This window comes from Hemibagrus wyckioides, linkage group LG13, assembly GCF_019097595.1.
Source record: "Hemibagrus wyckioides isolate EC202008001 linkage group LG13, SWU_Hwy_1.0, whole genome shotgun sequence".
In the NCBI taxonomy this organism is placed as follows: domain Eukaryota; kingdom Metazoa; phylum Chordata; class Actinopteri; order Siluriformes; family Bagridae; genus Hemibagrus; species Hemibagrus wyckioides.
In genome coordinates, this window is record NC_080722.1 from 1,746,162 (window position 1) to 1,818,250 (window position 72,089).

The 72,089-nt window shown below is 40.0% G+C and overlaps 3 protein-coding genes across 9 annotated transcripts in view; 2 read left to right on the top strand and 1 right to left on the bottom strand.

Moving 5' to 3' along the window:
- Positions 1–16,124: 16,124 nt before the first annotated feature.
- On the top strand, positions 16,125–27,486 carry LOC131363308 (legumain-like). The gene is made up of 12 exons (XM_058405701.1): positions 16,125–16,265; positions 17,922–18,009; positions 18,222–18,319; positions 18,954–19,035; positions 19,135–19,220; positions 20,058–20,133; positions 22,091–22,153; positions 24,323–24,386; positions 24,474–24,592; positions 24,693–24,806; positions 25,572–25,634; positions 26,583–27,486. Exons 2-12 carry the CDS (start codon positions 17,938–17,940, stop codon positions 26,625–26,627), a joined length of 882 nt encoding a protein of 293 aa, XP_058261684.1. The 5' UTR covers positions 16,125–16,265; positions 17,922–17,937; the 3' UTR covers positions 26,628–27,486.
- Positions 27,487–34,036: 6,550 nt separating this feature from the next.
- LOC131363604 (legumain-like) lies at positions 34,037–46,111 on the top strand. Its single transcript, XM_058406317.1, has 12 exons — positions 34,037–34,140; positions 35,866–35,950; positions 36,125–36,222; positions 37,457–37,538; positions 37,641–37,726; positions 37,928–38,003; positions 38,524–38,586; positions 40,247–40,310; positions 40,395–40,513; positions 40,601–40,714; positions 41,014–41,103; positions 45,619–46,111. Exons 1-12 carry the CDS (start codon positions 34,037–34,039, stop codon positions 45,652–45,654), a joined length of 1,017 nt encoding a protein of 338 aa, XP_058262300.1. The 3' UTR covers positions 45,655–46,111.
- Positions 46,112–66,080: 19,969 nt separating this feature from the next.
- Positions 66,081–72,089, bottom strand: part of chst3b (carbohydrate (chondroitin 6) sulfotransferase 3b) — a 12,900-nt gene continuing 6,891 nt past the window's right edge. For 6 of the 7 annotated variants that reach the window (XM_058406999.1, XM_058407004.1, XM_058407002.1 and 3 more), the window contains 2 exons: positions 70,027–70,173; positions 66,081–68,802 (listed from right to left, as the gene is read on the bottom strand). In XM_058406999.1, coding sequence (XP_058262982.1) covers positions 67,587–68,802; positions 70,027–70,106 — 1,296 coding nt within the window. In that variant the 5' untranslated portion in view covers positions 70,107–70,173 and the 3' untranslated portion in view covers positions 66,081–67,586. Of the gene's footprint in view, positions 68,803–70,026; positions 70,174–70,557; positions 70,738–72,089 lie in introns of those variants that run through there. The other variant, XM_058407005.1, reaches the window with a different exon arrangement.

A 72,089-nucleotide genomic window follows, 5' to 3' on the forward strand; every position in this document is an offset into this window, starting at 1 on the left:
TCGGAGCCATGGCTGGAGCAGAGCTCGGAAGTGTATCAGCTGCAGCTGGTCCAGTTGAGGCAAAGCTGGGTCTGGGGGTTGACACCGGTGTGAAAATTAGCTCCGATAAAATAGAAGCTAAGGTTCTAGGGACTGGAGTAACATTCGGAAGCACAATAGGAATTTCATTTCTTGGAAGTGAGTTTAAAATAAAATTGTGGTGAAGGTAAACTGGATTCATATAAGACTTTGCATATGAGTAATTAGGTAGATCTCTTCAAAGTATGAATTCTAGCACTTCCTCTAATCCTAACAGTTAGTGATGTAAGCATGTTAGCTTGATATTGATGAATATAAATGGCTTTTGATAAGTATATTTCTAATATCCAATCCCATGATATACTATTTATACTATGTAACTGGGCAAAATAAAGGTCCAGCAGTGGAAAGGGGAGACATGTTTTCCTTTTCTCAGTCTTTGTGTTGGAATCCAGTTTATTTCAGTCTACATGTATTTCTGAACTGAAACATTTACAATAAAGGACCATGCCACTGTTAAAGTTACTGAAATCACACGTGTCTTCATTCTGATGTTTGATGGAATGTTAACTGAAGCTCTTGATGTATCTGTAAGATTTTATACAGTGTGCTGCTTCCACATGATTGGCTGATTAGAGCAGCAGGTGTTCCTAATAAAGTGTCTGTGTGTATAGATTACCAGAAATAATTGGATTCTTTGTCTGTCTCTGTATGTGTGTGTGTGTGTGTGTGTGTGTGTGGATGTAAGAGTAAGATATCAAGGTTTCACACTGTTTAATGGATATAGTACACAATGTTTCACTCTCATATCATATCAGTGTGTGTGTTTCCAGACCCCTTGTTGTAGTTTTGCATTTTGGTTGTGAAGGTGAGTGGGGTAACATGAAAAAAAAAAAATGCAACTTAAGTGTTTAGTATAGTAAATAAATCATACATCATAAATAATGTGTTAATGTTTTGTTAAATCATAGCACATTGTAGTAACCTATAAGAATATAAATGGCCTACGCTGCCATAAAACCATACAGGAACCTCATACAGGAGTACGTCATCTGATAAGTAGACATAGGCACCCACACACCACACACCACACACACATACACGGTATTGTAAAAAATGTCTAAATTTAACAGTAAAATACCGTATACATGCTAAAACTAAATTATAAAACCGTATTTCAGAAAATTTGCGATAACCATAGAATTTACAGTGAAAACCTGTAATTAGTTTTACAGAGTAAGACCTTAAATTTAACAGTTAAAAACATATGAAAATATGGTTGATTGCTGTAAAATTAAAAAATAAACTGAATTATTTACCATAAAAAGGAAAACATTGTTTTGTCTTGGGCAATTCCAGCGTTATGGATGTAACATATAAACTCTCAGAGAATGTATTCATTACCAATATACTGTTTATATTTTACTAAACCCTTGTTTTTCTTTATATTTTCCTAAACCCTTGTTTTTCTTTATATTTTACTAAACCCTTGTTGACAGAGTTTAAAAACATGCGTTATGGATGAGACAAAACCTTTGTAGGATTTCTTTGAATTAAAATGCACACACTAATGATTCGTCAGAGACTGGAGTGTTCGAATCCATGTGCAGATCTTTACTGAAACTCACACTGGCAGGAATCATAAACCGTTTAGACGAAGCCGAGTTCAAAAGCCGGAAATCAAACACTAGAAAATCAAAACCGTAACACAAAACCGAAAGAGAAGTCAGAGAAGAAGGTAAGGATCATACACAGGAAATAATCTGAGAGCAGAACTTATGGCAAGCATTAGTATGTCACATGGGAACGATACTTCACACTGAACAAAGGGAGCATGCTGCTTAAATGCTAAAGCAAACCAGGAAGTGAGTTTGAGAGTGCTAATACTCGGGCCAGGGCTCCCTCTGGTGTTCTGGATCTGGGTGTGATGTTACACAAACCAGCAGCAATAATGGTCTATACCCAACAAATGAAGGGATGCCTCTCCACAGAACATAGCTGCTTTATTTTAATTTTCCAGTGACGATTCATGAGGAATATGCACCGTTATGGATGTGACATTTCTGAATGAATAGCACTCACCTGGCTATGAAAAATCATGCTCTTATAACACAACAAATGCTGTAAAAACTTGGAGAGACATCACATTTGAACCACCAGATGTTGACATCTGTGCTATTAGATAGATACTATATTCATCCCAAAGGGAAATTTGCAAAATTATATTAGTATAGTAATATACTAATTTCATTGTAGGGTTGTTTCACGGAATTGCCTTCTTAACATACCTTATTACAAATACATAAACATATTTGACACCCCTGTGTAGTGTGCACTTAAAAACCACAATGCAGGACAGAGGACATGAAGAATTTTAACGTGTGTGATAAAATCATCTTTTTCTGTGGAACATTGTAATATAAGGAATTCTATAAAATTGTATGCTTGAATTGTCTGCCTGAAACACTTAAAAATGTCCGCCTTGACATTTGTATATTCAGTTTTGAGAATTGAACTGTATTTAACAGTGATTTTACATTTTGTAGGGTGTGTGTGAAACGAAATCTCTGAAATTCAATGCTCTTTTGTCTCTGCCCCCAGGAACGTTTCAAGGTAAGAAAATCAATTTAACAAGCATTTGAAAGATAACCGCTATGCATCATCCAATCATGATAAACGTTGCACCTTGGCTCCAGTGGCAAAGAATTTGATTGGCTGAATACTCACTGGGGCGGAGCACACAGCAGAGTTTGCTTTCCCGCCGTTTAGCAGTGCCGAACTGGCGATTCTTGCGAAGAACTGTCGGAGCTGAACTACAAATTAGTGGAAATATCCTGTAAGATAAATGTGTATGGACACACTGGTGAATTAAACCGTATTAAGCAGTGTGCGGTTTTAAACACCAGTAGCATGTATTCTGTCCCTGTTTTAATGGCACATGAACATATCTAGGCAGCGCATGTAGTCATGTAATCTTGCAAGCTCTACAAAGTCCAGCACAAGATGTGAAACATCATTTAGGTTTTTAAAACAGAATTGGAGTGTGTGTTTGTTTACATAGTTACATTTTTAGCTGTTATTTCTGTGGAATCAGTGCAAACCCTTATGCTGAGTTCACACTGCACCACTTTTCAGTCACCAACTAGTTTTGCAAAATCAAGGCACAGCGGAGCTCGTGCACACGAGTGACAATTTCAGTGACCAAAATGACCAAAAACTCGATGTGACCAAGTCGCTGATGAGTAAAAAAAAAATGAAAAGAAAGAAATGTCTTAAATATAGCTATATCAGAATAAATAAGCTTTACGATTATTTTCATTTCATTTCATTGTCTGTCGCGCTTATCTGATCTATCCTCCGGTCACGGGGAGCCTGTGCCTATCTCAGGCAGCATCAGGCATCAAGGCAGGATACACCCTGGATGGAGTGCCAACCCATCGCAGGGCACACACACACACACACACACACACACACACACACACACACACACACACACACCCATTCACTTATTCAATCACACTATGTGCAATTTAGAGATGTTCAGATACACAGAACCTGTAAAGTTGTACTTAGAAAGAGATGAAACCAGGTAAGTTTGCTCACTATGTTCCATTGAAAGACACTTTGAGATGTTTATAGAAGTCTGTCTAATGGAGGAATTGTGCAGCACAGGATACTTGCTTACCGTGGACAGATTGTGGACAGTGCTTTGTGATGTCAGTGATGGTCAGGTATACAAAAACAGTGAGTTCTTTTCTCAAAGCCCATCATGTCTAAACTAATTCTATATCAAGATTCTTTTTAGGTGGTGAACCCATTAGCTTGAGCAAAAAGCAAACAACAACAAAATATTGAAGGTATAACATTTGAGTCAATTTTTAATTCATTGAATTACTTCAATGATTGCATGCCTGGCCTGCCACCTTGTTTGACATTTGAGAGGGTTTTCTTTCCTATAATTTAGCCCTTTACCTGAGGTACTTCATCAAGCAGAAAAAGTGGTTCACCTATTCAATTCTGAAGAGACTCAATAAGAAATTTAAATACAGTGCATGTGATGCATTCAGTAAGCCATGTGCAGTGAGCTCCAATGGAGTAAAGCTTTCTGGTCAGGTTATTCAGAACTGGAATTATCTAAGACTTCCTGTGATCATGTGTGACAAGGTGAAAGAGCCCATGGATGATGTGTGGCAGTTGATCTTTCAGCTAAAATTTCATTGCCAGAGGTCGCATACCTCAACGTTCTTATCCAAGAACATCTTGCTTGTAGATTCTCTCTCTTTCCAGGACATAGACTAAAGCAGGGGTCTTCAACCCAAATTGCTTGAGGTCCAGTAAATGAACCCTCCTTGCCAGCTGTGATGACTCGTTAGAGGCAGGTTGGATAGAATCCATTTGCAGATTTATTGAAGAGGACAGCAAGAACAACTCGTAAACCTTAGCAGTGCAGAAGTCAAAAACCGGAAAACCAAATAACACTGGTGACAAAGCCAAAACGTAAACCAAAACTCGTAAGTGAGAAAACAGGCAAAGTCCATACACAATAATCCATACACGAAAGGGAGTAATCCAAGGCTTAAGTCACAAGGCAACGTTACTTCGCAAAGAATGCTGGTAGCATGCTGCTTTTATCCTAGCGTGCTACCAGGAAGTGAACCCAGAGGGGTTAGTATTCAGGTGAGGGCTCCCTCTGGTGGGCTGGATGATGTTGTGACATTACAGAACCCCCCCTCTAAGAACACCTCCTGGTGTTCGTCGATGTGGGAGCCCTCTGGGTCGTGGGCCAGGCCTGTTAGGGAAGGTGCGGTGGAACTCCTCAATTAAGAAGGGATCAAGGATGTCAGCAGATTCTACCCAGCAACGATCCTCTGGGCCGTACCCCTCCCAGTCCACCAAGTACTGCAGTCGGCGGCCGACACGACGGGAGTTCAGGAGGGCGTGGACCCGGTAAGCTGGTGCCCCATCAATGTCTAGGGGAGGAGGAGGTTCGATGGTCTCATGGGTCTCGGAGCGAGTCTCTCTGACCGGTTTAAGCAGTGACATGTGGAACGTGGGAGAGATTCGGTAGGAAGCAGGCAGTTCCAGGCAATATGCCACTGGATTCACTTGACGAAGTATGCGAAAGGGGCCAATAAACTGGGGACTGAGCTTTCGACACGGGAGCTGCAGCTTGAGATCGCGGGTGGAAAGCCAGACTCTTTGACCCACTCTATAGGCAGGATGAGGACGACGATGACGGTTGGCCTGAATCCGTTGTCTCCTCACTGCTCTCTGGAGGTGCACATGAGCCCATTCCCAGACCTACTGGCTCCTTCTTGACCACTCATCCACCGACGGCACATTAGAAGGCTCTCCGGACCACAGGAACAATGGGGGCTGGTAGCCTAGAACACATTGAAAGGGTGTATGTCCGGTGGAGGAATGTGTCAGAGTTCTGGGCATACTCTGCCCAGGGGAGAAACTCACTCCACCGGTGTTGCTCTCTGCTACAGTAGGCCCTCAGGAACCTCCCGAGTTCTTGGTTTAACCGTTCTGCTTGGCCATTAGACTGGGGGTGGTATCCGGAGCTCAGGCTGATGTTAATGCCCAGTTGTGAGCAGAAGGCCTGCCAGACTCGTGAAGTAAACTGTGACCTGTGATCAGAGACAATGTCCTCTGGAAGGCCGTAGTTCCGGAACACATGGAGGAACAAGGCTTGGGCTGTTTCCATGGCTGTGGGCAGCCCCTTCATGGGGATAAGTTTGCAGGCCTTGGAAAAGCGATCGATCACGACCATGACTGCAGTATACCCTTGGGATTCAGGAAGGTCTGTGAGGAAATCTGTAGATATGTGGGACCAGGGCTGACATGGGATAGGTAAGGGCTCCAGCAACCCTTCTGGCAGTTGGTGGCTGGTGCTGGATTGAGCACAGGTGATACAGGCCTTGACGAACTCCTCTGCATCTGCTGTGAGTGATGGCCACCAGAACTTGCGTCTGAGTAATTGGGTGGTGTGCCGAATGCCTGGGTGTCCAGAACCAGGGCTCTCATGAGTCCATTGCATGACACGGTGGCGCAGATTGGTGGGTACAAAGAGTTTTGACGGCGGACAGGTCGGCGGAGGGGGTTCTCTGGTATTTGTCTGCTGAATCTCTTCTATTAGGCTCCACTGGATAGGGGCTAGAATAACTGATGGTGGAAGAATGGATTCGGGGTGAGTGTGCTGCTCATGGGTTTCAAACTGTCGAGATAGGGCGTCAGCTTTACCATTCTTGGAACCAGGGCGATAAGTAACTGAGAACTTGAATCGGGTAAAGAACAATGCCAACCGGGCTTGGCGTGGGTTCAAGCGTTTTGCCCCTCTGAGGTATTCGAGGTTTCTGTGGTCTGTGAGAATTAGGAACGGGTGTCGGGCCCCCTCCAGCCAATGCCGCCATTCCTCCAAGGCCGCCTTCATGGACAATAATTCTCGATTTCCCACGTCATAGTTCGCTTCAGCGACCGAAAGTTTTCTGGAGAAGTAAGCACAGGGGTGTAACTTTCCAGAGTCTCTTTGGCGCTGGGAGAGCACTGCGCCGATGCCACTGCTTGATGCATCAACCTCGACAACAAATGGGAGGTCAGGATCAGGGTGACAAAGTATAGGAGCGGTAGTAAAACTTAGTTTCAGCTTTTGGAATGCCCCTCTCGCCTTGTCAGTCCATACCAATTTCTTGGGTTTTCCTTTCAGCAAGGAGGTGAGTGGCCCGGCTATGGTGCTGTAGTTGCGGATAAATCTCCGGTAGAAATTGGCGAAACCCAAGAAGCGCTGCAACTCTTTGATACTGGTGGGCTCTGGCCAGGAAGTGACAGCTGTGACTTTGGACTGGTCCATCCTGTGGAATAAAATCTACTGTACTCACTACTAAAATCTGACTCCAGCTCCACACTGACCCGACAGCTCAGTCTAAGTGAGACTCATAGTTAGTAAGGCCTCAAAACTAAATAAGCCAATCAAGCAGACTAGATGAATACAGATAAGAGATTTTATTTTGTAATCAGCGCTGATACAAGAATTGAGATGCTCACGCATGAACGTCCCAACAACCTCTCTCCGGGGAACTCCAACTACAGCCTTTATATACATTTCCCTTATCTTCCCAATGCAACACGTCACTAGTTCTTTGCCTAGACAATCCCACCCATCTTTCTTTTTTGACCTTTTAGATTCTTTTTTTACACCATTATCTTTGGATTTACAACTTTTCGAATACCATTATAATTAAACTTTTCCTGAATCATTATATTAAAAATTGGGCATTTCCGCCCCCACCAGTGGGATTGTCTTTGGCCTCACTCTCGCCAATACCTCATTCTTCTTCAGGAGACAGCATGGGTAAGTTCTCAGTTCTTCAGGGACCAACACCCCTTTCTTTTATTAACTTTTACACCTCACGGATTTTCTGATTTATCCGCTGTCTTCCACGTACGTTCTCTAGATATTTCGCCTGGTACCACCATTGCCATCCAACACGCTCTGCGTTTACTTCATGATGAGCTCACTACCGCTCAAGGTACCAATGGAGCGAAGATTGACCATAACAATCTAGGGTGCGTCTCTGCCATTGATTGGTCCAAGTTTGGAAAGCCTGGTACCGCAGAGAAAGCCTGCCAGACTGACATCATTGATACAACTATTTGTTCTTCAAAGCCCTTGCAGCCTGTGTGCAAGGCCCGTGACAGGCCAACATGCCGTGTTAAACCTTATATTGTTCTTAAGCTCAAATGATCTAACGAATAAACTTTACCTGAGAACTCACTCCTGCTGTCCCCCTGATTATTTCACACATACCTTATACATATATTCTCATTTACAAAATTATCTCCCACAATCCCAACCCCTTCTTCCGAGATGATGTAGCCCAGAAACGATGTGGACTGCCTATGGAACTCACATTTTTCTAGCTTGGCATAGAGGTTGTGTTCTAGGAGCCGAGAGAGTACAGAACGGACGTGCTTGATGTGGTCTGTGAGATTAGCAGAGTAGATCAAGATGTCGTCAATGTAAGCGATAACAAAGCGATTCAGCATGTCTCTGAAGACCTCGTTTATGAGCGACTGGAACACTGCTGGTGCATTAGTGAGTCCATACGGCATAACTAAATATTCGTAATGCCCCTGGGTGGTGTGGAAGGCCGTCTTCCATTCATCTCCCTCTCTTATCCGTACAAGGTTGTATGCACTCCGTAAATCCAACTTTGTGTAAAACTTGGCTCCTTGAAGTTGTTCCAGTGCAGCAGGGACTAAAGGCAGTGGGTAAGGGTACGGCACTGTGATGGAATTCAGTCCCCGATAATCTATACAAGGACGTAGGCCCCCGTCCTTCTTTTCCACAAAGAAAAAGCCTGCAGCGGCTGGAGAGGTGGATGGACGAATGTACCCTGCTGCCAGGGCTTCTTCGATGTACTCCTCCATGGCTTTCTTTTCAGGAAGTGAGAGAGGGTAGATACGGTTCTTAGGTGGCATGGCGTTGGGCAGTAGTTCAATGGCACAGTCATATGAACGATGAGGCGGGAGTTTGGTGGCCTTTTCTTTACTAAATACAGCTCTGAGGTCATGGTATTCACGGGGTAATGTCACTGTGGCTGTGACCATGGGACTCTCAATGGAGGTAGAGAGACATGAGCGAGGTGTAGGGTTATGGAAGCAGGTGTTGAGGCAGAAATCCGACCAGCGTCTCAGTTCCCCCTCTCTCCAGGATATATGAGGGTCATGCTGTTGCAGCCAAGGAAAGCCGAGGATAATGGGGTTGGCAGGTGACATGATGACGTAGAATGATAGCTTTTCACGATGAAACAGTCCAATCTCCAGGTCTAAAGCTGTGGTTTGGTGTGTGAGGAAGCCTTTCCCAATAGGCTGATTGTTGACGGTGGTGATTTTCAGAGGAGGAATACACGGGAGCGTGGGTAGCTGGAGGTCTTGGACTAGTCTGCTGTTGATCAAGTTGACTGCTGCCCCTGAGTCGATCAATGCTGAGACGGGGAAACGCTCATTAGCATAACGTAACATGGTAGGCAGAACAAACTTGTAATTTTTGGCTAGTTTCCCCACCTGGGGTGTGGTAGACCTCTCGGGGCACTGGTAGACTTGGTGGCAAGGCTGGCTGCAGTAATAGCAGAACTGCTGATGATAACGTCTTTGACGTTCCTCGGTCGTGATGCGAGTTTGGCCTAATTGCATAGGTTCAGGGCCTTCAGCAAGGCTGTGAATTTCATGTCATTGGCAAGCTACTGAGAGAGGGGGGGCAGGAGGTGGACCATGTTGACGATGAAGGTTATCCAGTCTGATGGCAGTAGAGATATACTGTGATAACGAGACATTAGAGTCCTTGCAGGCCATCTCTACTTGAAGTGCTGGAGTTAAACCCTCACGGAAAACTGCCAACAACGCCGTGGAGTTCCAGCCAGACTGTGCAGCAAGCGTGCGGAACTCAATGGCGTACTCTGCAGCTGATTCAGACCCCTGGCGTAGCTCCAGTAGTTGCACTGAGATGTCTTTGCCTCCCGCCGGGTACTCGAACACCTCGCGAATCAACCCTGTGAAATAGCTGGCTGAAGACTTAACTTGGGGGTCTGAGTCCCACATCGCTGATGCCCACGCTAATGCTTTACCCGTCAGTAGAGAGAACATGAATGCGCACCTGATAGAGTCACTCCTGTAAGTTTCTGGTTGTTGGGTGAAAAAGTTGTCACATTGGCGGAGGAAACCACGGCAGCGGTCGGCTGATCCATCAAACTTTTCGGGGAGAGCAAAACATGGTAGTTCATGGTGTGGTTGCGGTGTGGGGGCCGAAGTGGTAGCAGCGTGGTGGGCTTGTTGTTGTAGCTGCTGGTTGGTAGCTTTAAGCGTCTCCACTTCAGCTTTGTAGGCACGGATAATCACCCCCTGGCGCCATATTGCTGCCTGTAAATCCGCTGGATTCTCAGATGGCGAAGTAACCTGTGATGACTCGTTAGAGGCAGGTTGGATAGAATCCATTTGCAGATTTATTGAAGAGGACAGCAAGAACAACTCGTAAACCTTAGCAGTGCAGAAGTCAAAAACCGGAAAACCAAATAACACTGGTGACAAAGCCAAAACGTAAACCAAAACTCGTAAGTGAGAAAACAGGCAAAGTCCATACACAATAATCCATACACGAAAGGGAGTAATCCAAGGCTTAAGTCACAAGGCAACATTACTTCGCAAAGAATGCTGGTAGCATGCTGCTTTTATCCTAGCGTGCTACCAGGAAGTGAACCCAGAGGGGTTAGTATTCAGGTGAGGGCTCCCTCTGGTGGGCTGGATGATGTTGTGACATTACACCAGCTAAGGTGTGGACAGTTATATACCTTAAAACCTTAATGTTTTTTGCCAGACTAAACAAATGAGTGTAAACATGTAGAATTGCAGACTTTAACAGAACCCAACTGGGTTCCCTAAGGCTACTAGGCAGGCTAGGATTCCCCCAAAAAATGATGGCTCACCCATATATACTCTCCGGAGTATCATGTGATTTTATTTACAATGTCCCAGAAGGAGAAAGAAAAGGAAAAAAAAAAAATCCCAAGATCCAATCCAGCAGTGAGGATATTTACAATGTACAGACTCAGAGAAAAAACAAACAAACAAAACAACAAAAACACAAAAACTGTTTGTTTCAAAAATGTATCCTCTGTATACATGTTATATTCTTCCCTTTTTCCTTTTAACCCACAGCACCGACAGCATGCTTACTTAATTCGAGCAGAACTCAACAAGGAAAGAAAAATCAAACCAAACCGACATGCCCTATCTGGAGTCTGGTTACCTATTTAAAGGCCAGGCTCCACCCCCTATTTTGGGACACTACCATTACCAGGATTCTTCTTACCAATTTTCATCTCGGAATTCCCATTTACTTCCTCCATCTAATATCACTAAACCAAATATAAATCACATTAAATAAACAATAAACCATACGCATAGATGTTTTCTTATAGTGGTAAACCAGGGCAAATCTTCATATTACCTTGGTACCTCTCAGGAAAGGGAAGAAAAAAAAAAAACCTCATGGTTTGTATACATGTGTATGTGTGTACATGCCTGTGCTGCTATTCGCCACCAAGAGGTCACTCACTTTTCCACAAAACAACATTTTTATTAGACACAATATAATAGATAAAAGGAAAAGTAAAGTGATTTATTTGCTGAACTGGGATTAACAATCATAATTAATGATGCAAACCTCACTGGTTCAAACAAAACAAAACGGAAAACAGAAATCTCATATCACATTTTATCTTTACATGCATTGTCTCTACTTAACTAAATGTATCTAATACTGAACACTGCTCACTTCTGTGCGTCACACTGCACTGGAAAAAGATCAGCAATATAATTCAGGAAAAAATAGGCAAAAAACAGGCAGGCAAAAATAAAGTCCCAGTGTTGGAAAAATGAAACGGTGCAAGAAACCCTTTATCTGTCCATTTGTACTGTTTCTTTAAGTCCATAAAAACTCAGTTAAAATTAAATTAAGTTGTCTGTTGGGCTGAACTGAGATGTACTTAAAGGTAGAAGCGTAAAACTTCTTAGTTCCGAAAAAAAATATATCACATTACATTCATGTTAATTTACATAGGTTTTCTGAATGAGAACTTCAGTGGGAGAAATTGACTCTGGCCTTTCCAGCTATCACTTTGAATCATGGGAGGAATGGGATCAGTGCAATCCTCTAACTGGAATATAAATGTTCATTGGTCATTCTTGACCTGTATTTAATTTTTTTAAATCCACGAGAAAAGCTGATGGTGTGCCTGATCAAAAGAAATACAGAGAAGATGGAACTGCACACCTGGATGAAGATAGCGGGAGACAGAAGCAAAGCGAGTTACACCGGTCAGAAATAATGGAGGATGCAACCACGTCGTCGGTGACAGAATTATATTGAGCACAGTTATACTAAATCGCATATGGTAGCAGCATGGGCGTCGCTAGGCCATTTTTAGTGGGGCTTTAGCCCCCCTAACATTTATACTCCGCCCTCCTAAAATTCTGCGATTCTCCATAAACTGTACACAAATTCGTGATCGCCTCAGTCCCCGCAGACTTCGGCTCCTCCCCATCTTTCAGCGCGTTCTTCAATCTGCAGACCGCGGCGTCACAGAGCGAGGATCAGAGGACAAGTGTTTGTGCATGTGTGTGTGTGTGTGTGTGTGTGTGTGTGTGTTTATGATCAGGAAGACTCGTATTTGTCTTGTTCAGTACTCAAATGTTATAAAACACATCTATGCAATACAGTGGAATGCTGCAATAAGTTTACCATCCTACCCTGTTAGTCAAACCTTTATTTTATTTTATTTTATTTTATTTTATTTTATTTTATTTTATTTTATTTTATTTTATTTTATTTTATTTTATTTTATTTATTTATTTTTACTATTATACCCTCATTGAGGGTTGAACAGATTAAAACGACTTCAAAACGCAGTAGACTTTCCCATGGATTCGAGTACGAAATAGATTATCAAGAGTTAAATGGCTTCGACTTGGGGCGTTTATAATTGCGCTACCATCGTTTAGTGACGTCATGTTCCCGGGAAAACTGAAGTTGTGTGGTTGGTGTCGGTCACAGGGGCGAGAGACTGCTGGTTTTGTTCCGGAAATTATTCATTTATAAATTAAGCACTGATCATTACCAATGCGTTGGTGGCAACTAGGCAAACAAATACATTAAAAAAAACATTTGCCTTACCATACATATTTCATGGCACAGGCAATATCCATTTCAAACTTTTACCAGAAATTAAAAGTATACATAACTCAATATGCTTCTGCAGGTTGGATGGAGAGTTTTTGTAGGCTGTGATGTGGTTTGTTTTCAGTAAACAAAGCAAACATTTAAAACAAAAAGAATCTTTACTCTTTTCTAAAAACTGGAACATACTGTCTAAGTATGGCCATGGATGTGTTTACTGCGCTGATGATCTGTCTTCATCCATTTTGTCACCAGCTGATCAGATTATCAAAAAATAATGAAAAACCACTGAACTTCACGACACGTGACGCTACAAGAGTGAAAAAAACATCCTCTGATTAACTACCTTCTACTCATTGACCTTCACAGAAATGTAGTGGAGTAAAAAGTACAATATTTGTCTTCCAAATGTAGTGAAGTTAAAGTAACAAGTTTCCAGAAAAAATAATACTCAAGTAAAGTACAGATACTCAAAAAGTGTACTTAAGTACAGTACTCAAGTAAATGTACTTCATTACTGTCCACCTCTGCACTCAACACACACCCAGACAGATTTCTCATCACTGCTGGGGACTTCAATCACGCAGATTTAAAGCCTTTTTTACCAAAACTACATCAGCACGTAGACTTTCCCAAAAGGGGCAATAACACATTGGACGTAGCATACTCAAACAGCAAAGGAGTCTACAAAGCCTCCACCCTCCCCCACCTTGGACTCTTTGACCACATCACCATCATGCTTAGACCTGCATACAGACCGAAGGTGAGAGTCACCAGGTGTGTGGTCAGAGGGGGCCTCTTCAAAACAGCAGCAACTTACAACAACCACACAGACATAGAGGAATATACTGAGGCTGTTACTGCATACATCACAAGGGTGCGTGCTAAGCCCGTTGCTCTTCACCCTGTTGACCCATGATTGTGAACCCACTTACAGTACCAACCACATCGTCAAGTTTGCAGACGACACGACTGTGGGCCTCATCACCAACAACAACGAGGCCAACTGTACAGGTCACACTTTGTTTTTGCACCGTCACTTTACCGTTTACATTTACTGTTAATTATATTCATTCTTATGTCATTTATATCCATATATTTATCTCATATGTATATATTGTATTTTCATATATATATATATATATATATATATATATATAAGAAAATACAATATATACATATGAGATAAATATACTTGCTAGGTTCTATATTTCTATTTTTCTTTAAAAGTTATTTATCTATTCCCTAAATTTTTATGTCTATTTAGTTAAATTTATTCTATTCTTCTTTCCCTTGAAAAGAAGGACAGTTGAATAAAGCATTTCACTACATGTTGTACTGTGTATGATTTTGTATGTGACAAAATGTGAATTTGAATTCAATAAAAAAGTCACAGGAGGGCAAACAGATAAGACTCAGCACACTTCTACTTGATGAGAAATGAGGCCTATTTGAAGCTGATGCAGTAGAATTATTATTAAAGCTGTGAACTGCTTTTGAGTAATTTTATAGTGGAACATTTGAGTCTTTTTAAATATATTTGAAGGAAGATTGCTGACTCTGTGTTCATGAAAATTAATTACACATAAAAGACTGAGGAGACAGGAGGTAGGACAGGAAAGACATTATAGTTGGAGCTCAAAGTTCAACGAAGTTCAACGGAGCAGATGACTCAGAGAAAACAACGGGGGGAATTTTTATGTGTGTGTATGTGTGTGTGTGTGTGTTTCACTTTCAGCATATATAAATGCACTGTTAAATTCCCAGACCTTAATTAGTATAAATCCACCCCCAGTATAATACCTACACCTATCCCCTTTGTAATGAAAGAGGAAATCCTGGTGAGTGGAAGAGTATGAGAAAAAAGGTTTTTTTTGTGTGTGTGTGTGTGTGTGTATATGTGTGTATGTGTGTGTGTGTGTGTGTATATGTGTGTATGTGTGTGTGTGTGTGTGTGTGTGTTTCACTTTTAGCCATAATAGAATATGAGAATAGAATGAAAAACAAAAATTTGTCAGTGACTGTTTATTACTATAACATTCAGACTAGTGCTTCAAAACAGTGCACCATGATGTGTTTATGTCTAGTGTTATCATAAGTCATAAGTGTTATCGTCTGATCAGATTAAATTACAGACTCCTAAAGCATTGTGTCACATCATGACAGAGTCTAAAATGTAGAAATCATTTTAATACACTGTAGATATACACTCTGTCACTGACTGCTGCGTGGCAAAACGTTAACTTCCAGTAAAGTTCACTTTATATTAGCATGTAGCTCGCTGTTTACATCATGAAATGCCACACAAAAGTTTCTAATATGTTTCTCATCTTTTTATTCATTAAAAAGAATCGAATTGCATTATTACTTATTCACATAATTCTAACATTTTATTTAACATATAATTTACTGCCATAGCCAATTCACCTCATTAGATATATATATACATATATTGATGACGAGACCAGCACTGTGGCACTTCTTGCTCCTCCCACTAAAACATCCCGAGCGCTGAATGGACAGCAGCATTTCAGCATCCCCAGTGTTGTGGATAGTCCTGAAGCACATGGCCGCTGTGTACTTTTTAATGACCTCGCCAAAAATCTGCAGCCAATCAGAGCAGCACTACAACTTCTTCACCCCCCTGGAGAAGAGAAGAGGACACCTCTGGGGAGGTAAGAGCGTGAGCCACACGTGAACTAATGTACATTTCTCCATCTCTTTCATTACAGAGCTGCCAATGGATACGGAGGATGATGCTCTCTAAAAGCGCTCCACCCCACCAGCCTCCTGGGTCTCTCCATGTCTCTGCTCCTCGACCCAGAATCCCCACACCACACAAACACACTGGCACTCAGCTAAATATCACCCTCTTTCTCCTTACACCTTAAGATTTTCCACTTAAACACTGTTTCACCTGTTGCACTGTCAATAAAAGCACACTTAAGTCCATGATATCTGATGTGTTTGTGTTCAGCCCCTCACTGCCTGGGTTGTGACTTTACACATATATAGCTATGAGGGCTTCCTGGGACATGAATGAATAATTTATGTAGTCATTTTGATATCAAGAGCTGTTTGTGTGCCACATTAATGACTGGGGCTTTCCTTTCTTCTGTGAGAAATGAATGTTTGGGGAATTCCAGAGTCCCAGTTTAGAGTTTAGATACATATCTCCAACACACAGTGTTCATTCGAACCCATTACACACATTCCTCAGTTTATTATCTAGTGATAGAGCACAGAGCACACACGCGAGGGAATCAGAGGAATCTGTATTTAAATAAAACTCTGCAATGATAACAACATAAAAAGGTGTGTGTGATTGTGTGTATGTAATCGCTTTCATTTTCTATGTGAGTTATCATAATGAACTGCTGGTGGATCTGGAAAAATACCTTTATCTTTTATGACTTAAGAAATTAAAGAGAAAGTGAAAGTTTCCTGATTATAAATGCACCAAAGCACCACTTCAGCACATTTACTCAAACTAACACTGAAGCAGCGACAGGTAAGAATCAATACATTTCTACTTTTAAGAACCTCAAATAATCCAATTATATATATGACTCCAGGGTCTCAAATACAGATACAGTATAATATGTATCTTTTAAATAAATAAGTAAATAAAAGATAACCATGTATGTTTTATAGTAAGTAAGTATTCTGTAAGTGCTAAGACACAGTGTGTGATGTTACAGTAAAATATTGAGTAATGGGGTGGTGTAATAAAACTGATGAAATAACACTTATATGAATTTAAGGAATCTATATAAAACTATGGCAAAAAACATATCTCTAATTTATCAGATATTTAAGCAGTGAGCAGCACACTGAGTCAGATCAGAAATATTGCTGTTGATTAGTGTTCAGAGATTTATACAATTTATCTTTTCTTACTACCCCATATATACATACATATACACACTACTCACAAAAAGTTCAGGATATTCTGCTTTCAGGTGAAATTTCAGGATGCACCTAAAATGCACTATAACCTTTCCAGGTGAACTTAATTTGACCTTCTGTACACTTTTGAATGCACATGTCCAACTGTTCAGTGTTTCAGTACTTTTTGCAGAACTTGCTGTTCTCTAACAAGGAGCTTAACGGCAAAATTCACAACTGGTGTTTGATCCATGAATCCACCAATAAATGTTCTGGTTCAGTTAGAATTGGTATTTAAACAGTCCTCTTCATCATGCTGTTCACATTTTGACATCATGAGACCAAGAGCACACCTAACAATTGATCAACAGAACCTCACCATTGTGAGGCTTCAAACAGGATGTTCTCAGAGGGAAGTGGCCACTGAGCTTAGAGTGTCACAGTGTCATCAGCAGGTTGGGACAGAGATACAGAGAGACTGGAAGAGTCACAGAAAGGCATAGAAGAGGACGTCCTTTGGCCACATCCCACGTTGGCCACATCCCACATTGCGAACAGTGCCCTGCGGAACCGATTGTTGAATGCCACTCAACTCCAGGCACATTTAAGGGAGGTGAGAGGAACCCAAGTGGAGGCTGGGGTACCTCAAATGGAGTGGCCTGCACTTCCTCCAGACCTGAATCCCATAGAAAACCTATAGGATCAGCTGAGTTGCCGTGTAGAGGCGCGTAACCCTGCACCCCAGAACCTCAATGACCTGAGGGCCGCCCTTCAAGAAGAGTGGAATGCCATGCCTCAGCAGACAATAAGTCGACTCGTGAACAGCATGAGACGTCGTGGTCAAGCTGTAATTGATGGTCAAGGGCACATGACAGATTATTGAGACATTGAGATTTTTTGTTGTGGTATACCCACCACTGTTGTTGGATTTTGTTTCAATAAATTGTTTGAGATGAGACAATCATTGAATCTTTGAAATCACCATTGCAGCTTCTACTTAAATGTCCTACTTTCATGATATAATATCACTGTAGCGTTAACTTTTTACATTTTCCATAAATTTCACCCAAAAGCCAAATATCCTTAACTTTTTGTGAGTAATGTACACACACACACACACACACACATATATATATGTATATATGTATATATATATATATATATATATATATATATATATATATATGTATATATATATATATATATATATATATATATATATATACTGTATAATACAGTATATGAGGTGACCTACACCTAGTAATATTCTGCTTTGTAGGAACTTTGTAGTCGATATGGGAGTTCTCAGCAAACACTGGGTTCTCCTGGCAGCAGGTTCTAAAGGTTGGGAAGACTACAGGCATCAGGTGAGAATATTAACAGGGGCTTGTTTTCACAGTTTTTTTTAAATAGGTTGCTTACAAAGAAAAATAAACATTGTAAAATATTTTGTAATATTACAGAAATATAATACCTGATACATTCTGCTACGATCTTTCTTTTTTTAAGGAATAATATTTTTTAAATAATCATTTTTAATTTTTTTTAAAGCTCAGTTAAATTACTGTTTCTGATTCAGGCCAATGTGTGTCACGCTTACCAAGTCGTGCACAAGAATGGGATTCCAGATGAACAGATTGTGGTGATGATGTATGACGACATCGCTTATAATGACAAGTGAGTTTTACAGATTAGAAGTTAAAAAATTTTCACATAAGCTAAATGATCACTCTGTTGGATCAACTGCAAAGATTGTGGCATCATTTACAGTCATGGGAAAAAGAAAGTACACCCTTATTAAATTCAATTCATTTCTATTAAAAGTATCCTACTGCCACATCAATTAAGATATTAATTTGCAGCCAGGTTTTCTTAATGAAGTGCACAAGATTGGTGTGACTACTTCTATATTGCAGCACTTTAGGCAGTTCAGTGTTCTGGAGCACTCAGGTGTGTGTCTGCATCATGACATGAAGAAAACGGGACATTAACCATGACCTCAGAGAAGCAGTTGTAGCTGCTCATCAAACTGGGAAGGGTTATAAAGCCATCTCTAAACATCATGCCATCACCGGGCAAACGATTCATTCACACATTCATTTAGCCCTAAGAGCAATTTATCTTGACCTGTCCACCTACTGGCATGATTTAGCAGTCCAAGAAGACTGGAGAACCTAAAGGAAAAGTCCACATAGGCAATAACTCAAGGAACTGGGGACCCAGGGGCTGTGAGGTGTCAGAGCTACTCGCCACTGGTTATGTAATGAAATGGTGAATAGACATTCATAAGTAAAAACATTTTTTTCTGCAGGAACCCTGATAAAGGTAAAATCATTAATAAACCAAATGGACCAGATGTTTACACTGGGGTTCCAAAGGACTACACTGGAGAGGTAATTTATTCTATACACACAACAATTAAATACTCTGATTATACTTCTATGTTTTTTTTGGTGATTTGGAATCTACCTTTTTAAACTGTCCATTATCAGGATGTTTCAGCTGAAAACTTTCTGGCTGTTCTGCGTGGAGATTCATCTGCTGTCAAGAAAACAGGACCAAAAAAAGTCATACAAAGGTATTTATGTCCATTAGGCCAAGGGTTATATATTGTTCACATTTTTTCAGCCAGTGTTTCTACTGAATAAAATATATATATAAAAAAAATTCTATTTCTATTATATAAAATACATTTAAAAAATATTATAAAAAAAAATTCAGGTGTAAATAAATCATATATCATGCCCCTGTATTTTGTGCCATCCTTTATCCTCAGTTATACAAAGCTTTTTAAATCGATCATAAGCAGTTCCCTCCATTCTCCATACTCTTCTCTTTGCATCAAACTGGTACAAGTTCAGCTCTTATCAGGCAACAGGATGTTGTTTCATATTTGCACAGGATATGTTTTAGATGTTTTTAGCAAACTCTACTCTGGTTTTCCAGTTTTTGAGGCTAACCAGTGGTGTACATATTGTGGTAAACCCTCTGTAATTATTCTGGTGAAGGTTTCCCTTTATCATTGACACTGAAACAGACATGTCTACCTCCTGGAGGATGTTCATCTGGCTAACTCTTGTAAAAGGGTTTTCCTCATTTGGGAAAAGTCCATCAGTCATCAACCACAGTTGTTTTACATGGTCTTCTGATGTTCTTGAGCTCACCAATGCATTTTTTCAGATCTCTCTTATGGGTTTTGTTTTAATTTTTCAGCCTAATGATGATCTGCTTCACTGGCATTCACAGCACTTTGAAAAGCAACAGATTTCTAATACAAATGTCAGACTATCAGCTCTAAACCTTCTGCCTACCATTGTAGGCATCAAAAATAACAATAAATCTGTCCAAATACACGACTGTATATGATGTGTGTGGAAATATAATGTCCTTTAATGTTTTGATTGTTTTCTTTCAGTGGTAGAAATGATACTGTGTTCATCTACTTAACAGACCATGGAGGTGATGGTTCCTTTAGCTTTCCAAATTCCACAGTAAGTTTAGTAAATGTTTCCTTTCTGTACTGTATTTAGAGTTGATTGTTTGTAAGGAGGATTAAGCTGCATTCTGGATCAGATGCAGAAGTTGAATGGTGCTTAGAGACAGACCTCCTGATCCCCCCGATGTTGTAGAGGAGGAATCTTAATACATGAGGCAGTTTAGTGATGTGAAGTCAGAATAAAAGGTAACAAATAAATAAAATAAAGTTGGTTGTCCATGGTTACCCCAAAGTTGTGTGAAGTGACAGAGGGTGAGGTTTGGCAGTCTTAACACCAGGGGTGAAATAAAGACGAAAGTTATATTGAGTAAAAGGTTATTAAAAGAATGGTCTTTGGGGTGAGGGTTCTTCAGCATGCAGGTGGTAACACCGGCAGCTCATCAGTTTCTTGGTGAGTGAATCCAGAAACATTAGTGCCACTGCACTGGGGCTGAGAACAGGAGAGTGAGTACTGAGAGAATCCAAGATGGCGGACAGGTGAGGACTCCCAAAAGGGTGGACAGGAGAGAGATATATACTGATGGCTAGGGGTAACAGAGGCAGTCAGAAAACAGGCAGACAGATTCAGGCAGGGAGACAGGCAGATAGAATTCAGATCTTATAATATGGGCAGGGGTCAGAACCAGGAAGACAGAACAGGCTTTCAGGTTATGAACTGGCTCCAAGTCTTAATCTAGAAACAGTTCCAGGATCTAATCAGGTACTCACAGCTGGCAGAGATCAGGCATAAAATAGGTCAGAAAGGTAGCAGGGTGCAGAAGCTCACAGGTCAGGTCTAAGTCTCAGGCCCTGTCCACACGAACGCGGGTATTTTTAAAACCGCAGCTTTTTTTCTTGTGGTTTGTCCGGTTATCCACACGCAAACGCAACATCAAGTCAATGAAACCGAACATTTTTGAAAACTCCTGCGAGGGTGAAGTTTTTCAAAAACTCCGGTTTCAGTGTTATCATGTAGACAGAGAAACCAGAGATTTTTGACTTGTGAACAGGGTTGCCAGATTGGACTGAAGATTTCCAGCCCAACTACAGAACCAGCCCATTTAAAAAAATACCAGCCCAAAATGCACACTGTTTTAACTAATACAACAACAAACAGTTACAATAGTTAATAACTTTGTGATATTGGCTTAACGAGTACAACGATTACAACAACGACTCTCCTGAACCTTATTGGCTAAACTGAACCATATAATTAAAACATCAACATTACATATTACACTTTATTGTAAAGTCTGTTTGAATAGAAAATTAATAAAATATCATGATTATAGTTAAAAAATAAAAACCTGCCTGTTGCATAAAAAAACAGCCCGCCCAATGAATTTTTTCCCGGTGAGATGTGACCAAAAGAAGCCCAACTGGGTGGAAACATGCCCAGTCTGGCAGCACTGCTCAGGCTTCTGATTGGCCAACATGGCTTTACAGTTGAGATTATATTGCCACCTGTTGGTTTTCCATGCTCTTGACAGTGCTTCAGGCCGTTTTCATGTGGAAGAGATTTTTTTTTAAAAACAAAGGAGGAAAAACTCTGTTTTTAAAAATACCCGTGTACGTGTGGACTAGGTCTCAGACTGAAGGTGGTTGGCCAGAAGGCACAAAGCACAATCTGGCAGAGAAACAGGCCCAGAGTAGCTGCTTATATAGGAGAGAGAGGAGCACAGGTGAAAGTCACAGGTAATTAGAGTGGCAGAGTGAGCAGACAGCAGAGGAATGGGAAAGAGAGTACAGGTGAAAACCAGGAACTGGAGTAGGATCTGGGTGAGGCAGTGGAGCAAGAATCACGACACTCAGTGAGTTAAATAAAAGTGTGCAAAAACACTTAGCTGGGTGCTGGCTTCCCTATACCTCCTAGTTAGACGCATGAAGCAATTGGGGGCAACAAGTCTGTAAATACTAAGAATCATGTAATACTAAGGTCATGAATATTAATAATAAGTTGTTTTCTGTTACAGCTTTATGCAGAACGCCTTATTAAGACAGTGACGACAATGTCAAAGGAGGGCAAATTTTCAAAGGTACATACACTACCAGTCAAAAGTTTGGACACACCTTCTAATCCCATGGTGTTTCCTGATGTTTATTTCTCTCTACATTGTAAAACAATGCTGAAGGCGGCCGAAATCCACAATAATGTCCTTTGAACAGTTGATATTGAGATATGTCTGCTACTGATGCTCTGTAAAGCCTTCATAACGCCTCTAATCTGAGGTGCTGTTAATTGGTGATTTCTGAGGCTGGTGACTCTAAATGAACTTCTCCTCTGCAGCAGAGGTCAGTTTTGGTCTTGCTTTACTGGGATGGTCTTCATGTGAGCCAGTTTCATCATGGTGCTTGATGGGTTTTGCAAATGCACTTGACAATACTGTTCTTGCAAGAACTATTCCAGAACACCTGACCTTCGTGTCTTAAAATAACAACTGACTGTTGTTTGTTGTCATTACATATGGATTACTGAAGTCCATGTGTGTTATTTCATAGTTCTGAAATCTCCAGGATTGTTCTAGAATGTAGAAAATAAGTCACTAAACAAAAAACAAACTTTTGACTGGTAGTGTATTTTAAAACTCATACATTTCAATGCACCTATATATTTATTTCTTTTTCTTTCTTCCATTTCATCTCTCTATTTTCTATTAAAATATATGATAGATCACAGACATCACAGATTACACCACTGTGCTGCTGAATTGTCACAAAATTCACTATAGCATGTTCTCTATAAGTCCTTTGTAGGCCTGGATTAGTGGATGACATCTTTTTCAGCTTTCCTGAGTCCAGCAATAGTGTTTTTGGCTAAGCTCAGGTTAGCTGGCACATGAAGGCCCAGAAACTTGTGACTGTCAGCCCTTTCCACAACAGTCCCCTTGATGACAAAAGGCTGTAGAGGGGGGATTTCCTCCTGAAATCCACGATTATTTCCTTAGTCTTGTCTATGTTGAGGGTGAGGTCATTTTCCACTCCATAGACAAGAATGTTGTCGACCAGTTTGCTGTACCCTGACTCGTCCCCATCCTTGATGAGGCTCAGGATAGGTGTCATCTGTGTACTTGATGATGACAGTGTAGTCCTGGGCAGAGAAACAGTCATAGTGGTATAGGGTGGAGAGTTTGGGGCTGAATCTCTGTGGTGTCCCTGTGCTGACTTGTGAGCTCAGTAGAGACCTTGCCCATCCCATCCTCACCACCTGTGGTCCACCAGGCAGAAAATCCAAGATCCAGTTGCAGTTGGGAGATGGGACACAAAGATCTGTCAGTCTCACAAGCAGTTTTCATGGTCAGATGGTGTTGAAGGCAGACTATAGTCCAGGAAAAGCATCCTAACATATGTTCTGCTACAGACCACATGTTTTAGTGTGTGGTGCAGGGTCATTGAAACGTTTCCCAGCTGCCTGCATAGAATTTAGGTACACAGTGCCCAAACATGGACTATGGATGCATTGTCTCACACATCAAACAGGAAAACTGAGTTTACAGTACACCTGCACCATATAGAGAATCTCTACAAGGAGTTTCCAAATGTTTAACTTATTAAGAGTTACATATCAACTGTACAGTAAGCTAATAGTCTTGCTTTTGAGGAAGTGCATACACCCAGGATAGTGACACACCCTTAAGAGGTGCAGCAGAGCTAAGATGTTCAGCCAAGTGTAAAGTCACTAGTGTCCTCTGGGACAAGACATAGTAGCCCCTGACTGAGCTATTAGCCTAGGAATCTGAAGCAGACCAGGTGGTGAGAGAATATAGGTTCACTTTCTGAGTTTAGGTTTCTACCAAGGTTTAATTCTGCTGAGTGTTACATTTTGCAGTATCAATAACAGTGTAAATTCATAAACACCAAAAGGTGTAACTGTCAACATCCTTTTAAAGAAAGTCACTACATTACCAAGATATACTTTTCTAGAATTAGTTTAGAGAATTCCCTGAGTGAATCCCTACTGGGCCATAAAAAAATGTTTTACTAAGAAGTGAATAGTCAATTATCATTGCTTTCAAGCGCTCTTGATCTGTTTCTACATGATATTATCTATTGCACATATATTATTTAAATACTGCCATATGATTAGATGATTAGATAATTACATGAATGTGTAGGTGTACTGATCAAGTGTGTGGTGATGTCAGGAAAGTAGCATTTTTGTCCAGCTCACAATCACAGTTTTCTTAAATCCTGGTCAATGTCTGCAGATGGTGATGTATATTGAAGCTTGTCATTCTGGATCAATGCTGGATCAGCTGAAGGACAGCAACGGTTAGTACAATTTTAATTAACTGAAAAGTGATTTTTATTATTCTCATATTTTTTAAAAGTTTATCTTTCCCTTATCTTCCCTTCCAGTGTATGCAGTTGCATCCTGCAGGCCTGAGGAAACCAGCTATACTTGTTACCATGACCGAAGATTAAACACTTGGCTTTCTTCTGACTTCACTGCTTCCTGGCTACATCACACAGAGACAGTTAGTGTTATATATGATTACTACACAAATGGAAATATATGAAAATCCATAATTTTTTTATATTATTTTTTATTTTTTAATTATTATTATTATTCTAAAGGTAAACCTTAACACAACTTCATTTGGAGATCAGTTTTCCTACCTGAAGAAAAAAGTCAGTGAGACTAAGAAGAGTGACGGAAAAATTCAGACGCCGTGTAACTATGGTGACATGGTATGTTAAATAAAGAAATAATAAAAGATTGTACTTTAAAGCCTTATTCGTATTGCAATGGGTGATGGCCAATTACTGAACAAAGTATTACATAATAAAAAATTTAATAATAATAATAATAATAATAACGATAATAATAATAATAATAATAATAATAATAATAATAATAATAATAATAATGATAATAATAATATTAATAATAATGATAAGCACAGTGGCTTAGTGGTCAGCACTGTTGCCTCACAGCAAGAAGATCCTGGGTTGGAATCCCGGGTTTGAACAGGCAGGGGACTTTCTGTGTGGAGTTTGCATGTTGTCCCTGTGCCTGCGTGGGTTTACTGCGGGTAGTCCGGTTTCCTCCCACAGTCCAAAAACATGTACATTGTTCATTCTAATTTGACCATAGGAGTGAGTGTGATGGACTGGAGACCTGTCCAGGGTGGACCCCTGCCTTTCACCCTGGGATAGGCTCCAGCAGATCCCCATGACCCTAATTAGGAATAAAGCGGGAATAGACAATGGATGGATGGGTAATAATAATAATGATAATAATAATCCATTATGCAACACTAACACAAATTCATAAGATTTTGTTTTAAAGCAAAAATAAATAAATAAATAAACAAACAAACAAACAAACAAACAAATAAATAAATAAATAAAAGCTTTTATTATCAACAATGACTATTCACTATCAGTGTTTAAATGCTCACAGTATTTCATTTTATTTAATGAAATGTTAATGTCTATGTTTCTGTTCTTTAGAACATATGCAATTTAATGTTGAGTGAATTTCTTGGTGAATCACGCGACTCATCCCAGACCCAGGTAAGACAATATGATGATCTTAAAAGAGAGAGTAAACACTTTCACTTCTACTGAACTGCAGTTTATTTCCAGTCCTGAATTCTGAATAGAAATGTGCAGGAAATGTGTGTGTAATGTGGAATGTTATAAACACTGTGTGATGCTGAAACATTCAGTTCAGATCAATTTATTTGTTTAGAGTTTTTAACATTGGACTTTGGAACAAATCAGCTTTACAGAAATCTGGAAATATGTTTTGAAATGTATAAATGTATACTGAGTGATGAAGCAGTGTTACTGTTAGCAGCCTGAAGCTGATCATTTTCCTGTAACAGCATGTCCTCTGGTGTTTGATTCCTCTAACACCACAGCAGTATAACAATGATTACACCTTTTTATTAAATTATTTTTTTCAGTCTATTAGTAAGTTTCTGTTGTCACGTACATTAGAGCAGCTAGAAACAGTCGTCTTCTCCCCAGCCTCTCAACAAAAACAAGAAATAAAAACAATAAACAGCTTTTCACGTTAAAGGGAAACCACAGAGAAGTGTAAACTCATCAGTCCTGAAGATATTAGAAGTTCCAGCTTCATGTCTAACAGTTACAAAGTGCTGACACTGGAGACTCCTTCCATACATGTTATATGAACACATTTCTCTCACTGAAAACTACACTATTGTCCGTTCTTCTCTTTCTCTATAAATTAATATTCTGAAATGTTGGATATTTCCACAATATTCATAATTGAATTGTATTCATGTAGATCTGGAATCTCTCTATATTTAAAGCATTGTGTTAGCGTTATCACTGTCAGTAAATAGCTTCTAGAAGAGTAAGGAGATGAGTAGAGTTTTATTAGAATAAGAAATAAACACTGTTACTGTTATAAACACAGAATGACAGGGAGGTGAGGAGGTTCTGTTACCACCCTGAAGTTTATTCATTTATCTTTTATCTTTTCATTTGAAGCTAACGTTCCAAATGCAACTGTTGAGGCTGTTCGGCTGGAATTAGGAGCCATGGCTGTAGCTGAGCTTGGAAGAGTATCAGCTGCCGCCGGTCCAGCTGAAGTTTGGCCTGGAGATGGACACTGGTGTAAAAGTTACCCCTCTACAGCAGAACCGGAGTTTCTAGGGACTGGAGTGACATTAAGCAGCACTTGGAAATGAGCTTAAACTCAAACTAAATTTTCTTTGTAAGATTTTGAATATGATTAATAAGATAAAAAGTATAAATTCTAGCACTTACTTTAATTTTTGATTATTAATTATTTGCTTATTCACCAACAAGAACATTAGTGAGATTAGACACTGATGTCAGGTGAGGAGATCTGGTGTTCAATCAGAATTCCAGTCCATTTCAGAGGTGTTCAGTGGGGTTGAGGTCAGGGCTCTGTGGATCTTCTGTTCTAACCCAGGTAAATCATGTCTTCATGGACCTAGCTTTGTGTACAGGGACACTGTCATGGTGGAACGTGTTTAAGCCTCTTGTCTAGTTCCAGTGAAGGAAACAAGGCTACAATGCACACAAAGACATTTTATACAATTTTGTGTTTACAACTTTGTGGCAACTCTTTGGAAAATACCCACATTGGGTGTGATATTTATGTGTCCACAAACTTTTGGGATGCAACGGCAGCTATTCAAAGATTTGACCACAAGATGTCACTAATGTGTACCGTGCTGAAAAGCTTCGAGTGATGAAACACTTCACCATACAGCTCAGTGGAAAACCTCGGGGCTTCACAAAGCTTCATTCCACCCTCACAAGAACAAAGTCTATTTTTATACTTTTGCTATATGTCCAGCGCTAGGCTAACTTTATCATCATCAGATATATCATATATCACAAGGCATCCTGGTTATACACTGACCCCAAAAATCTGCTTGTATAAATTGTTATATATCATCCAATCAGCTGTTGGTTTAAGGATAATTAAATTAAATGACTAATTTCTGGTGTTAATCACTAACTTGTTGTGTGTTGTTTAAAACTGTGTGAATGTGTTTGTGGACGATGTCATAGAACTTTACACAGATCATCATGAAGCTCCTGCAGATACGTCCTTCAGTATAATGCACACATCACTGTTCCTCATGTTTCTGTGGAGGCTGAGGAGAAGGGGCTGAGAGCAGGAGCCATGACCAGAGCTCAAATAGGAAGTCTGACCAGTCCTGTCCTAACCCCGCCCCCTCGTGAAGGAATTCTGACCAATCTTCTGTCACAGAAACAAGTCTGACCTCAATTCCATAGGAATTCTAATTCTGAAGAATTTCTGAAGAATTCAAGAAGAATATTGACCAAAGACAATCACATGTTTTTCATATGGAAATAATCAGATGACACACATGTTAAATGAAATTGTTTGTTTGTTTGTTTGTTTGTTTGCTTCACACATTTTCCACATGTAATGGACGTTCTTTTATTTACAAATGTGATTTTTTTTTCATGCTATTTAGTTACTGTTCTTCAGACTAATACCAAATTTTCTTCACACAGTCTGCTGTGCAGCTGTTTCCATGCTAATGTTCATTTTATTATAGAATTAAAGTAAAATAGAATTATTTATCATGAGTGAAAATATCTCCCAGTCTGAATGAAATCAGTAGCAGTGTTTTATTTGAAAGTCTGAAGATTCAGAGCTATGCTACAATACATTAGTAATGAAGATCATATTCAAAGCCTAATTTCTCTGCAGACATCACCCTCTAGTGACAAGATGAAAAACAGCAGCTGCTCATTTCTCACCGCTCCAAATAATAATTCTCCATCCATCCTGGACACCACTCACCCTGCTGGGTCACAGGAAACCTACCTACCCTGGGCAGGAGGTCAGTCTATTACTGGACACAATCATACACAGTACACGCAATTTAGAGATGCCTGCAACACACGTCTTTGGACTTGGGGAGGAAACCGGAGAACCTGGAGGAAACCCCCGAGGCACCAGGAGAACAAGCAAACTCCACATCTCTGGAGGTTTGAGGCCCTTTCAAACCAGCAAGCCACTTTGCCCCTCCTATACTAATAATAACTAATAATAATTATTATTATCATTATTGTTGTTTTTCTGATCTACATAACAGCAGACTACTTTCAATAATTTATATGAATAAAAAGTGTTAATAAAAATCTAAATAATGGATTAGCAGTGTCATCAATTCCAAAGAATCAGTGTAAATAGTTCCACAGATAGAATCCACAGCTGGATAGAGCACAAGGTATTTCCTCAGTAATACACAAACTAAGAGCCTGTGGAAAGTGTAGAAATGATAAATAATAGAAATGATAAATGTAAAAAAAAATATTGCACTAAAAACACTAAAGTTGTGAAGTTGTGGTTTCTTTTTATTCTGCAGTCATTCAGAGTCTTCAATTCCAACATTAATTAGAAAGTAATAAAGATTTCTGTGCTTTTTTATTATTTAAAGTAATCAGTCCACTTAACAATCCACTAGATTCACTTCAGTGCTGGACTTTATACAGAGGTACAGTGTGAAAATTCTTCTTTTACCTCAAAATAAATATGAATAAATTTCACATGAGGTATCAAGAGTGCTTTAACACACTGAACAGGAAGTTAATGAACCGCTGTCTCAGCATTAAAATTAGTGTGTATTTACAGTAGAAGGTAATAACTGATAGATATGAAATGTTCTAAATACACAGAAATAGATAAAAGCCATTTTCCCACACACAGGAACCAACCCACATTTCAGGCCCTGTTTCAAATTTCCATGGAAATTTTTAATTTTTCCAAAGCAGGTCATGTCCTGTAAACTAACAGCTTTCATTCTCTACACTAGTTCCTCAAAAAGCACCAGAAATGTATAAATGAGACTCTGGAGAATACGGAGAGAAAGAGGAACTATGACTTCATCGAGATGATGGGATCTTAGGAGAGCTGTGTATGAACATTATATCGTTAATCTACAATAAACTGAATCAAGATTGTAGGATAAAACTTCTCCAAAACCACGGGAGAGTCTGATCAACTCCCACAGATATTGTTGCTGAAGTGAGTTCTGCATGTTCCTGAATTATAGGGTGCACTAATTTTTTCCCACCACTTTGACCCTTTTGTGTAAAAGGCACCGATTCCAAGAAAGTGAAACCCTGCTGGTGAATCAGACGAGGAGTGAAAGTGAAACAATGGAAGAACGGAGTTGGATATAAACGATGCTGTTGCACCTCCTCGAGATACTCAACTCAACTACCAGATTCCTGAAGACATCACAGGAGAGACAGCAGGTAAGATTTAATGATTTTTACTTAGCAATAATAATCAGATAATGATCCGCTGTGGTGTCCCATAACTGGAGCAACAGACTAATAATAATAATAATAATAATAATAATAATAATAATAATAATCATAATAATCATAATAATAATTAAACAGGCTCTAATGTAATATTGTGTTCATATAGCATTTATAGCAATGGATGCAATCATTCTCTGAGTTGATTCCTGTTCAATAATGTACTGGATAAACCTGATCAGTACAAAATAACATACTGCTGAAATACTGAACTGCTTTATAAATACTTACTTAAACAGAGCTCTTTTTATTCTGTTTATTCTCTCCATGCTCACACTGTTAACTTTATACAGCTTTAGAAAATACATGCATCTTTATTCATCTTTATATCTCACTTCATATCCAACTTCATGTTCTGAAATACTGAATTTTTCCACACACACACACACACACACACTGAATCAGCCTGAGATGAGAAAACTTATATTTACACTATATTCTCTTTCTTCTCTCTCTCTGTTTTTCAGGGTGATTTAACAGTGAGAGTTTTTTGGCCAAAACATTGAAAATGTCAAAAGGACGAGGTAAGTTCACAATTCTTTAACATGTTCATTTAAAAAAATCATAATATACAGGCTTGTTCAAAAAAATAAAACACAACAGAGCAAAACTGCACCTAATAATTTTACTTCATGTTCTGAAATACTGAATTTTTCCACAATATTTATAATTTAATTGTATTAATGTAGAATTGGATTCTGATTTTGACCACATCATCACTGTCATTAAATAGCTTCTAGAAGAGTAAGGAGATATGGAGAGTAAGGAGACTGTTACAAAAAGAGCTGTTACTATAGAAATGATAATGTATTAGAACAAGTGCTTTAAGATGAACCTGAGCTGCTGTTATAGAGAATTAATCAACACCTTCTGACCAATCAGAATCCATTCCTAAATCTGTGGTTGGTGTAGGACCAGCTGGAGAAGTGTGGAGCATCAACGGTCCAAGTGCTTCTGCCGAGACCGTGGCTAATAACCTGGAAGTAGGAGCCATGACTCGAGCAGAGCTTGGAAGTGTATCGACTGAAGCTGGTCCAGTTGAAGCGAAGCTGGGTCTGGCGATTGACACTGGTGTGAAAATTAGTCCCACTAATATCGAAGCTAAGGTTCTAGGGACTGGAGTAACACTCGGACGCACAATGGGAATTTCACTTCTTGGAAGTGAGTTTAAAATAAAATTGTGGTGAAGGTAAACTGGATTCATTTACTCTGTAAGATTTTACATAAATCTCAAAGAATTATGTAATCCTAACAGTGACATGAGCAGGTCAGATTACTGATGAATATAAATGTTTTTTGTTAGGTATATTTCCAGTATTCAATACCATGTTTCTATTGATTTCTACATCATGATGAAGGTCATGACATTTACTAGTGGTTTCTTTTGCTTTTCATTTGCAATTATATTTCTTGTGAGTTATCTAACATGTAACAGGTTCTTAATGGACTCATGAATGTGTATGATAATCTAATGTGTCTAATAGAGCATCATATAGATATACATAAGAGGTTCATGTTATGGATTAACCAAATAACCTTAATATTGTTAACACTAACCGCAGGCAAAAAAAGATACAAATGACCTGTAACTGGGCAAAATAAAAGTCCAACAGTGGAAAAGGGAGACACGTTTTCCTTTTTTTCAGTCTTTGTGTTTGAAACCAGTTTACGTCGGTGTTTAATGGAATGTTAACTGAAACTCTTGATGTATCTGCAAGATTTTATATATTGTGCTGCTTCCACATGATTGGTTGATTGGAGCAGCAGTTGTTCCTAATAAAGTGCTTGTGTGTATAGATTACCAGAAATGACTAGTTTCTTTGTCTCTGTGTGTGTGTGTGTGTGTGTGTGTGTGTAGATGTGAGAGTAAGATGTTTCCCCAAGACATTTCCCATTGTTTATTTGATACAATACTCACGGTTTCACTCAGTGTGTGTGTGGATGTTTCCTAAAATCCCAGACCCCTTGACATTTTAGTTGTGGAGGTGAATGTGGCAACACGAAAAATTGCAATTTAGAACTTATCATAATTCATCACTGTAGATTTAGTCCTGATGATTTCTTGAATGTTATTTTAATATAAGTAAGAATTGAATTGCTGAGCTCCAAACTTATCTTACATCTTAGAGATAGAGGCAAGGGTTGATATTGGTTTGAACTTTAGACAATTGATGGGGTTCCTGGTATTGTCCTGCTGAGAAAGGCATGGAGTCCCTGGGAAAAGACATTGTCTCAATGGCAGCATACATTAACATTCTAGTTTAAACGTCCGCATCATTGGTACCACATATATGTGCAGATACATGCCGTGGGCACTGATTAACCCCCACACCGTCACCTGCAGGTTTTTGCACCTTTTGTTGATGAAAGCCTGGTTGATTTCTTATCTCTCTAACACATAATCCAACATCCATTCTTCCTGAAAACAAGCTGAAACATGAACTCATGACCCCAGAACCAGTATCCACTGTCTTTGCGTCCATCTCAGATGATTCAGGCCCCAACAAGTTGACAGCATTTTTTTTTTTTTTGTGAAATTGATACATTGCTTTCTTTTTATGTAATACAGTTTCAGGTTGCATTTCTGGATACAGCAGAAAACTGTGTTAAGTGACAATGATTTCCAAACTACTCTCAAGCCCATGTGGCTAAGTCCATCACAGTAGCAAACCGGTTTCTCATACAGTTCCGCCTGAGAACTTGATAGTGAGCTGAGTGTCACACATGGCCCTGCCTCACTGCGGTGTGTGTGTGTGTGTGTGTGTGTGTGTGTGCATCGACTGCATGTTTCTAGAAGATTCTTTCTGGGTCTGAGTGGAGCGTTAATGATGACCAGGCTCAGAGCACAGCGTCGGAGCTTCCAGGTCCATTTGCTTCTTTAGGAACAGGGGCGCATCACTCACCCAGACCCTGAGACACCAAGAACACCTCCAGATGAGAGGACCAATGCTGCAGATCATCATCATCGCCATGATCGCAGCCATCATCGTTATTACAATCACACAGAAAGTCCTGCAAGAGATATTTATATACAAAACAAAGCACAGAGTACAGAAAGCAGCACTGGATTGGAATTTTGGAAATCATGTGACAGTTATACATTAAACACTTTAAAACCTAGAAAACATAATAACTGACAGAGATTTTCTCAATTCTGTGCAATTACATATAACATGGTAAACAAATCCAAAAACAATCATCTCAAATGATAAATGATAAATAATAAAACTAAGAAGGAAACAAAAAAAGGAGAGGTCATATGTACTGAGTACAGTTAGCTTGCTTTGCTAATCCTAGAACAAAGCTAGTACAAAGCCATTCTCTCTCTAAAGTGAATATTCTGATCTCTCCACAGTGACCTTTTTCACCGTACAGATCGACTTCCTGAGCTCTATTGTTGCCGAAAAAGAGCGCCCCAAGACCAGGCCTGGAGAGCTGAGAATCCTTCCCAGGGTCATTGTACAAACCTGGATCACTCACTGACTTAACCTTTCTGTTAAACAAATGGTTGTCACTGACTGCTCATTAATATTCGTCAGACCCCATCAGTATTCATTTTTTGGTTTGCTATTCTTTTTTTTCTAATAAAATACATAGCTTTATCTAATAATAAGAGTCATAGTTGAATAAAAATGCAGAAGCATTTTTTTTCTTTCATGGCCTCTGTTTTTGTAAATTAATTTTACAGCTCAGTCTGCTGGAGCTCATGCTTCATCATCCAGGCCCTGCACTCTCATGTACACACTCTCACACTCCTACTCCATCCAGAACCAGGCGGCCGGTGAGACGGCAGAGGCGGAGCTTGTCTGTAAGGTCAGTGTCACGGTTACGCAGAGCTCTTTCTTTATTGTGTATATCTCTATTGTGAATATGTGTGATAGTGGAAGCGCAGGCCTGATTTCGCAATTAAGGAAAAGGACAAACAAAGCCTTTCTCCTAAGCACCCTGATGTCTCCTCAGGGGCTGATTAGTGATGCAATACTGTCATCAACAGGTACCAAAAGGCTATTTGTCATTCAGAGAGCTAATCCCTTGCTGCATCCAAAAACTGGGGCCCTCCACTAGTCACCCTGGCCTGAGCCTAGCTCCCTCAGGCAGGAGCAATGTGGCACCTCGCAAAGATAGTGAGGCTGGTCAGCACACTCGGGGCAGTCTCGGTGGGGGAGAACGAGGCGCTGTGTCACTTGCCACACTTTGGGCATGCCAAGTGCCTTCCTTCAGACAATTAGAATCTGACCCCTCCGGGCAATTATAAATATATATAAATACATCTCATAAATAATACAGCTAAACTGTATATTCTGAATACAAATAAAACCACATTATCTATCTAATTTAATATTATATATAGAATACATTGTTTCCTTATTATTAGACATACACAAAAGTAGAAATGTGTTGATTACAATCAATCAGGGCAGTTACAATCAGGAAATGGTCAATTTTGTTGATGTCATGTGATTTATAGTATAAGGGGTTTTTTCAAATGAATGTAATTAGTGAAAATGAAAATGAAATCAAGTCTGAACTCTGAAACTATGAACACTGGAATCCACCAAAACTTCAATGAAAAGAAACTCACAGGACAAAGAAAGGCTATAGTAATAAATGTTTTAAAAAAAAAAATGGAACGTACTTTATATCACAATTATCACAGTTATTATCTACAGAGCACACAACTGAGGCAATCTGAGGAATTTGATCAATTGGAGATAACCTTAAAACATAATAATAGAGAGGGTGTGTGATCGTGTATGAACATGCTTTCATTTTCACTATTAGTGATTATATTCATTTGAAAAAAATCCCTTATCATATAAATCACGTGATTTAGGACATAAAAAAGTGAACATTTCCTGATTGAATTAAAACTGATCTGAAGCAGGTACAGGAGAGAAACATCAGGTAAGAGTCAACACATTTCTTCTTTCATAGACCTCTAAATAATCCAATTAATAAGGAAAAAGGCTTTTAATTTATTAGCAGAATACTGTAAGTAAATAAAAGATTTTGTAATAAGTAATAAGACACAGTGTGTGATGGTGTTACAGTAAAATACTGAGTAATGGGGTGGTGTGATCAAGTTACTGATACTGAGGGTGGAAAACACTGAAGAGCTGAAGAGACGAAACTAAAGCACAAACATGTATTTATTACACAGCACACTGAGTAAGATCAGAAATATTGCTGCTCAAGTGTTTACAGATTTACACTATTTATCCTTTCTCACCACTCCATCTTCCAACTCCATTTATGGCATTATACTTCTCATATTTTTGTCAAAAACAGGAAGACTTTTTAAAATTACTTCATTTGTGGCAACTCAGAGTTTACAGGCAGTCTGAGTTTTTCACTGACTATATTATAAAATAAATTTTAGCACCCCATGAAGTTTATTATTTTTCTATAAAAATGTGTCTCAAAGTATATTCCTTTAATATCACAACAATTTGGCAACAAGTACAGTTAATTTAATTGGTTGAGGAATCACATATTAAAATTTTTTCTGTTTATATTTACATTTAATGTTTGTGAAACAGGTTCCTGTTCTCTTTCCATTAGCAGATTTACAGTCATTCCATCACCAGCATCTTCTTTTGTTAGAGAACTTAAGGATGTCAAAAGTTTAAAGCTCCAGATTTACCTCTGACTATTTTAAAGTGTTGACACTGGAGACTCCTTACTTAAAATCTTCACACTATCAACAATTACACAGTGGAAAGTCTGCTGTACACGTCCCTGTACATGAGCAGTTGCTATAGAAACAATAATGTTTTAGAATGTGTTCATTAATTTAAATATATTAATATTCGTTTAATTTATTTATTTTATTTTATTTTATTTTATTTTATTTTATTTTATTTTATTTTATTTTATTTACAATACTCAGTTTTGTTGGTCCTGTGACACTGGAGCATTTTCTGCTTTGTAGGAACTTTGTACTCGGCATGTCAGGGGGCAAACACTGGGTTCTCCTGGTAGCAAGTTCTAAAGGTTGGAAAGACTACAGAGACCAGGTGAGACTTGTTCTTACAAGGGTTTTTGTAGATAGGTAGCTTACAAACAAAATAAATATTGTAAAATATTTCATAATATTATAAAAATTATATCTGTTTTTATGAATATTATTTAAGCCTCCTACACATTATTTTTTAACAAATATGTACATAGCTAGTATGTTTGTGTTTCAGGCCAATGTGTGTCACGCTTACCAAGTCATGCGGCAGAATGGGATTCCAGATGAACAGATTGTGGTGATGATGTATGACGACATCGCTTATAATAAAAAGTGAGTTTTACAGATTAGAAGTAGAAGGAAATACTTTCACTAAAGTAAACTTTATGATAATTCTGTTGGGTAAACATCAGGATTGTGGAAAAAACACTCTTATTCAATTCTAGTTTTTTTTTTTTTTATTTAGTATCAGAGTCTAAATAACGATTGTGTGAACCTCACCACCTTCTATTAAACATGTAATGATTTTTTTCCCCAAAAAGTAAAAACCAACATTCAGAATAAAGAACATAGAATTGAGGGAGGGTGTATTTTCTTTTCCCTATGTCTAAAAATTCATTATGTCATCTTAAGTAAGTGCTTCATCCTGGTTAGGGTTCCAGTTGGTCCAGATCTCGGTAATGTTGGGAATGAGGTTGTAAAATTTACCCCAGATGGAACATCAGTCCATCACATGGAAACATGCACAAATTAACACATTCAGCTCAACCTTAGTTGCCAGTCTAGGCCAGTCCACATACTGGTGTGATTGTGCAGTGCAAGAAAACTACACCAGGTTAGATATGTAACCCAGTTTCCTGAGAAGGGAACAAGATGCTGCTTCATGGCTGATGCTTTAGGAATGCCTCTTTGTGGAAGCTGTGTCTGAATCTCAGTGTGAAGTCATGCCAATTTATCAGCTTGGGTAGGTCATGTGACGCAAGTGCAAGTGAACACTCAAAGTGTGGCCAGTGATGCAGCATCTCGTTCCCTTCTCAAATATGTAACCTGGTGTAGTTCCCTTTTTAGGAAGCTCTGTTGTGGCTGACGCTATGGGACCGCCAATACCAACGCCGCCACATGCTGGGAGATATCTGTCCAGGGGGACGCAAAAGGGCACAAACAAGCCGGGAGCAGAGCACCATTAGCCCTGTAAGATGGAGGACCCAGGAGTGGGGTCCAGGTCCAGGTTATAGAACCTGATAAGGGTGTGCGGAGAGGATCAACCAGCCACAGCACAAATATCCTGGAGGGAAACACCTTTAGCCAGAGTTCTGGACAAGGTGATACACCTAGTGGAGTGAGCTGTAATCCCTAAAGGCATAGCCACACAGTGCACCTCACAGGCCTCGGAGATAGCTACCAATACCCAGCACAGGGTGATGCTTGGAGACTGGATTGCTTTTGTTGAGGCCACCAAAGCAGACAAAAAAGGGAGAGGACTTACGCCACACACTCGAGCTATAGGCATAAGGGCTGAGAACCCGAAACCTGAACCCGAAAATAATAATATAATATTTTTCTGCAGGAACCCTGATCCTGGTAAAATCATTAATGTACCAAATGGACCAGATGTTTACACTGGGGTTCCAAAGGACTACACTGGAGAGGTAATTTACTCTATACACACAACAATTAAATACTCTGATTATACTTCTTTATTTGCTTTTCTGATGATTTGGAATCTACCTTTTTAAATTGTCCATTATCAGGATGTTTCAGCTGGAAACTTTCTGGCTGTTCTGCGTGGAGATTCATCTGCTGTCAAGAAAACAGGACCAAAAAAAGTCATACAAAGGTATTTATGTCCATTAGGACAATTTCTCTATTATATATTAATCAGGTTGTTTGACAGCTCTTTGGAAAGTTTACAGCAACAGATTTCTAATACAAACGTCAGACTTGAAATCAGCTCTAAACCTTCTGTCTACTGTGGTAGATATCAGAAATAACAATATGATGTGTGTGAAAATATTATTTTGATGATGTTTTCTTTCAGCGGTAGAAATGATACTGTGTTCATCTACTTATCAGACCATGGACTTCAGGGTTCCTTGAACTTCACGAATTCCACAGTAAATTTCCTCTTTCTGTACTGTATTTAGAGTTGAGTGTTTGTAAGGAGGATTTAGCTGCATTCTGGATCAGATGCAGAAGCTAGATGATGTTCGAGACAGACCTCCTGATCCTTACCTTAATGCTTACGGCAGTTTAGTGATGTTAAGTAAAAATAGAAGTTGGTTGTCCATGCTTACCCCAAAGTTGTAAGTAAAATTTAAATGTTGTTTTGGTTTGTTAAAGGTGGTGCTCTACTTGCAAATTAAATATGCCAATTGTATTCATGAAAAATCTGGTAACCTTGTTGCCATGAAGAACATACGGGTAATTTTAATTTTTTGATGGGGAGAAAATCTACATACATCACCAAATCTGCCAATGGCTCTCTATGAGTGCTCGCTATAGCCATGCACTGGCTTCCCTAGACCTACTAGTTATATGAATCATGAAGGAAGTGGAGGAAACAAGTCTCTAGATACTAAGAACCATATAATACTCAGGTCCAGAATAGTAATAATCAGTTATTTTCTGTCACAGCTTCATGCAGCAGACCTCACTGACACAGTGAAGACAATGGCAAGAAATGGCAAGTTTTCAAAGGTACTGTATATATTTTAAAACTCATACATTTTAATATATCTATACATTTATTTCTTTTTCTTTCTTACATTTCATCTCTTTTTTTCTATTAAAACATATGATAGACCACAAAAAGAGACAAAATCAGTATGTGTGTGTGTGTGTGTGTGTGTGTGTGTGTGTGTGTGTGTGTATGATTGGAAATAGGTATGTTCAGGAAGCATGAATAGGGCTAAGTACCTAACCTGAGATGTTCCCTTTTAAAGAAACTCAACGCTGCATCATGGCTTGACACGGTTCAAATATTGAATACCTATCAAATATCTATCAATATTATTTAGCTTCTAATTAGTAGTAGGCTTTTGAGTAATCAAACACCTATCAAATACCTATCAAATATCTATCAAATACCTATCAAATATCTATCAAATACCTATCAAACACCTATCAAATATCTATCAAATACCTATCAAATATCTATCAAATATCTATCAAATACCTATCAAATATCTATCAAATATCTATCAAACACCTATCAAATATCTATCGAAGTTATTTAGCTGCTGAATAGTAGAAAGCTTTTGAGTAAGGCAAAGAAGACTCATAAGACATTCAGTAATATCATCTCATCTGCTGACTGAGATCTCCTTCATTTCGGCTCAGTATTTGATAGTTTATTGACTTTATTTGATAAGATTATTGAAATAATAGAAAATAGGTACAATTAAAGATTCCACCCTGTGATATGTCCACTCAGAGGGGACTCTGAGTTCTGACACTCGGTAATGTGGGGCTTGAACCATGGGGAGCAGGCTTAAAAATAAAGTCGGGCAGGAGCTTGGCTTCAACTGCTCAATAGCATGATGTGAACCCATGACGTGTTGCTGACATCGACATTCTCAGAGTTGGATGCAGATAACATTAGGTCATCTTCTGGCTCAGAAGAAATGGGGTTCCTGGCTTGAAAATAAAGCTGGGCAGGAGAGAAGCTTCTTAAGAGAAAAACTCCCACAAAGCATGCAGTTTTTCTTGCAGTGTTGTGTGTAAAATGTCCATGGATGGAAGGTTAAATCCAATAATCCTCTCTGCCATGATAAGCTGGTCGTTCCTCCTGGGTGGGTTTTGCCACACTCCTCAGCATTGTGCTCTATAAACTATGTATCCCTCAGGTGTTATGGATTTATGAGGGGTTTTCTCTCCAACCCACATTTCAGAGAAATGCAGTATGGAACAATCCTGAATTCATCCAATCCTAGAGTTCATCCACTGTATTGTCCAGAAACTGAAAATTCAACAGAATAACTGGGAGGGCTAGCCTTTCTCTGCTAACCAAGCGCCGGGGCCTCCACATGGCTCCTCCATGTCTGCCGTGTTTCTGCTTTGACCTCGGTTACAAAAAAGCAAAGAAGTTCCAAATGGTCTAGTGCATTAAGGTTGAAAAGTGCACTATGACTACTCTTTTTGTAGCCCGACCAAGGTTTGTCCATACCATTCCTCTAACATAGAACAAATAGAACAAAAACAAAGGACGATAGTAGAAATAACGAAAACCTGACCCACGACATTGCACAAAGAGAAAGTGTACATGTGTTCCTGATCAAGTGTGTGGTGATGTCAGGAAAGTAACATGTTTCTTAATCTCACAATCAGAATTTTCTTAAATCCTGGTCAATGTCTGCAGATGGTGATTTATATTGAAGCTTGTCATTCTGGATCAATGCTGGATCAGCTGAAGGACAGCAACGGTTAGAATAATTTCAATTCAATGAAAAGCTATAATTATTTTTATTATTCTCATATGTCTAAAAGTCCTTTATCTTCTCTTCCAGTGTATGGAGTTTCAGCGTGCAGGCCTGAGGAAAAAAGCTATTCTTGTTACTATGACAAAAGATTAAACACTTCTATTTCTACTCTCTTCAGTGCTTACTGGCTACAGCACACCGAGATGGTTAGTGTTATATATGATTAATACACATCTAAAAATATATGACAATTTACACATTAGAAAATATTTATTTTTCTGTTCATTCTAAAGGCAAAACGTAACACAACTTCATTTGGAGAGCAGTTTTCCTACCTGAAGAAAAAAGTCAGTGAGACTAAGAGGCAAAACGGAGACACACAGACGCCGTGTAACTACGGTGACATGGTATGTTAAATAAAAATAAATGAATAAAATATTGTATTAAGTCTATTAATTAGTAGGTCTTTGTCATATTACAGTGGGTGATGGTCAACAAAGTGAAGCACAAAAACATGGTTTATCATATGGAACAATAAAACACTAATACAAATTCATTAAAGTTTTGTTCTACAGCAAAACATAAATCTTTAAAAAAAAACAAGCTTTGTGTATTATCAACAAAATGAATCAACATCAGTGTTTGAATGCTCACAGTATTTCATTTTAATTGAAGAAATGTTAATGTCTATGTTTCTGTTCTTTAGAACATATGCAATTTAATGTTGAGTGAATTTCTTGGTGAATCACGCGACTCATCCCAGACCCAGGAAAGACAATATGATGATCTTAAAAGAGTGAGTAAACTTCCACTTCTACTGAACTGCAGTTTATTTCCAGTCCTGAATTCTGAATAGAAATGTGCAGGAAATGTGTGTGTAATGTGGAATGTTATAAACACTGTGTGATGCTGAAACATTCAGTTCAGATCAATTCAGCTTTATTTGTTTACAGTTTTTTGACTTGGTAGCAAATCAGCTTTACAGAAATCTGGAAATATGTTTTAAAATTTATAAATTTGTAAAATAACAAAGTGATGAAGAAGAGTTACTGTTAGCAGCGTAAAGTTGATTATTTTCCTCTAACCGTATGTCCTCTGGTGTTTTATTCCTCTAACACCACACCAAAACAACTTGACAATTTACTTAAAGAGCAAGATGCCATACTTTCTGTCAGTTTATAGTAACATTTATTGTCTATTAGTAAGCTAGTTCCTCAGCTGTTTTCTCCTCAGGCTCTCAAAAAACACACAGTCAGCAGGACACCAAAACCAAAACGAAACCAAAAGAGCTAGTCAAGAAAACATAAACAAGATTGGTACACAGTGAATCAATGGAAACAAATAACAATGAACGGCTTGGTATGAATCACGAGCAAACAATACTTCACACTGAGTGCAACATGAGTTTGTATTTTACACTACTGAAACCAGGAAATAAACCAGAAACGGTTCAGTATTCCGGTGAGATTTCCCTCTGGTGGGAGGAAGGAAGGGGGCACAGTTGGAGTTGCTACAGAACCTCATATCATAAAAGTGATAATGTCCTTGTGGAACTCACACTTTTCGGCATTTACGACGAGTTGATGTTGTAGGAGTTGTTGTAGCACAGTGCATGGTGCATGGGAAGTTTATAGGATGGGGAGTATACGAGGATATCATCAATATGTACAATGACGTACGAGTTCAATACGTCCCTGAAAATTTCATTCATGAATGCTTGAAATACTGCAGGAGCGTTCGGTAATCAGTAGGGTATTGCCAGGTACTCGTAGTGACCTCTGGTGGTGTGGAAGGCTGTTTTCTATTTGTCCCTTTTCCTGATCCGGATCAAATTATAAGCACTGCAAAGGTCTAGTTTAGTGAAGTAGCGGGCACTATGGAGTAGCTCCAGTGCTGATGGAACCAGTGGTAGGGGATATGGATATCGAACTGTGATGGAGTTTAGGCCCCGATAGTCTATACATGGCCTGAGGCCCCAGTCCTTCTTTTCCACAAAGAAGAAACCAGCTGCTTCAGGAGATGTAGAGGGGTGAATGAAGCCTGCTGCAAGGTTTTGTCTATGTACTCCTCCATGGCCTTGGTTTCAGGTCCGGAATGGGGGTCAACCCAATATCGCGGAGGTGCAGTGTTAGGGAACAGCCCAATAGCACAATCCCACAGATGATTTGGGGGTAACGTCATGCATTGCACTTTGTTGAATACCTCCTTAAAAGCGTCATATTCCTTGGGTATGCAGACGGTAGCAGTGGGTTCAGGGCTCTCCACCGAATTTGATAGACATGGAAAATTGACGGTACTGTCCATGCAATGTTATAGGCAGTTTGGAGACCATCTGTAAAATTCCTTACTTTTCCGTGAAATCACAGGGTCCTGGGGAAATCCCATGATAATGGGGTTAGCCAGCGAGGAGATTATGAAAAGGATGGGTTTCTCTGTGTGAAATATTCCAATGCCTAGAGTAACAGTAAGGGTTTGATGGATAATGAAACCGTCATCGATGAGTCAATTTCCCACTGCAGTGACTCTGAGGGGCATGGGGCAGGGGACGGTAGGAAGCTGCAGATCCTCCACCAGCTTTCGGTGTATTAGGTTAACAGCAGATCCTGAGTGCTGAGAAGGTGTGTGTTTTATTAGAACATAGCAGCTGTGCTGGCATTAGCAGATGGGAGGTTTTCGGTGGGGGTGAGCATTGAGTGTAGCCATTGCATGTGGTGTTGATTCCATTCTGATCACGTCATCACTGTCAGTAAATAGATTGTAGAAGAATAAGATTAGTAGAGTTTTAATAGATAAGTGTATGAGTTACTGTTATAAATACAGAGTGACAGGGAGGTGAGGAGGTTCTGTTACCACCCTGAAGTTTAATATATTTTTAATGTTATCAGTTGAAGCTAATGGTACAAAAGCAGTCACACACTTGGGTCACAAGGCTAAGATGACACATCAACATGTCTACACTAGAACAACAATGAGCGGGCCATGGTGTACTCACTGTGTAATTGGTGAGTGTATATATATGTGGGTGGTGGTAGTTCAAGTGGTTAAGGCTCTGGGTTGTTGACCCCAGCATTGCCAAGCTGCCACCATTGGGCCATTGAGCAAGACCCCCAACCCACCCTGCTCCAGGGGCCCTGCATCATGACTGACCCTGCACTCTGACCCCAAACCCTAATGATGGGATATGTGAAGAAAGAATTTCACTGTGCAGTGATGTATATGTGACAAATAAAACTTAACATATGACTTAAATATGAAACAACTTAAAATCTGATTAAAATGGCACTTTAATAATAATTGTTGCTTATTATTGTTTGCTTATTCATCTACAAGTGCAATAGCGGGATTAGTCACTGATTTTCACACGTGATTTTCTAACATTATTCATTTACTCTCATTTTCCTATAAACTACACTAATATCAACTTTTCTTCACATTAACTTTTCTGTTTCTTATTTTCTGGGGTCTGCTGTACAGACCTTAGGAATTAAAGTAAACAGAGAGCATTATTAAAAACATATTCATTCTCCAGACGAAATGAAGCCAGCAGCAGAGTTTTATTTCAGTATTATATAGAAGTCTATAATAACTCTACACCACATTAGCAATAAAGACCCTCATCACTAAAGACTCACTTTTCCTGCAATGGCACACTGCCATCTAGTGTCAAGGTGAGAAAGTGGACTTAGTCAATAATAATAATAATAATAATAATAATAATAATAATAATAATAATAATAATAATAATTTATCTAATTTGCATATCTTAAATTACATATCAATAAACAATCAATCAAATAAATAAACAAATAAACTATAAATGTTCTTTGGTAAGAACAAATTTTGTGTGTGTGTTTATTTGTATGATGCCATCGTGACAGACAGCAACAAGAAGATAAAAGCCACCACATAATACAACTTGTGGTTATGCTATATGTGGAAGGGTGTGTGTGTGTGTGTGTGTGTGTGTGAGAGAGAGAGAGAGAGAGAGAGAGAGAGAGAGAGAGAGAGAAAATCTGTCTTGTTTTCCTGTGTGGGTGGGTGGGTGTGTGTGTGGGTGGTTGGTTGGGAAATGAAACATGTGAATGTAGCGAAAGTGTTCACATGATGTCGCAAAAAGAAAGCTCTTCTGTTTCATTTGAGTTTCATTAAAGAACAAAACAGCTGTGTTTGACAACACACACACACACACACACACAAACTGTTCTGAACAGCTGAGCTCCTGCTTAAGAGTGTGTGTGTGAGATTTTTCTAGAGATCAGTGTTTGAATCATTTAATCTTTCAGTCAAGATGAAGAGTTGTTTCCTCATGGCCAAGATTCACTCAGCCTTTGAGTCATGAGTTTGCTTAGAGGATCAGTGAAATGAATCAGTGAATCATTTGAGTCATGTGATCGATAAGAGGATCAGTGTTTGAATCAGTGAATCATTTGAGTCATGAGTTCACTTAGAGAATCAGTATTTGAATCATTGAATCATTTCAGTCATGAGTTTGCGTAGAGAATCAGTGAATCATTTGAGTCATGAAACTTGCTTTGAGGATTAGTGTTTTAATCAGAGAATAATTTGTCATGAAATTTGCTTCAAGGATCAGTATTTCAATCAGTGAATCATTTCAGTCATAGAAGTGATTCAATCAGCAGCTCACTGTTTGAAGTGAATCTTTTCAGTTATGATCCATATTTGCTCATTTGAATCAGTGAAAGATTCATTCAGCAGCAGAGTGAATCAGTGAATCATTCCAGCCACTTCAGGCAACTCTAGATAGTTTTGGTTCTTTAATGAAGATTCTCTGACCTTTCTTTTCTACAAAGCACACACTGACACTCACTCTAAACTCTAAACTAAACCCTAGACATATTCTATTGATCTGTATTTGGCTGCCCTCTTATAGCCCTTAAGTCTACATATAAATAAACAAACAAATAAATAAATGAATAAATAAATAAACAAACAAAGAAATGAATAAATAAATTAATTAATTAATTAATTAATTAATTAATTAATTAATTAATTAATTAATTAATTAATTAACAAAATGAATAAATGAACAAACAAACAAATAAATATATAAATAAATAAAATATAAATAAATAAAAATGGGAAACAGTATTTGTTTTTTATGCCTTCCTGACTTGTTTAATTATAATCTGTCTTTAATTATATTTTTAATGCTCTGTTCTTTAGATATTTTCTTTATCAGTTCTTTTGTTGTGCTACATGTTTTCGTTCAGTTTTTAGTTGAGTTCATGCTCCCCAGCACACAGCAGGCCTCCACACACTTCTCTGTGCTCTGTGTGTTTGTGACTTTCAGAGTCAGGATCAGCCTGCGGTCTGTGTTCTGGCCTGAACCCGCCTTTCCTCCCGTAGCGTGTCGAGTGGAACGAGACGAGCACAACGACGCACTCATTCATCCTCAATGGCAGCTTTTGTGTCCGAAGCAGCAGGGAAACATCTCGAACCTGGCTCTGATGCTCACTGTGTGCCGACCCACTGGACGTTTTCACACGACGATGAGAAAAGCACAAGCTGTCCGGCTCAGTGCGAGTCTCCCGTCTCCTACCTGGACACAGATCCTGTGTAAACTAACACACACTTCTCAGTGATTGCAGAAAATGGAGTCAAATTACGAATCTTACCTTTAACTTTGAGAATTTTGCCTCAGAACATTAGAGTTTCTTTTGCTTCATCTGGTTCTAGGAATTTAATCATAAATCTGGCACCACTTTACACTTCATATTTGTTGGAGATGAATTTATATTATTAATGAGGCAGGACACTTCACACACACACACACACACACATATACACACACACACATACGCGCACACACACACACACACACATACACACATATACACACACACACATATACACACATACGCGCACACACACACAGTCGCACACACACACACACACATACACACATACGCACACACATACACACACACACATACATACACACACACACACACACACATACATGCACACACACACACACACACAGACACACACACACACATACACACATACGCACACACACACACACACACACATATACACACACACACATATACACACATACGCGCACACACACACACAGTCGCACACACACACACACACATACACACATACGCACACACATACACACACACACATACATACACACACACACACACACACACATACATGCACACACACACACACACACAGACACACACACACACATACACACATACGCACACACACACACATACGCGCACACACACATATACACACACACACATATACACACATACGCGCACACACACACACAGACGCACACACACACACACACACACGGTCATTTGATCTAGAACTTGTTTAGGTTTGCTAGTTTACTAGAACTTTCTTGAAGAAAATGTCATCCATCAATCATGCTCATTATCCTTTTAACAGAGACTTACTCTAATTTATTTTCCCGGGCTTAACGACTAGGATTAAGGTACCAGATGTTAAGTTTATGTTTGATGCTAAACTACAGTTTACAAGCTTAAAGAAGCAGATCTTCATTTTTTTTGCACTTTTTAGGTCATGTTATAAAAATCAGTATTTACTTACACTAAATAAATCATTTTTGTTTTATTTTATAATGAAAAAACAATGCATGGAAGTCATACTTTGTTGTTGAGAAAATGTGAAAGGAAGGATGATGATGACATCAGCGCTGAGAGATAAGGAGTAGCTTATGGAATTTTTATTGCAATCTGAGGAAAATCTTTATTTTTCTCTTTAGATTTTTAAGAGTAAGATTATACTGATGTGTAAACACCAATAAACACTGTGGGGATTAGTGCTGTGTGGACGTGAAGGACAGCTCTGGACAAGGTCAATTTATTAAACCCCCGGGACAGTGGATCGGTTCAGGCGTCTTTATAAACCAGAGAACTTCCGGGTGACTAATAAAACCACAGATCAGAGCTCCAACACTCCAGCATCTGAGCTAACGGCTAAGCTAGCAATTCCATTTATCTTTTCTTTCTTATTTATTTGTTTATTTAACTCTTAAACCCACAGCTGCAGTTAAACCACACAGGACACGGCTTCCTATTGTTCCTGCTTGGGAACAAAAACATTCCATGCAGTGCTCCGTGTGTGTGACGGCCACATATCCCTGGGGTGTGTTTGCCTTCTCCTATCTTTAAACCAACAGCAGAGTTTATGACCCCTGTAGGGGGGCAAGGCGGGGCAGAGGGGTATCCCAGGGGTCAGATAGCTAAATCTGGCTTTCAGGAAGGGAAATGTCCCAGATTAGTGTGTGGCATTGAGACAGTGAGGAGAGACGAGTCCCAGCTGGGGATCAGTTCAACACTGTTCAATGTTTGGTGTCAATAACACATGAGGAAATGACCATATCTGGAACAACAGAAATTCTCTTAAATAACTCCTTCCCTCAGAAGTGGGAGGTTGGAGCTTGGAATTCCATCATTTTGTGACCTCTGTGTCAAAAAACAGTCAAATCATCCAAATTTTATTTCTAGCTAAAATTTCTGTCAGCTTCTGGGATGTTTACATTTACGATGTTTCTCAAAATTGAGAGGAGTGAGTGTGAGTGTGTGTGTGTGTGTGAGTGTGTGTGTGTGTGTGTGAGTGTGAGTGTGTGTGTGAGTGTGAGTGTGTGTGGTTGTCTGTCTATATGTGTGGCCCTGTGATGGACTGGTGACCTGTCCAGGGTGGACCCCTGCCTTTCGCCCAGTGTGTGCTGGGATAGACTCCAGCAGATCCTAGGGATCTAATTAGGAATAAAGTGGCTATAGAAAATGGATGGATGGATGTTTCTTGAAATGGCTGCACTCGATCGTGGAAGTTTAGCTTTTAAAAGCTCTTTTTAAATCATTTATAAACACATCTGAGGTAAAGGTTGATATTTCGGACAATACTATCATGTTTCTCTTGTCATGCTGCCTTTACAACGTCCATATAAGGACTTCCTAGCTATTTTAGTTAGGGAAACATTTTCAGAACACTACATTCCATCTGGTTTTTGTCTAACTCTGAATGTTTCTTTAAACAAATCCTTATTTTTACATTGCAGAAACGTTATTTTTGTTAAAGTGTGACTAAATAGTTTTAGAAACTGATGAATTCTTGTTAAATAAGTTCTATTTCAGCTCTTTGTGCTAGCAGGAGAAATGATCAGCCCTGATCATTAAGCTTGCTCGTATTTACAGTGTTACTCGGTTGCCTAGCAACCACATCGCCATGCATTTAACCACTTAAATAGTGATTGTTCTGTTTGCTCTACCTGTTCACAAAAAAAAAACATTTTTATATTAGTGTAGCTTTCTTTCTTGACTAAAGGATAGATAAAAGAATTTGTTTTTTTATTAAGATGTTTTATGCAGATTTAATTACACAAAGCTTTGTTTATATTAAAAAAAATAGTTTTACGACAGATCCAGTACAAAAATAATCTATAAATATACAAACATCTCATCATCTTGACCCACTGACTGGACATTCAGATAAAAAACAGTTCATGCTGAATCACACACAGTGTTTTCTCAGATGAATGGACTGCAGAAATGTCCTTTAAAGGTAAAGCGCTGGACAGGAAATGAAAAAAAACCCTGCCGTTATTCTGAATGTGTTCAGGGGAAAAAGCAGACTGGAATTTTCACCCCAGACAACTCATGGTGTGTTCGATCCTCTCAAGGGTTCTTTCTCATATCATCTCAGGAGGTTTTTCCTCACCACCGTCACCTCTGACTCAGGAGGGATATTTGTTTTGTGGATGTTTTAGGGATGATTTGTGGAGGTTTGTGGGTTTATTTGGTGTTTAAAGGTTTGTGGATTTTTGTGGGGGGTTTTCCTGGAGGTTTTGTGGATCTTTTGTAGAAATTTGTGAATGTTTTATTGTATGTTTTGTGTAGGTTTGTGTACATCATCTTTGTGTGTGTGTGTGTGTGTGTGTGCACGCAATGTGAAATACATTTTTTGACATCTTGTTTGAGAAAATGGTGCTCTAATTTGGATATTTTCTGTGTGTTGGTTGGGAGGGGGTTAGAAAGAGAGAGAGTACTTTGTTAATCCATCCATCCATTTCTATCACGGGGATCTGCTGGAGTCTATCCCAGCACACGCTGGGTGAAAGGCAGGGGTACACCCTGGACAGGTCACCAGTCCATCACAGGGCCACACATATAGACAGACAACCACTCACACTCACTCCTATGGGCAATTTAGAATGACCAATCAACCTAATGTACATGTTTTTGGACTGTGGGAGGAAACCGGAGTACCCTGAGTAAACCCACACAGGGAGAACATGCAAACTCCACACAGAAACGCCCCCACCTGTTCGAACCCAGGATTCCAACCCAGGACCTTCTTGCTGTGAGGCAACAGTGCTAACCATCGTCCTGCCCACTTTATTAATCCATAACAGCAAATTTAGTGTCACAACAAGTACAACAAAAAATCAACAAGACTTAAAGTACTCAACAAACTCACAAATACTCACAACTATCACAAACAAGAAAGAATGAGTGTCCAAATAAATATACACAACACTTAATGCTCAAGATAGTTAGATTTCTGTTAGTTTCTGTACAGATACAGGTATAGTTAAAACTGTATGTTCGGTGTGTGTGTGAGGAGCAGCATGTAGTGTGTCTGTGTGTGTGTGTGTGTGTGTGTGTGTGTGTGAAATAAATGCAGAGTGGTCGTAGAGCAATCATAAATAAAGTGTCAGTGTTTGTGTAAGTGTGTGTGTAGTGACACTGTGTAAACACTGTGTAGCAGCTGGAATGTAAAAAAAATCTGTCTCCAGTGTCCACACAGTTTCCTGACCGGACTCACTGTAGAGCTGTATATCAGCAAGAAGGACTTCAGGATTTCAAGATTCAAGATTCAAGAAGCTTTATTGTCATTTCAGTCACATATATCTGACGCAGTACATAGTGAAATGAAACACTGTTTCTCCAGGACCTGGTGCTACAGAAACATACAACAACAAAGAGTTCAACACAAAAACACCACCACAGAGCTAGGACAGAAGACTGTCCAAGCCACATAAAGTGCAGAGTGTGCAGCTAGGTGCAAACAGACTTCCTGGATCTTTCTCTGTTACAGTGAAGCTGCTGTAGTCTCCAGGAGAAGCAGCTCTGTTTAAACAGGATGGTATGGAGAGGGTCTGCTAGTGTCCAGGATCTTTTCACCTCTCACTTTATTGACCACCATCCACCTTACCACCACCTCCACGGTGTCCAGTTTGCAGCTGCAAACAGAGAAAACTTTCCTGTCTAGCTTATGTTGTTCTGATGCTGCTTCCTTTGTAGCGTAAAGCAAAAAATGATTGTACAGATAGACTGGTAGAAGCTCTCCAGCAATTTGATTCACTCAGTGAAGGGTCTGAGTTTCCCCAGGATTGAGTTGAGTCTGCTCGTACCTATATCTATACATCTAGGAGGTAGATACTAAGATATTAATGATATATATGGAAGGCATTGGTGGCTCAAGTGGTTAAGGCTCTGGGTTGTGGCTTGGACAGTTGGGTTTCAAGCCCTGGCACTGCCAAACTGCCCCTGTTGGGCCCCTGAGAAACCTTCTCCTTAACCTTTTCTGCTCCATGGGTGCTGCATTATAGCTGACCCTGCACTCTGACCATAACTTGCTATGAAAGAATTTCACTGTGATGTAGGGAATATATGCAAAAATAACATCTTCTTCTTCTTTGCCTCCTCCTTGATGAAGATGACCTGGGTTACAGTCTTCTTCCTCCCTGGTCTTGGACATGTTGAGTAGCAGTTCATTGTTCTCAGACAACTCTACGAATTTGTCCATCACCATCCTGTACTCCATTTCCTGCCCATCATTAACACACCTAACCACCATCAAGTCATCAAAGAACTCATGATATTTCATACTTTCCTGTTATTTAATAACACAGGAACAAGAACAGAACTTTTTTATTTTTCAGAAAATCTTCATTGCATGTGTCTTTCGATCATTTTATGATGATTCCTAAATATTACACAACAGTACATTAGTGTTATTGACTGTAAGATACTGATTCAGGAAGTGATTACGTGATCAAACGAACGAACGACTCAGGAGATGAACGAATCATTTCTGTTTCCCTCACAGACCGCAGAGCCGAAGCCTATGAGGCTGTCACTTGATGAACGAACGAATGACTCGGGAGATGAACCAATCAAGTTTCCCCTACAGAACCCATAGGATGTTGCACATGTGAGGTCAATACCAAATGAACTAATGGCTTCTCATCACCTGCCCAGACATGCTGTTACCCAGTCTAACAAACTGGGGCCATACAGGACATGGTGGTGTGTCCACCCGCATCTCCAGCAGTTTGTACCTGAATAGAAGACGCTGTGTGGTTTTGAAGCACATGATTCTCACAATACCTCCAGCCCCGATGGTGTGGGAATGTGCTGTGCTGTGCTGTGTGTGTGTGTGTGTGTGTGTGTGTGTGTGTGTGTGTGTGTGAAAGAACGGATTTAGATTTAGTTTGATTTTGCTCCTTGGTGCTGCTAGTTAAAGAAAGTGTTAATTAGCACCAATTATATGAGACACATTTTTGCTTCTTCCTCACGTTCCTGATTTCCGTTCATTCAGATATAATCACGTTAGCGGTGTCTCTTCATGGAGCTCCAGCGTGGTCTCTCTCTCTCTCTCTCTCTCTCTCTCTCTCGCACATACCTTCACCCAGAAAAATGCCGGGGTGTCGACGGATGTGAGCGGGATTCAGATGGAAGTCCGGTTTCCATGGTGTGTACTCTAATTTCAAGCACACACACACACACACACTTCAGCATAAAGCTTGAGACTGAGTTCATTCACATGAAGCAGCTTCCAGATAAAGAGATTCTTTCAGCACCGGCCTCAAGGGAACCGGAGCCAAAACATTCTCTTACTTTTACACAATTACGAGAAGAAGAAAAGAAAAGAAAAGAAAAGAAAAGAAAGAAAGTCTTTATCCTGCTCACGCAGAACATCCAGAACTCTCCTGATTTCAGCAGATATTAAAAACTAACACACTGAGGGCATGTGTTCATCGTATTTACGTATTTAGTCAGACTGTGTGTAATGTCGGAACTTTGTTATTATTATTACTCTGTCAATCTTGTGACATGTTTGTGGCAAAATAAAAAAGCATGTAATGTTTCAGTTCAGGCTTTTAAGAGTTTCTACTCAACGCCTTTATTTCCTGTCTGACAGATCCCCCCCCCCCCCAAAAAAAGAAAAGAACACTGAGTACACTTCATTTAAATGCTAAAGGAGTAAAATAGCGTGGAAAAAAAGTAAAAAAGTAAAAATGATAAAATTCTAAAAACATTTTTTAGAGATGAGAATAGAGTTGAACAGGAATAAAGAGAAGGAAAATAAGAGTAATAAATATGATTAGGCTAAAAATGAAAAAGAATTAAGTCTGAGTAAAAACATTTTAAACAAGATTAAAAAAAGAATTTAAAGAAGATTAAAAATGAAGATTAAGAAAAAGTCAAAGAAATACATGTGCAAGGATTACAACTGTGAGAATAAAAGTAGAGTAAAGAATGGGAAAGAAAAGTGTAAAAATTAAAAAAAAAACATATAGAAATAAAATTTCTATATTTCTATATTTAAAAAGTAAGAGTAAAAAATTTGAATTCAAGAAAAAGTAAAAAAAAAACAAAAAGAGGAAAAGATTTTAAGAAGAAAGTCAATCTGATGGTCATTTTATCACAGAGATCATCTCAGGACTACATTACCCATCATCCCCTGCACCACCAGCACCTGACACAGACACAGTTACACAGAATTAAATTTTTTTGTTTGTTATTGTGTTCACTTCAGGTCGCCGTGTTGCCATGGTGATGACCTTCATGTTCTTTGTGCCCAGTTCAGCGCTTTAGTGACTTTAACACACAGGTGTGAGAGATTCTACTGTGTGTTTCTTACTGGTCTGTACTGGAACATACTGGAGCTCTTAATGGTTTGTGATGGATGAACACCATGTCTAATGGTGATTACACATACTCTAATCCACTCAGAGCTGTCAGGAGGTGTAAAGAGCTCCCTCCCTCAGTCTTAAATTAGAGAAAAGAGAAGTGCAAAGGAAAAAGAGATGCTTGAAGCATGAATCCGTCACGGTGGTGAGTAACCGTGGTGTCTTACAGGCAGCTGCAGGGAACGCGGTGTGTCTCCAGTCAGATTTATTTGTAGAAAAAGCAAAGTCGACGCCTCAGTGTGATCGAGAGAACGAAGGAGAAGTGAGTCACGGTGAAAAAGAGGCAGCTATAAAAAAACCCAGGCACGGGGGGCAAGGGGGAGGGGCGGGTTCGGCGTCTTCAGTGCTCTGGACAAAATGCTGCTGACATGCCAAGCCCTGTGAAAACATCCAGTGTGTGTGTGTGTGTGTGTGTGTGTGTGGACAACCTGACCCGTGTCATTTCCTCTGGCCGCGGTTCAGGACAGATCCGTACACAAACAGAACGTCTGGAACAGCAGCAGCGATGCTGGAGGAATGAGAAATGTGCTAAAGGCCTGAATCAATACGACTGTGTGTTCAGTCTCAGGTCTGATTTGCTTTTTTTTCTCCTTGCTGCCTACACACAGGGCAGTCCGAGGCTTCCTGTGACTCCTTCTGGGGGCTAAATACGGCGCTGGAATGAGACGAGGCCACAGCCGAGTGCGGCTAAATTACAGGATGGAGAGTTTTAGCAGAGGTTATAAAAACACGCTGCTCTGCACTACGCAAAATATGGAGCATATCTAGAAATGTTTGTGAGGTGTTACCATTTTTTCACATCCACCAGCCAGAGAAAGAAAACTCATTAAGTTATTGAGACAAAAATAATGCAGCATTTTTACTGAGAAACCACAAAGAAGTGTAAACTCCTCTGTCCTGAAGATGTGGAGAACTTCAATGTCCAGCTTCACCTCTGTCACCTCTGAGTGATACACAGCACAGGCACTGGAGACTACTTACACACAGTGATACACACACACATACACACACACATACACACACACAGATACACAGCGCTGACCCTGGAGACTACTTACATACACACACACATAAACACACATACACACTGATACAGAAGCAGGAAAAATGGACAAGCGTAAGGATTTGAGTGAGTTTCACCAAAAGGGCCAAATTGTGATGGCTAGACCACTGGATCAGAGCATCTCCAAAACTGCAGTTCTTGTGGGGTGTTCCCGGTCTGCAGTGGTCAGTATCTATCAAAAGTGGTCCAAGGAAGGAACAGTGGTGAACCGGTGACAGGGTCATGGACGGTCAAGGCTCATTGATGCACGTGGGGAGAGAAGGCTGGACCGTGTGATCCGATCCAACAGACGAGCTACTGTTGCTCAAACTGCTGAAGAAGTTAATGCAGGTTCTGATAGAAAGGGGTCAGAACACACAGTGCAGGACAGTTTGTTGTGTTTGGGGTTACTATAATGATACTTATTATTATTATAAGTAAGAAAATATATTTTATTTATTAAACACAAATGAATGATCAATTAAAACTTCATATCAGGAATAGAGAGAAATAAAAACATCTAAAAAGAAGAAATAAATATTTAAAGCAACTTTTTCTCTGTGTTCTTCGGAGTAAACACACACACCACCATGTACCATCCCACACACACACACACACACACTCAGGGTATGAGGACAGTTTTTCCTGTTTTTTAATGATGGTGTGGATGATGAATTAATAGCACACAGGCTACAACCTGTCCTGTCCGGTTTCTATCCATGTGTAGCTAAATTCTCCAAGCTGTGAAGAATCTGTGAACATTAATACACTCGATCTGATACGCTCTCGTTTCCATAGTAACAACTCATTTACTTGTGTTCTTTAATAGTAAAATAAAATGAAGAAAATAAAATCGCTGGGGATTCGAGGAAGGAAATGATCTGGGAAGACGCTGTAATGTGTTGAGAGAGGTCTCAGCCCTCAGAGGAGATGTGGAAAGTTGTCCCTTAAGATCCGCCTCGAATCGTACCGGAGAGTTCGACGCCAAACCAAACATCCCAAAGATCGAACCGTAAAAACGTTCAGACGATAGAAACTCTGTCGCTGGAATAAACTGCCGCTAAACTCAGCTGAGTTTCTCTTCCTGAGCCTGGAAATGAAAAAGCCTCGGGAACAGGAAATGGAATTGGCTGTGTTACAGACCTGGAGCAGCATCACAGCACTAACATCTGCTGATGTTTATGGCACAGACTTCAGTCTGTTATCAACTGCTGAAACTCAGCAGGACAATTTTATTTGTGATCACAATTAAATGCTAAAATGAAGGCTACACACTCATTAGCTAAGTTAGCGTCACAGCTCCAGTTTTAGTTCAATTCTTTTTGTTTCAGTCTTTATGCTAAATCTTTTTGTTTACTACTTGTGTAACGGAGGCCAGCGGTAGGTGCTGTGCAGGTAAACCTCACTCCCCTGATCTCAAGAGGTGAACTAGCGACTGACGCTAGAAGCTGCAGTCTTTAGCCTCCTTGTTAGAGCACCTGCCTCCCATGCTGGAGACCCGCTTGGAACAGTTGCGAGTAGGACCCGGGGGAGGGTTTCTCTTGTACCCCATATCATTATGGACCGCCACAATGAACACTGACTAGCAAACTTAGCTGCTGATTTACACACTATGCTAGCCGACTTTTAGCAAGCCTGTGAGTTTTAATCATAAAAATCATTATATAAAGAATATCTGGTGTGAAGAGACTGTATAATAGGATGCTGCTCAATTTTTTTTACACAACAAACAGACTGTAATCCCGCCCACTTAATTTCTATTGGCTCCCAAGATCAGGGCTCATCAGTTTACAGAGGTCAGTGGTCATGCAGATAAAGCCTGATGCTGTCGCTTTTTATTTCAGTCAGATCGTATGAATCAGTTCAGCTTTATATTTAAGTGAGTCAGATCATATGAATCACTATAGTGAGTCAAATCATATAAATCAGTTCAGCTTTATATTTAAGTGAGTCAGATCGTATGAATCAGTTCAGTGAGTCAAATCATATAAATCAGTTCAGCTTTATATTTAAGTGAGTCAGACCGTATGAATCAGTTCAGTGAGTCAGATCATATAAATCTGTTCATTGATAAGAGTCAACTCTTTTGAATCCCAAACAACTCATTACTATATATGTTTTCGATATTATTCTGCTTCGCCGAAATGCAGCTATGACTCTGATAGCATCCACACCACACTCACGTCAAACAGACGGCAGAGAAGTCAGGTTTCCATGGAAACTGTTACCGAGTGACTGAACCGAAAAAGAAAAAAAAAAATGATTCTCATATGTGACTCCAGTAAAATCTTGGCTGAATTCTGTAACAGATTGCGTGATCATGTGTGTTCCTCACACCACTAATCTCTCGGGGATTAGTCTCCATTAAATCCATCATGTGGGTTTCAGCGATGAAATAAAATCAACACTAAATCTACAATAATCCATTTTTCTGCATCTCACTTGAGCAAGTCTTCGTGATATCTCAGTGTGACATTGAGTAAACGACTCAAACAACATAAACCAGTAAAAGTTCCTTCAGGCGAGTTAGCATTTAGCATGAGCTGATTAGCAGAGTGAGATGATCATCTTTGAAGCAACATCCAGAATAAAAATACACCACAAACTTCCTAAGCATCAGAACAAAGGGTCAAACATCATGAAAGGTTCGAATGAACCGTAAATATTGGCAGCAGCGTTAATAACAGCATACGCTAAGCTGTGCGCTAGCAGGAAACACTGCTCACAGACTAAACACACTGCCGGCTAGACGCTTTGAGTCTGCACTGAAAGCAGCTGTTTGCTTTGATGTTTGTTTTGTTTTTGATATTAATGATATGTTAGATGTCTGCACCGTGGTTACAACTGCTCCGTTATTTAGAGTTCTGTGGATTGATCCTGATTGTTACCCAGCATGCACCGGGGCAACCAGGGAGACTCAGCTTTCTCAGGTGTGTGACGTTTGGGTTTACTGTAGATGCTAATGTAGCTAACAGGGTACTGAAATGTACAGCCACCAGTTTAGAAATAATAAAAAAACATACTTCATTAAAAAGCTCATGAACTGTTTATGATGCTAAACACATGGCACCAGGATGCACTATGGGAAGAAGGTGAGGTGGCGGAGGGAATGTCCTGCTTTGGTCAATGTTCTGCTGGGAAACCTTGGGTCCTGCATCCATGTGGATGTTTCTCTGACACGTACCACCTACCTAAGCATTGTTACACACCATCTACACCCTTTCATGGAAACGGTATTCCCTGATGGCTGTGGTCTCTTTCAGCATGCGCCGTGACACAAAGCAGAAATGGATCAGGAATGGTTTGATGACCACAAGAACCAGTTTGAGGTGTTGAACTCTAAATTCCCCACACCTTCAGGGATCTAGTGGAGTCCATCATGCCTCGACGGGTCAGGGCTGTTTTAGCAGCAAAAGGGGGACCAACACAATATTAGGCAGGTGGTCATAATGTTATGGCTGATTGGTGTACATTTCATACATGTTCCTGTTTTCAATTATTTTTTTCAGCCCCGTCTCAACGTCTACCCTTTGTCCAATCACATTTCAGTGCAGATAGCACTCACTGTGCATATATTCTTCACCATGCAAGTTTTCTATTCTTGCCTTTGCAAGCTTCCGGTTATTTCTCTCTCTCTCTCTCTCTCTCTCTCTCTCTCTCTCTCTAAACTCATGTGCAGGTGTGTAATGAAAGAATCCCTGATACCCTTACTGACCAAACACACACACACAATAAATTTCCTAATACATTTTTCTTTTAATTAATGCTGTGTCACTGTAGACTTTTTATATTAACACACCCAGACAATTCCTTTAAAATTTGATAGGACTAAAACACACACACACACACACACACACTCTCCAGACAAACATTTTACAGTTCCTTTAACAAATTCCATTAAAACACTTCAAAAGACTCTTCATACAGATACTGAGAAAAAAACACTACACACACACACACACACATAAAAAGTAATCAGAGCTCACAAAATTAACTAGAACACAGCCTGTGTGTTGTTTAAAAAAATTAAAAGAAATGAAAGTAGATGGTGTGTGTGTGTAATGATATGTGGCAGTATGCAGTGTGCATGGGTGGAGACGTGCACACTGGCAAGAGAAGAAAAAAGAAGCTTAAATTCTGTGGAAAGTGGTTAGAATGTTCTATATTTTTAGACCATACACACACACACACACACAACTCAACACATATACATACACACACACACACACACACAACTCAACACATATACATACACACACACACACACAACTCAACACATATACATACACACACACACACACAACTCAACACATATACATACACACACACACACAACTCAACACATACATACACACACACACACACACACAACTCAACATATACATACACACACACACACACACACACAACTCAACACATACATACACACACACACACACAACTCAACACATATACATACACACACACACACAACTCAACACATATACATACACACACACACAACTCAACACATACATACACACACACACACAACTCAACACATATACATACACACACACACACACACACACACACAACTCAACACATACATACACACACACACACACAACTCAACACATATACATACACACACACACACACACACACACAACTCAACACATATACATACACACACACACAACTCAACACATATACATACACACACACACACACAACTCAACACATATACATACACACACACACAACTCAACACATACACACACACACACACAACTCAACACATATACATACACACACACACACACACACACAACTCAACACATACACACACACACAACTCAACACATACACACACACACACACACAACTCAACACATATACATACACACACACACACAACTCAACACATATACATACACACACACACACACACATGCACACATACACATACTCAAAACACACACACACACATGCATGTGCACACACACACACACAAACACATTTTTTCTTCATTACTGTCAGATATAATCTGCACTCATCTGCTCTATAAACAGAGAAACTTACAGTTCATTCATCATTAATGATGAAAAAATCCTCACTCCTCTGATGAATAATCTTAGTCCCAAAAAATCTGTCTCAGCGTAACTGAGCCACGCCCTGTTTAAGTCAAGCTCCGCCCCCAAGTGTATAACTCTCACATGTGTGTCTGTAGTCACGTCTGAAAGCTGATGTGTATGATTTCAGTATTTATTAAGCTTCACTCTGAGCTCAGCTCTGTATCAGCAGCTTTCTAATTCAATCTACAGACTTTCCAGACGTCTACGAATTCCTCCAGTCGTTACGTCTCCTGTAATCATCACTGCTACACTGTCCAGAACGCAGTGACGTCCAGCTGTTGAACTTTTTCATCTGGTTCACACACTGCTATGGAATGACGACGATGAACTCATCCGACTGCTGCCGCCAACAACACCATCACCATGGCTCCACCTTAACCAGGCTGTATCTCAGGCAGGGTTCGGAGATATGATTAGCGGCTGCCATATTTAGCACAGAATCTGAATCATGTGAATCATACAGCTGAGCGAATTTTACCACAACGAGCCCTACATTCACGCTAACATGACAACTCCCTCCTGTCACTTATAGCTTGTTGACCCCAGACACGCTACGTGAGGAGTTTGGTTCTCAGATTAGATTAGCAAAGAAACATGACTACTCTCGCTACGTAGACTCACCAAAGACTCCACTTCATGTTCTTTTAACATTTGTCCAGAAGAATTTTGTAGGAATTACAGGAAGAATTGCTGGAACACTTATGATTGGTCAGAGAAACTATTCCAAATGGTCAATCGTATGGATTTGTCATATCTTTACAGTGCCATGCCTCATTTGCATATCATTTAGGAAATCGATTCAAATGTCATGAGTGATCGCCTGCTCCATCATGACTTAGAGTAAAAGGTTAAAGGTTAAAGCCTGGAATATTCTACAGAAGTGATTATATTCTCCACAGATTACTGATTAAAGGTGTTTAAAGCTAAGCTTCATTCCATTCCATTATCTTTTCAAGATACCATAAAGATGAGAGACGGAATCTAAACTAGACCATGTCTGAGGCTGGAAAGGTGAACGAGTGCATCTGTTCCCAAGTCCCTGATTCCCCTGTGTGTGTGTGTGTGTGTGTGTGTACTTGTATGTTTGTGCGTGTGTGTTTGGGTGTGGTCGGCAGAGGTTAACGCTTCCCCACCGCATATGACAGGGAGCTCCGGCTAAATTACTGACTCGGTGTTGTGTCAGCTGCTGCAAATAGCAACACTGTGGCTGTGGTAAACACTCGAGCGCTTCAGGAAAGGCTTCATTAACACGGTGCAGAGGACAGAGAGAGAAACCAGGAGGGTGAGGGTGACAGAAGGGGCCTCAGAGATGGACTAGAAGACCAGCAGTGGAGGGGCTTCACTCTAGAGTGTACAACTTTTGAGGAAGAGAATAAAAACTTCAGCGAGTCTTGAGGGAGAAGGAATCCACTTTCATGAGCTTTTGAACTGTGTTAATCACTGGAAAAGACAAAACTCTGTAAAATGTAAAAGTGTGAGCAGCCTTCCATGACTAAATGTGGGATAGCATCGAGATCTTCAGACTTGTGTTTGTTTTGGAAAGCCCGCATTTCATATATCAGTCAAATCTACCCAGATATCCCTTATTTACATCTTGCTGTAGAAGTTTAAGATACAGCATGTTCTACAGGACTCCGTCCAGGGTGTATCCTGCCTTGATGTCCGATGACGCCTGAGATAGGCACAGGCTCCCCGTGACCCGAGAATAGATCAGATACAGGCAATGAAATGAAATGAAAAATGTTCTACAGGATCGTCTCTGCTGATTAGACAGATGGCTAATACGCTGTGATGTCACCTGACAGCATCCGATCTCCAAAAGTAAGATCAGAAATAGCAAAAGTACATCTTGGCCAAGCTACTTTTCTTCAAAGTAAATGTCGAGGCAGCTCTGCGTGAATGCATTACATTAGCAATGCAGGTTAAACTTTCATTCCTTGATGCTTGGTTAAACCTTTCATTCCTACATGGATGGCTTCCTCCTTTAGTCTTGGACGTTGTTGTGAAATCATAACAGTGACACCTGAACTACTGAAGCACTTATACATCATCACAGAGATCACACAAGCTTGTAAGCATGTGAAGGTGGTTTCGTTATCGCACAACTCTCATAGACCTCCTCTGTGGTGTTCTGGTGTATTGGCTGCTGTGTGCCATGGCTCCGGTGCTGCAGTTACATTTACAAAACTACATGAACAAGAGTCATCCATCTTGGAATCCAGTCACAGGCTTGGTCAGGTGGTGTACATGTCCATGACATAACAAGCGAAGCCTCCCCACAGTTTTTATCAATATGCTCTGCCATGACGCGAGCTGAACAAGAGAAAAAGTTCTGAGCTGGTTTTAAAATCTGATCACATGAGGACACCTGAGACTGATGGCCTTTCTGTCCTGCTGTTAAGATTCATGGTTGCATTTTGTAAATAATGTAGTTAGCAAAACATTTGACATTTACTCTGGTACAGAATAATTGATACAACATAAAATCCTCTCAGAAATCCTAGCATGTTAGCATACATTAGCTATCTGAAAATGCATGTTATGTTATGCATCTAGTCACTGTGTTATGTCAAAGAGAAAAAACAACATACATGCTGTTGAGATGAAATTCCAAAACAAATATGGAGTTGCTATCCTGCAGATGCTAGCCTGCTGTTAGTCATGGCTAATATATGATAACCTGATAGGATTGCGGTCATTTTTTATAAATAATCTTCCCTGCTGATGCCAGTGATTACTAATATAACTTAACATAACAGGATTTCTGAAAGAGCTTTAAGGATAAACTTAACTGAACAGGTTTTCTGAGAAAAACATTAGCAGTGTAGATTAAAAAGCTAGCTAATATAAATTGATACATTTATGAGCTAGTCACATTCTGCCACCATATTTGTTGTTTTTACCTCAGAAATATCACAAAACCATGCTCATTAGCTAGAATTTCATGTAAGCTTTTTATTTATTTATTTAAATTTTGTTGAAATATTTGAAATAGTTGTTGTGAGACTGAAGGACCAACGTCAGAAGAATCTTCTGTCTAAGAAGCCACCAAACCTTTCCAAACAAAAAAAGGTCATTATGAGTGTTTTGGAAAGACGAAGGTGCCACTTTGGGGTTTCAGCCGATTCTTAATCTGGATCTTAATTAACAGTTCCAACCCGAAATGGAGGAAACTCCCTGATTCACTCTCTCATGATCCGCTTCCTCACTTCTCTTCTTTAGCATCTGATCAACACCTGCAGGACCTGGCATGGGCTCGACTATCCTGAAGGGTTTAAAAAGATGTTATGATGTTATGGCACGGGAAATGAAAGGCTCTGCAGTGAGAGTGTGGCTGCTTTGTGGCTTAGCTGTGTAGCATTTACAGCTTCCTGCCCCACGTATTACTAAAAAAAAACGTTCCCTTAGGATACGGCTTATAAAATATGATGAGCACTGATGACAAGGGGAAATAAATACAGATTGGATTACAGAGAAGCCTTTGTCAGTGAAAAGACTCAAATAAACCATTAGTCATTAAGCTACAGTCTTGAACTGATGGGCGGATCATTGTGTCCTGGTTTAAATTACTGGGTAGACATTAGCGACAGACAAATAAAACTGTCTCGTGTCTCATAACACATTAGGGAAGACTACATTACTCATGATCACACTGTGCAGGTTTTATTACAGACTATAATCCACAGTTCAGTCTTTCATTTATTCTTTCTCAGTGATATTACAAGGCAGGTCAGAGCAGTCTTGGACTGAGACAGGTGGGTGTGCCTCAGACTGAGACAGTGGGTGTGTGTCAGACTGAGACAGGTAGGCGTGTCTTTGAGACAGATGGGCATGCCTCAGACTGAGACAGTGGGTGTGTCTCGGACTAAGACAGGTAGGCGTATCTTTGAGACAGGTGGGCATGTCTTTGACTGAGACAGGAGGGCGTGTCTTTGAATAAGGAAAGTTGGGCATGTGTTTGAGACAGATGGGAATGTCTTTGACTGAGACAGGTGGGTGTGTCTTTGACTAAGACAGGTGTGAATGTCTTTGACTGAGACAGGTGGGTGTGTCTTGGACTGAGACAGGTTGGCATGTCTTGGACTTAGACAGGTGGGTGTGTATTAGACTGAGACAGGTGGGCATGTATTAGACTGAGAGAGACGGGCGTGTATTAGACTGTGACAGGTGGGCGTGTCTTGGTCTGAGACAGGTGGGTGTGTGATTGATTAAGACAAGTGGGCATGTCTTGGACTAAGGAAAGGTGGGCGTATCTTTGAGACAGATGGGCATGTCTTTGACTGAGACAGGTGGGCATGTCTTGGACTGTGAAAGGTGGGCCTGTATTAGAGTGAGACAGGTGGGTGTGTCTTGGACTGAGACATGTGGGCGTGTCTTGGACTGAGACAAGGGGGCATGTATTAGATTAAGACACGTGGGCATGTATAAGAGTGAGACAGGTGGGCATGTTTTAGAGTGAGACAGGTGGGCACGTTTTAGAGTGAGACAGGTGGGCACGTTTTAGAGTGAGACAGGTGGACATGTTTTAGAGTGAGACAGGAGGGCATGTATAAGAGTGAGACAGGTGGGCATGTATAAGAGTGAGACAGGTGGGCATGTTTTAGAGTGAGACAGGTGGGCATGTATAAGAGTGAGACAGGTGGGCATGTTTTAGAGTGAGACAGGTGGGCATGTTTTAGAGTGAGACAGGTGGGCATGTTTTAGAGTGAGACAGGTGGGTATGTATAAGAGTGAGGCAGGTGGGCATGTTTTAGAGTGAGACAGGTGGGCATGTTTTAGAGTGAGACAGGTGGGCATGTATAAGAGTGAGACAGGTGGGCATGTTTTAGAGTGAGACAGGTGGGCATGTTTTAGAGTGAGACAGGAGGGCATGTATAAGAGTGAGACAGGTGGGCATGTTTTAGAGTGAGACAGGTGGGCATGTTTTAGAGTGAGACAGGTGGGCATGTTTTAGAGTGAGACAGGTGGGCATGTTTTAGAGTGAGACAGGTGGGCATGTTTTAGAGTGAGACAGGTGGGCATGTTTTAGAGTGAGACAGGTGGGCATGTTTTAGAGTGAGACAGGTGGGCATGTTTTAGAGTGAGACAGGTGGGCATGTAATAGACTGAGCATGTCTTGACTGAGACAATCAATATGCAGTATATGATTGTGATGTAAAAATCCTCTCTAAATTTCCTCACTGCTAATGCTAGCATGGTTTCATTCGTGTTTGTGATATTCAGTCCTAACACAGGTCTGGAGGCTAACATGGATGTAATTCTGTAGTTTGAGCATTCTAGCTTAGATTTATGAGCTAGTTAGCCTTAGCAGTGTGGAAATTATGAACAATATTAATGTGACAAAAAATTCAGTCAGGTTAGGTTGGCAGTTATAAGAAGAGAAGGACACAGAAGACCAGATTTTAGTGTTTTGCTTTATATATTTACCAAAACTGCAAAATAAATAAATTTCAAAAACAATTTATAAAACAGAAAGGCACCATTTTGATGCAAGATCAGCGTTTTAATAAGACGTCTGTGAAACAGCAAGTTTTAATTTCTCTATCATTAAATAAAACCATCAAGGCTGTGCTCCAATACTGTTATAACACACCAATGTTGACTCTGATGCTGGTTAGCAAAGGAGCTACCAGGTAATTAGCATGTTTCAATACTCTAGCTCCTCCATCTGTAAATTTGATATTTAGTAAGTAAGCTAGCTTGCTAGTAAGCCAAAGAATTAGCTAATTAATAAGGCAGAGCGTTTGCTAACAGCTCCAATACTTTTTATGCTAGCTAACGGTGGTGGCTCAAGTGGTTAAGGCTCTGGGTCGTTGACCGGAAGATCAGGGCCCTTGAGCAAGGCCCTTAACCCTCTCTGCTCCAGGGGCGCTGTATCATGGCTGACCCTGCGCTCTGACCCCAACCTCCAAGGCTGGGATATGCGAAGAAAAGAATTTCACTGTGCTGTAATTTATATGGGGCAAATTAAAATTAATTAATTAATTATCTGGTGATCCAGCTAATTAGCATTATAAAATTCAAATTGACAGCTGATGGGAAGTCAAAATTATTTTATTGCGCTAGCTAGGTAGCAAGCTAGCTGATTAACATACCATGTGCCTAAGAAAAGTTATTTTGCACATTAACCAATTATTTCCCAAACAGCTCTATGTGGACGTTAGATATGTTGGGATTTATTGTTTTAGTTGGCAATCTAGCTTGTTAGCAACCTGCTCAGATATTTAGCATAATAGTTAGCATACCAGCTGCTTAAGAACTTTAAGTATGCTAGCTAATTAGGGAATGTTGCTCATTACACTACTCTTCTAACTGTAATTTACAGCTGTTGTTCAGCCTAAAATGTGCTAGCTAGCTAGTTAGCATGTTAGCAAACCAGCTAAAACCATAGCTAGTTTGGGAACCAGATGATAACCAACACGGCTATCAAATCAGCTATTTTAAGAACCTGTTGCCAGAGTATGCTCGTAATTTAGTGAACCTGTTTTCAAAACTTATACTAGAGAGCACACCAGCTTGTTAGCAAGCCTTGCTATCTGGTAAACCATATGATTAGCAGGATAGCTATATTATATATATATATATATATATATATATATATATATATATATATATATATATATATATATATATATATATATATGTCATTTAAGCCCTTGTAGTCACGGGAATCTAATTAGCATTTTATACTGATTCAGATATTGACTGATCTGGAATTGACAGCTTATGTTCTGCTAACTAGTTAACCTGCTAGCATGTAATAAAATTTAGCACCCTAGTTAGTGAACTAGATGTATAGCAATAAAATAGCTGGCAAATCAGGCACTTAGAAAACATACAGCCAGAGTATCGTAGCTAATAAGTGGATCACCTAATTAGCATGATGTATTACTTCAGTTCTCTGTCCATAACTGAAAGCTAAAATTGTGCCAGTTAGTTAGCATGACATCTTGTTAGTACACAGAGCACTTAGCTAGTTGCACAGACTGCTTTGTTGTGATAGTGAGTAAGCTAGCTTGTTTACAGATCAGATATCTTGTGAATCTGACATGCTAATCTTTTACTCTGCAAGTGCTGTGGCTGAATTATTACACACTTCGGAGTGATGAAGGCGACAAGGCGCATGATTTAAATGCAATTGGAAAGCACAGCCAAGTTTGGACGCTAACATTTTCACACATTAACATCAATTATAAGTGTTGACAGAAAGTCTTGTGTTCTGGTGCCAAAACCTCTGGCGTTGAATTCACACATTTCTGCAAACCAGCTGCAGAAGGAATGTCCCCAAGACACACAGTATAAACACACACACACACACACACACACATTACAAATACGCCAAATGCTAATTCCCTCCAAATACAGACACTTAGCAAGCTGAAAGTAGAAAAATAAACACGGTTTCTTTTTAACCTGCCAACCTTGAGCATGAAACAACTGTGTCCTTTGACCTAGCTTGTACAGGAACATTCAGCTACTGATTCAAAATGTTTGGAGGTTGCAAAAAGGTTGCAAAAAGAACATGTTGGAAAAACGAGCTCAACCATTTAGTTTGTGAACAAGTTGATTAGCTAGAAAATATGTAGATGCTAGCTAATTTGTGAACCTGTTTAATGCTCCACTCGTCTCGTCTCGACAGAATTAATTCTGTCAGACTTGTTACCCTAGCTATTTACTGAGCCAGATGACGTTCCTGCTTACATTAATGTAATGTTTGTGTTAGCATTCCAACAACTGAAAATGTTCGACAGCTAGCATAACAGGATTGTGGGTAATATAAGAAACTGGTAACCAAAGTTTAAACCAAGGATGATTTTTTTTTACACCGCTCTAGATCATGGCCATTAGCTAACATCTACGCCAATTTCAGAGTTAGCATTTTTGGTTGATTTTTGGAGTTGAAACCTGAACTAGCTGAAAAGCAGAATTCATAAATACGTCATTTATAAAAAACAATGCCCTATGCTACATGACAGAAAAATGTAAAATGTCTCTCCTAATGCCTTCATGATGTTTGAGAGGTTTGTGATACGATATGTTGCTGTGTTTTTGATCTGTTCAGCTTGTGTCCTTGTTTTTGGACGAATCCCCATAATAAATAAAATTGCTAAAAAAAAAAGTTCTTTTGGTCATAAAAAAGTCCTTTCTTCGACCAAACTGATGGACTTGTCCATTAGCATCTCTTCACTTTCTGCAAACGTGTACCCAAACAAATTCATGGTGGGTGCGCAAATTTTCTGAACCATCTGTACGAGTTTAAACGGCATACTGAACCTCCACTTCTCCACCTGCTGGGATGAGTTTTTCTGGGTGGAGTACACTCCGCTAGCCTTATCGGATGCTTGCGTGTTCCTCAAGATCCACTCCTTTACCTGGACGGTGAAGGGGATTCCGGTAAAACGATACATCTCGGCCGCTTTAAGCATAGGAAACATGGCGATGTCCTCGTAACGCACCAGCATGTATCGTCCACGCAGCCACGGAGGCTGTCTGAGACCCACTTCGGCGGACATGCGGATGTTCTCACAGTTCCCTTTGAGCTTCCTCACTTCGTTGTCATCCTGGGGGATGTCTCCGTTCATGGTCCACCTCTTCCAGTGCTCGTATTTGTTTGCGAAGGCCACCATGCGGGACGCTAACATGGCTCGAGGATCCCGGACCAGCTGAATAACCTTTAAATCCAGTCGTGGGTCTTCTGCTAATGAGCGTAGTGTCTCTAGTTGCCGTACTCGTACTGACTTGATGGCATGATGCTCCTTTTCCAAGCAGGACTGGGAAGCAAGTGTAAGGTTTAGTGGTCCGCAACGCCGGTTACGGCAATGGTACGGCTCATACCCCTTCTTCACAAACGGCGTGCAGACGGGATCAGTGCACAGCGACTGGCTGGACTCACGGCGAAACAGTCCTGTCGTTACATGATCCTTTGGCGGTGGCTCGATGAAGGTCTCCAGCATGGTGAAGTCGCACAAGAAAAGCTGGCGGAGAATGTCGCGATAAGCCTGAGTCAAAGCCGTACCGTTGGTCCCACCACCCTCCAGAGTTAGCATGCGCTCCACGTGCCAAAGAGGCTCGAACAGGTAGAACATGTTTGAGCCGTGCTGGTTAAAAAACTCGCCCACAAACGAGGAGCCTGTACGGGTCGTGGCCAGAAGGAGTATGTGTTTCCCGCCTTTGCTGGGCTCAGAGATGTTCTCTAAGCTCCATTTTAGTTCCAAGTAGGATGAGAAGTCCAGCTCGGACAGGACTGGGACACTGGAGCCGTTCTGCCGGAGAGACGCCCAAGAAGATCCGCTGGTCTGGAGTGGGGTCTGAGGCGTCTGCTTCAGAGAGAACTTATCTGAGACCCTTAGAAAACAAAATAAAAACAAGAGTCACTAAATCTATCATCAGAAACCTCTGGCAAAGTTTACAGAGTTAAAAAAAATTCCAGTTTCCTGATAAAGATCTTTACTGGACCTTGTTTATCAAATGTTTTGGCAGTAGAAATCCAAATATTTTTTGGTACTAATGTGTGTATGTCGATAAATCTCAATCAGCGGTACATGACCAAGCATGTTCACAGTGAAAGAGCAACAAGCACCAGACCTTCCAGTAATGCAGATCAGCCACTGCAGCTAATACAGACCCACACTAACTCTTCTTCTGTTTATAGGGGGGCCATTACTTTTGCTCTCACTGAATGGCTAGTCTTATTTGACTGGTTTTGGAGTGTTGTGTAAATTCTCCTGTAAACAGCATATAAATAAATCTGTTTATATCCAGTGTGAAAAATGAAACCCATTCTGCACAGAAATTCTACAATTTGTTAGCAAAAGAATAAAACATACGTACCTATAGCTAGATCAGCAGATTAGTCACACACTAGTTTGCAACGTTCCTTACAAATATATTAAAAAGACTTTTTTTTTACTACTTGTTTTCACACTTAGTTTTCCCGTAGGCTAGTGAAACGGATTTGATTCAGACAATAAAACGTCGCTAGCTAAAACATTTCTATCACTTTAAGCATGAGTAGCAGTTTAATTCCTAATTTTATAACTTTTCCTGAACTGCTCCCTATGGCTCCTTTACACAGGAATTACAGCTTGACGTCCTGCTGCTTGGGACAGTTCGTCTTAAATCCCGCTACCTTAGCGGTCATTGTTGATTAACTACCTGCCTGTGATGTTCTCTAATGAATTTAGGTTCTGAAAGGAGGAGAGTAACTAAAGCCATGACCGCATCCCTGACCAGACTCTTAGTAAGCATGGAGGAATGAACGCTGGAACATTAAACAGCTTGTCAGCGTCATGCTAAAGTTAACCTTAATCACTTCGGTCTTTGTTTGTTCCGTGAGCTGCATATCTGACCGCTCGCTCATCTCCATGAGAATCAGACCTGGAGTCCAGTATAATTCCAGAGCTTTAGTCTCAATGAGACACCTAATGAAACCTCTCTGACTTCATATCTGTTTAACACACACGATCTCTTCATCCTGAACAATACATACAATTCTGAACAAGTCCAGTCTAAACATTAATCCCTGGAAATCTTCTCATACATGCTTCAGAATTCAAGCTTCAAGCTTACTTGGAGATGATGTTGTTCTCCTTCTCGATGATGACCACAGCCACGATGAAGACCAAGGAGATGGTGTATTTAATCTTCATTATTGTGTCTGATTACGTTCAGATTGCAGTGGTCCTCTCAGCTGTCTCACACACACCCTGCTTATTTCTGGTACACACACACACACACACATATTACAGTTTTTTAGAATTAGCTTTCACTTTGTAGGTTAGTCCAGAATCACTGTTATTGTGTGTGTGTGTGTGTGTGTGTGTGTCTGCAGGGGGTGGGTAAAGGGTTGGCCTAGCGGAAACTAAACACGCGTCAACTTGAAGTGAGGAGTGAGACAGACACTAGCCACCTGTTTTTCCTGTTGCGATGACAGACAGCTGCTTTCATCCTGTTTAATGACTTGTCTTTAGTGTGAGTATGTGTGTGTGTGTGTGTGTGTATATGAACTAGTAAGATCTTGCCTGAAAGTTTGACTGTGTCTCTCTCTCTCTCTCTCTCTCACACAAACACACACACACACACACACACAATACCACGTACCGGTACATAACTGTCAGAGGTGCTGTTATAGTAAATAAATCTTCTGATCGATCTCTTCATCCTTGACACTGAGTTCACTTTAAACGCTGGAGATTCTCAGACTCCGCCATTAACAGATTCAACCGAACTGTTAAACCTCAGTGCATTACACAGGAAGTGATGCGTTTGATCCGTCAAAAAAAAAAAAAAAAAAAAAAAACACTGGCAGGCACCAGCAACTGAGGAGAAACCACACACACACACACACACACACACACACACAACCAGCCAAGCAGTTCCACAAAGTGTAATCTATACCAGGCATCTGTGATGTTTTCAGCATTCTTAACCCACACACTGTCCACTTTATAAGGAACACCTAATAATGTTCTCTAATCAGCTTCTAATCACATCGCAGCAGCACAGTGTATAAACTCATACAGATTCAGCTCAAGAACTTCACTTACTGTCTCTCTCTCTCTCTGTCTCTCTCACTCTCTCTCTCTGTCTCTCTCTGTCTGTCTGTCTCTCACTCTCTCTGTCTGTCTGTCTCTCACTCTCTCTGTCTGTGTCTCTCTCTCTCTCTCTGTTTGTCTGTCTCTCTCTCTCTGTCTCCCTCTTTCTCTCTCTCTCTTTCTCTCTGTCTGTCTCTCTCTCTCTCTCTCTGTCTGTCTGTGTCTCTCACTCTCTCTGTCTGTGTCTCTCTCTCTCTGTCTGTCCATGTCTCTCTCTCTCTCTCTCTCTGTCTCCCTCTCTCTCTCTCTCTCTCTCTCTCTCTCTCTCTCTCTCTCACACACAGTATCTAAAAGTATTATATTTTACTTTTAAATGTAATTATTTATTTATTATTTATAAGTATTATATTTTATTTTTACTCAATTAACCTCAATATTTTGTAACTGATCAGGATAAAGATGTGAAATATCCTCGACACGTTCGGTCTTTAAACTCTCCACGTCTCAGCAGCAGAAGGAATTCGTCATGTCAACGTTTCAAACAAATCAGGAACAAGACTGGTTTTGTCAAACACAGTTTAGATGAAGGTCAAGGGTCATGGGTGAGATGAAGTACAGATCCCCCGAGAAGGGGTGGAGCATTTCGCTTCCCACACGACCGCGACGTCAGCATCTCCACGGTAACGGGGTCTGATTGAGGGGTCAACAGCTTTGGGCACAACAGATCGGAGTTTGGGGTCTGGTTACAGAGTCAGTGTGAAATCCCAAACAGCGGAAACATCTTCAAGGAACGTTGGAGACACTGAAAGGTTCTCTGAGCTGATGAGAAGGAAACTGAACTTTATGGAACTTTATGGAAGCATGGTGGTGGTAGCATGATGTCGTGTAGAAGCTTTCCATCTGCAGGGCTGACGGTGTGACGGACGAAGACAAATACCGGACCATGCTAAAAGACATAAGACTGGGGGCGGAGCTTAACCTTTTGACAGGGCGACAACACTAATCATACTGCGGAAGCTACGCTGCAGGAAACACAACACTGAGCTACATGCTAAAGTATGAAATGTGCTACATAAAGATCATTCATTTTATTATTAT

Excerpts from the sequence above, each read along its gene's own strand:
- LOC131363308 (XM_058405701.1), top strand. The coding sequence starts at position 17,938 with ATGGGAGTTCTCAGCAAACACTGGGTTCTCCTGGCAGCAGGTTCTAAA. Across the intron at positions 22,154-24,322 it reads AGGAGGGCAAATTTTCAAAG|ATGGTGATGTATATTGAAGC; the intron begins GTACATACACTA and ends CAATGTCTGCAG. Across the intron at positions 24,593-24,692 it reads GGCTACATCACACAGAGACA|GTAAACCTTAACACAACTTC; the intron begins GTTAGTGTTATA and ends ATTATTCTAAAG.
- LOC131363604 (XM_058406317.1), top strand. The coding sequence starts at position 34,037 with ATGTGGCACCTCGCAAAGATAGTGAGGCTGGTCAGCACACTCGGGGCA. Across the intron at positions 38,004-38,523 it reads TGAACTTCACGAATTCCACA|CTTCATGCAGCAGACCTCAC; the intron begins GTAAATTTCCTC and ends TTTCTGTCACAG. Across the intron at positions 40,715-41,013 it reads CGTGTAACTACGGTGACATG|AACATATGCAATTTAATGTT; the intron begins GTATGTTAAATA and ends TCTGTTCTTTAG.